This window comes from Mercurialis annua, linkage group LG6 (genome assembly GCF_937616625.2).
Source record: "Mercurialis annua linkage group LG6, ddMerAnnu1.2, whole genome shotgun sequence".
Taxonomy (NCBI): Eukaryota; Viridiplantae; Streptophyta; class Magnoliopsida; order Malpighiales; family Euphorbiaceae; genus Mercurialis; species Mercurialis annua.
In genome coordinates this window covers 36767393-36839481 of record NC_065575.1, presented here as the reverse complement: position 1 = coordinate 36839481, position 72089 = coordinate 36767393, and the positions used below count along the sequence as shown (strand labels likewise).

At 32.6% G+C, this 72089-nt stretch overlaps 7 protein-coding genes across 11 annotated transcripts in view; 2 read left to right on the top strand and 5 right to left on the bottom strand.

Moving 5' to 3' along the window:
* The first annotated feature begins 3030 nt into the window (after positions 1–3030).
* On the top strand, positions 3031–8181 carry LOC126687250 (serine/threonine-protein kinase ATG1a). Of its 2 annotated transcripts, XM_050381735.2 has the most exons (14): positions 3032–3436; positions 3513–3630; positions 3776–3834; positions 4302–4366; positions 5060–5153; positions 5260–5340; positions 5485–5596; positions 5826–5880; positions 6011–6294; positions 6384–6485; positions 6594–6748; positions 7147–7426; positions 7512–7582; positions 7659–8181. In XM_050381735.2, exons 1-14 carry the CDS (start codon positions 3191–3193, stop codon positions 7845–7847), a joined length of 1911 nt encoding a protein of 636 aa, XP_050237692.1. In that variant the 5' UTR covers positions 3032–3190; the 3' UTR covers positions 7848–8181. The 2 variants fall into 2 exon arrangements, with proteins under 2 accessions (XP_050237691.1, XP_050237692.1); XM_050381734.2 differs by having other exon boundaries at positions 3031–3436; positions 6384–6748.
* Positions 8182–14730: 6549 nt separating this feature from the next.
* On the top strand, positions 14731–15954 carry LOC126687823 (F-box/kelch-repeat protein At3g06240-like). Its single transcript, XM_050382380.2, has one exon. The coding sequence runs from the start codon at positions 14731–14733 to the stop codon at positions 15952–15954; it is 1224 nt and encodes a 407-aa protein (XP_050238337.2).
* A 295-nt stretch (positions 15955–16249) lies between these two features.
* Positions 16250–24028, bottom strand: LOC126686994 (protein LATE ELONGATED HYPOCOTYL-like). 4 transcript variants are annotated; one of them, XM_050381334.2, is made up of 8 exons: positions 23750–24028; positions 23461–23569; positions 23136–23327; positions 22923–23034; positions 22648–22709; positions 18609–18833; positions 17079–18521; positions 16250–16780 (listed from the first exon to the last, which is right to left on the bottom strand). In XM_050381334.2, exons 3-8 carry the CDS (start codon positions 23175–23177, stop codon positions 16406–16408), a joined length of 2259 nt encoding a protein of 752 aa, XP_050237291.1. In that variant the 5' UTR covers positions 23178–23327; positions 23461–23569; positions 23750–24028; the 3' UTR covers positions 16250–16405. The 4 variants fall into 4 exon arrangements, with proteins under 4 accessions (XP_050237291.1, XP_050237290.1, XP_050237289.1 ...); XM_050381333.2 differs by having other exon boundaries at positions 23499–23569; XM_050381332.2 differs by having other exon boundaries at positions 23544–23569.
* Positions 24029–31656: 7628 nt separating this feature from the next.
* On the bottom strand, positions 31657–33117 carry LOC126654028 (protein CURVATURE THYLAKOID 1B, chloroplastic). Its single transcript, XM_050348066.1, has 6 exons — positions 32836–33117; positions 32661–32764; positions 32379–32465; positions 32215–32277; positions 32089–32126; positions 31657–31869 (listed from the first exon to the last, which is right to left on the bottom strand). The coding sequence occupies exons 1-6, from the start codon at positions 32993–32995 to the stop codon at positions 31809–31811; spliced, it is 513 nt and encodes a 170-aa protein (XP_050204023.1). The 5' UTR covers positions 32996–33117; the 3' UTR covers positions 31657–31808.
* A 16940-nt stretch (positions 33118–50057) lies between these two features.
* Positions 50058–52629, bottom strand: LOC126653448 (transcription factor bHLH57). Its single transcript, XM_050347344.2, has 4 exons — positions 52195–52629; positions 51285–51905; positions 50752–51144; positions 50058–50535 (listed from the first exon to the last, which is right to left on the bottom strand). The coding sequence occupies exons 1-4, from the start codon at positions 52225–52227 to the stop codon at positions 50449–50451; spliced, it is 1134 nt and encodes a 377-aa protein (XP_050203301.1). The 5' UTR covers positions 52228–52629; the 3' UTR covers positions 50058–50448.
* Positions 52630–60756: 8127 nt separating this feature from the next.
* LOC126687822 (uncharacterized) lies at positions 60757–61662 on the bottom strand. The gene has a single exon (XM_050382379.1). It carries the CDS (start codon positions 61660–61662, stop codon positions 60757–60759), a length of 906 nt encoding a protein of 301 aa, XP_050238336.1.
* Positions 61663–67732: 6070 nt separating this feature from the next.
* LOC126687821 (uncharacterized) overlaps positions 67733–72089 on the bottom strand; it is a 6281-nt gene continuing 1924 nt past the window's right edge. Inside the window, exon 2 of the mRNA XM_050382378.1 lies at positions 67733–68417. Coding sequence (XP_050238335.1) covers positions 67733–68417 — 685 coding nt within the window. The remainder of the gene's footprint in view (positions 68418–72089) is intronic.

The window sequence follows — 72089 nt, the reverse complement described above, 5'->3', positions numbered from 1 at the left end:
ATTCCAAGGATGGGGATTCCCTCATGTTCATTTGAACATGACGGGTCATGTTTATTTAATCTACACCATTCATTATAAAATGAAGAGAAAATTAGGAAAAATACTCTCTTTTTAAAAATAATATGATTTTCTACCTCAACAAGGAAAAGATAGAAAAAATACCTCACTATTTTAATATATTTACTTTTTTACTCTAACACCTATTTATATTATAATTATACCTATTCATTATTATTATTTTACTCTAACTATATTATTAGGGATTTGTAAGTGACAACTGTCATTTTTTTTCCTTTTTCTCTCTCTCCTTTTCTCTTTCTCTCTTTCCTCTCCATTGGCTTTCTTCTTCTCTGTTCTTTTTTTCCGCCATTTTTTTCTTCATTTTCTTCTTCTTCTTCTTCTTCTTCTTTATCTTTATTTCTTCTTCATTTTTATTCTCTTCTTCTTCATCGTTAATTCATCGCTCCGTCGTTGTTCCGCCATCATCCCGCCGTCGCTCCGCCGTTTTTCATATTTGATTTTAGCGATTTTTCTCAACTCGTGGTGATTAATACGATTTCTTTTAACTTTCAGATCTACATAAATTACTCTTGAATTTTTCCAATTCTAAATCTAAAAATCTGTATTAAAAACGATTTTCTGCACAAAAAAACGATTTTTGCAAAAAAAACAGCTTCTGATTATCATATGAGTATCATTACTGCATTATCATGTAAGTATCATAACACTGCAGAGAAAATTGATTTTTTACTAAAAAAAACGGTGTCTGATTATCATATGAATAACACTGTATTAATATATCGTTATCATAACATTATATGATTATGATAAGGTTATGATAATAGAAATGTACGATAATGATAATAGTACAATAATGTTTTTATGATAATATAATGATAAGCTTATATAGTATGATAATATGATACTTACATGGAATTTTTTTTACAGAAATAGTGTCATATGATAATGTTTTATCATATGATAACGAGATGATAATATTTATGGTACATATATGATAATATCTATGATAATGTATGATAAAATAGTTTCTGATTATCATGTCGTTATCATAACACTGGAGTATGATAATTAGATGATAATGAATTATGATAAGCTTATGATAACTGGATGATAACGTACGTGAAAATAGAATTACAAAAAGATTCATGACACCAGTATGATAACCAGATGATAATAAAATAATAAAGTTATGATAATATGATACCTATATGTAAACAAATCACATAAAAATTATGATAATGAGATGATAATGTAAAGATAATAGTATGATAATATGATATCTGTATGAAAAAAATAATTACAAAAAAATTATGATAACGAGATGATAATGTGAAGATAACAGTATGATAACAGTATGATAATATTATACATGTATGAAAAAAACAATTACAAAAAAATTATGATTATAAGATGATAAGGTGACGATAATAGTATGATAACATGATCTTATTATACTTCATTGTAATACTATTTTCTTCACATTATCATCTCGTTATCATATTTTTTATGTAATTTTTTTCTTATAGGTATCATATTATCATACTGTTATCATAATTTTATTATTATGTCGTTGTCATAACATTATCATTTAGGTACAATAATACATTATCATCCCGGTATCATATGATTATATTATGATTACGAGATGATAATACAGTGATAACAACATGATAATCAATTTTTTTGTAGAAAATCTTTCTTTATGCAGTGTTATGATAACATTATGATAATACAGTGATACTCATATGATAATCTGAGATTTTTTTTTATAAAAAATCATTTTTTATGCAGTGTTATGATAATCATATGATAATCAGATGCTGTTTTTTTGCAGAAAATCGTTTTTTGTGCAGAAAATCGTTTTTTTCATCATAATATTGTTTTTTCATGCAGATTTTTAGATCTAAAATTGAAAAAAAAATCAAGAGTAATTTATTTATATCTGAATGTTAAAAAATCGCAATAATCGCCATGAATTAAAGAAAAGTTCGCTAAAAAAAAATGAAAGAACAGTGGAGCGACGGTGGAGCGATGAAGAAAGGACGGCGGAGCGATGAAGGAACGATAGAGAAGAAAGAAAAAACTGGAGAAGAAAAGAAGAAATAAAAAAGAAGAAAAAACTGACGAAGAACAGAAGAAGAAGAAGAAGAAGAAGAAGAGAGAGGAGAGAGGAGAGAGGAGAGAGAAAGAAAAAAAAAGAAATATAAAAATATGACAGTTGTCATATGGTTAGAGTAAAAATATATACTTAGAGTAAAAAATCAATAAAAAGTAGGTATAATCATAATATAAATATGCTTTATAGTAAAAAAATAAAAGTATTAGAATGATAAGGTATTTTCTCTATCTTTTCCTTATTGAGGTAGGAAATCAAATTACTTTAGAAAATAGAGTATTATCCTAATCTTCTCTAAAATGAATGGTGTAGATTAAAAAAGTCCAAATTTTATTAAATTAATCTATACCATCCATTTTATAATGAATGATGTAGATTATTGAACATGACCCATCATGTTTATTTAAGACCTAATCACTCAAAAGCCCTCCACTTTTTATTTTTTTTCCAATTGTAACCCGACATTAAAAAAGTCTCTCAAAATCCTCCCACCTTTAAATTTCATTCCAATTGCACCTTGTCGTAGAAAAATCCTCTCAAAATCCCCCATCTTTAGATTTTTTTCAATTCTATCCTATATTGAAATTTTTTATAGTTTTGATTTTAAAAAGTTGTTGGATATAATTTTAAAAAAAAATGATTTTTTATATTATTAATAATATTAGTGTTTAATTAGAATATAAATTAAAAGTGAATGATTATTTTAATTTTTTTTAAAGTCAAAAGAGGCCAGTTTAATATTTTGAGATGATAATTGAAAAAGAATCTAAAATTGGAGGAATTCTCAGAGAATTTTTCTACATTAGTTGCAATTGAAAAAACGTTTAAAAGTGGAGAACTTTTAAGTGATTAAACCTTTATTTAAACACGAGGGAATTCCAATCCCTATTCCAAACAAACAAGAATAAATACAAAATCCAACTCCAACAACACCTGATTGAAATTTCAAACCACAACACAACCCAACCCATTTCCTCTTCATCATGATTTTCTTACCGTTGACGATTGTACCCTTACTCTTCTACCAACACTTTTAGCCTACTCCACTTCACAATGGATCATCATCATCATCATCATACCCGCTTCGTCGGCGAATACATACTAGGTCGGAAAATCGGGTCGGGTTCTTTCGCGGACGTTTGGCTATCGCGACACCGTAGCTCAGGTGTAGAAGTTGCAGTAAAAGAAATTAATAAAAAATCACTGAGTTCAAAAGTGAGTCAAAATTTGCTTAAAGAAATTTCAATTCTCAGTAAAATCAATCATCCGAACATCGTCCGCCTTTTCGAATCTCTTGAGGTACTTACGAATTCTATCATTAATTTTTTATTTTATGTAAATTTGAAAAAGGACTTGATTGTAATTTTTGCTGTAGAGTGAGGATAAGATATACCTAGTGTTGGAGTACTGTGGTGGAGGTGATCTGGCTGCTTATATTCAGCGTCGCGGAAAAATTTCTCAGGCTGTCGCTAAACACTTTATGAGGCAGTTAGGTACTCTCTGTCTGTAGATTCGATTTTTTTTCTTTCGATTTTCGTATTTATTTTAATGTCTTGTTGTTCTATTGGCAATGTTGTTTGATTTTATTTCGAGTTTTTCGCGATCTTATAATCCAGTCATTTTTAACTATTTTGATAGCTGCTGGATTGCAAGTGCTTCAGGAAAATCATCTGATTCACAGGGACTTAAAACCACAGGTGCTGTGGCTCTCTTTTTAAGCTTATTGTTATTTCGCTATTTTTCTTGTTTTATATTCCCTCCGTCCCAATTTGAGTTGGTAGTAGTTTAGGGCAAACGTAAGTATTAAAAAATTTAGTTTATCTATTCAAAATGAGTTAATTTATAAAAGAAATATCACACTTATTATTATTCGATATAGTAACTTTTTGTCAATCAATATATCTTTTGTTTTCGTTTTAGTGCACTCTACTATAATTAATGAGTGTGTATACGACAATTGATCATTCAAGTAAATATTAATAAATGACTATTTATAACTTGCGACAAAAAAAGTGAAAATACCGCCTTTCAATTTGGGACAGAGGAAGTTGTTTGTTATATTATTAATTATAGGTATGACTATCTTTTATGCTATTGGTAACTAATCTCTAGGCTTTCTATGACTGGATTATGATACTGAACTGGAAATTCATGATACTTGCAGAACCTGCTTTTGTCATCAAATGATGAAACTCCAAGACTTAAAATAGGCGATTTTGGTTTTGCAAGGTAGGGTTTCCGGTAGCACGTATAATTTTGTGAACCATATTTATACTGTTTTCATGTAGAACTAGCAAGTGATGACCTGAAGTACACAGGTTTTTTGTTAATTTAATATCATGAATTATTGAGACATGATGTTTTATGATTTTTTAGGGAAGTGCTATTGTTTCCTCAATTTCTAACAAGCAAAGGTCATTTATCATTAACATACTGAATCAACCTTAAGGTAGCCTTTCCATTTATTTGTCTTGCTTGCAAGGTTTCAATTAAAATCTATCTAGGCTCATATGTATGTTTCATAAGTTAACACTTATCAGGAAGCTCTCTGTAAATCATGTGGTTGAAGGGTATCCATCATAACTGTGAATGTTTCAATGCTATTCAGTTGTGTGCTAGAACTATATAGTTAGTGAAAAAACCATATAGTACTGTCTGAGAAGATTTAGAATTTGGCTATTGGACTTTTCTTAATCTCTTCATCAAGCATATTTAATAATTTTACTTTGATTAGGTTATACAAAAAATTATTACTAACATAGTGTCTAGATTATTCTAGTCATCTGAGGACATTTCTTTGCAACTTTATTAGATAACCAAAGTTTATTCACATCTGAATGCCAGCAATGAAAATGTTGATCTGAGATATTACTTATGAGGGTCTTGTGCATTTGTCGTTTTGTTAATTTATACATACAACAGGTCCTTGACGCCCCAAGACTTGGCTGATACACTATGTGGTTCACCATTATACATGGCTCCAGAGATTATCCAGAATCAGAAGTATGATGCGAAGGTGATGTAAACACTGACACAAATTGACATTGACTGCAAGAAATTGTGTCATTGCTTTGATATAATGATAAATATAATTTGAGTTTCTCAGTAATCTGTATATGCAGGCTGATCTATGGAGTGTCGGAGCTATTTTGTTTCAGTTAGTGACGGGGAAACCACCATTTGGTGGCAATAGTCAATACCAGGTCTTATGAAATTTGAAAATTACATATGAAAGGCCTTGTTTAGATTCTTTCTTCATTATGAGTCCATTATGACAAAGAAAGCAAGTAGAATTGAATTTCTCTAGTTCCATAATATTTGTTCTGTTGCCTTTCTGATGAATGCAGCTTTTTCAAAATATTCTTACCTCGACTGAACTGCGATTTCCTCAAGGTGCTTTAGAGGAGCTACATCAAGATTGTGTAGATTTGTGCAGAAAACTTTTACGCCAAAATCCAGGTATCAGTTACTGGCACTGCAGTGCCTAATTGTGTTATGCTTATCATGCATATAGGCCAAAACTTACTTTATATGTTTTCAACTGGTTGGGAGGGGGGGTACCGATAGATGTAATGCAATTGATTTTAGATATGTACTCAGAGAAGGAGAGAAAGAGATCACCTCAAGATTATTTATATTAAGACAATTGAGAAGCTCCCATATTAAACTTTGACCTTCTATTTTTCAGTTGAGCGTCTAACATTCAATGAGTTCTTCAATCACGAGTTCTTAGGGGAGCCAAGGTAACATTCTACAGTCTCAATATTTGTCTATGGTTTTGGTCAGTTTTTTGAAACATGAATTGTTTTGGTTCTTTAGCTTTGATGCATATTTTAATGTACTTGTTTGTATTTGTTATGACAATTTTTGTAGGTTAGAGGTGGATTTTGAGCAGGCTTCTTTGCCTCGAGAAATAAATTCAGTGGTTGATCAGTTTCATTCTTCTGGTTTTGATAAGAGGTCTCAGCTGCATTTGGAGCATCCCATTCACGTAACTAGCAGAAATGCTACTTTATCTAGTTCATCTGCGCATGACAACATAGTCCATGGAAGAAGAGATGGCAGCACATCTGGCACCAAAAGTGTTCATGGTTTCTTTCCAAATATTGCTCATAAATCTGTTGATGGAAGCCAATGTTTATCGGTGCAGCCTAGAGGTTTGCTTTTTGTCATATTACTTTTTTCGATATGCCGGTCATTTAAACTTTTGCTTCATTTGCAAGGCTGATGTTGTCTTTTATATCAGTTGCTGATTCAGTGGAGTCCATTGAGAAAGATTATGTTCGTGTTAACCAGCATTTTGCTTCAATTGATAATTTCTCCTACTACTCTGAGACATCTGGGCAAGGTAACTCCACCACTAGAGTTTTCATTTGCCTGCCAAAGAAGAGCAACCAAGATGTAGCAGTTGCTTCACAAATAAACATGTGTGCTGTGAGTTCTTTTGATTGTGCAGAAAATCCTGTAATTCATGGTTCAGATCTGTTAACTGCATCACATGCATCAACCACAGTAACGGAAGTGCAGGAACCATACATTTTGCCTCCTGCAGCCAGGCTCCACTTGTTAAATCAGTATGTACAGGCTGTTGCAGAGCTAGCCCAGGAAAAGGCAAGTTCAGCTTTTTACTGCTGCGAAAAAAATTATACTCTTATTGGATTTAATTTATTGAAAATGCAGGTGTTTGACAAAACTTTAAATATGAAGTTGTAATTCAGAACCTTTTTATTTTCTCAACTTGATAAAGCATATAAGTCCAAGCGAGTCATTATTTTACTGCGGCATATACAGATGGAGGGATTATTAAAAGTTCTTTATTGGCAGCTTCTTTAATATATTCTTTTCAAAACTAATAAGCTATAGTTGATGTTAGATAACATAGGTTCACCCCTTTGTAGCTTTGTGGATTTAGGTGCATGTTACACGTATCTCATTTAGTTGATGTTAGTATTACTGCCAATTGTTTAGATGGTGTCGCTGATGATTCTTGTATTTGCAATGGCTTGCAGCATAGTGCAGGACTGTTTGTAGAGTCATTTTCTGTTGAACTAGTTGTTTTAGCCATATGGAAGAAAGCTCTTCAGATTTCCAGCTCCTGGTTGGCCTCAACAGCAGAATGTGAATTACCCGAAAGCAGTTTGGCTGACGAGTCTAATCATGTACGCAGTGACATATCAGATGAAATGAATCTAGGCAGGCCTTCATCAGCCTGCAAGTGGGCGGAGCAAGAATTTGTTGCTGCATGTGATCGTGCAGAAAAGTTATCATATCACATTGCGCAAATGGATGGTTAGGCTGTATATCAACGCTCTATTTTGATTATTCACTTTGCTAGTTTGTAATCGACTCAAAATATGTATTGGTCATGTTGCAGCTGCCGCTGAGATGCCTGACGCCATGGAAATAATATTCCAAAAGGCTATTGATTTTGGGACTAGTGGTGCCGTAAGTAGCTAAATTTACTGTTATTATTTTCATCAATTACACATAGATTAATGCTTGCATTTTTCTATTCTTCCAGGTAGATGAGTATATGGAGAATAAGGGTAGTGCTGCAATCTCTTACTCTAAAGCAACGCTTCTTCTTTCTTTTGTTGCGGAAGAAGCAGAATTGCTGCCTCTGAACCCTCCATTTTTATTAACCGATGCCAATAAGAAAAGAATACAGAATTACATAATGAATTTGCAATCTCGCAAGTCTCACTTCTGATTTAGCAGCCTGTGTTACTATACATACAGCCTCCTGACTCCCATTCCAAAGTCTACATATAAAGGTGTACATCTATTTTTAGTTTCCGATAATGACTGAGAATTACGGTACGATTTTGGCATGCAATTTTGAACTTTGCATGTTGAAAATGGATATACAGCAGTCATCTTCTGAAATGTAAAGGAGTATCAATGACAATTATTGGATTAATGGAATTGTATATTATACTTTTGGCATCCAAATTAAGATGATATTTTTGGATGATTTTTATTCTTATTTGTAAATGGGTTATCAAAATTGTAAATGTAACTTCTACAGCTGTTTTTCTTTGTTACCCATATGGTTCAGGTTACCAATATCTTTTCAAGTTCATTAAATATGACAAGTTACATTCAATAAATTTACATTATTCCTGAAAGAAAAGTGTGAGTCCATTTTTCTCCTTTTCATCGTCATCCTTCTCGGGTGCCTCATTATATTGAGCATGTCGAGGATAAAAGCTTTGCGGCCAAACCTCTCTGGAGAAAAACACCTACAAATTAGCGTTAAAGATAAACGCTCTGTAGAACAAGAATTTACTAATGCGAGGATTGTGAAAATTTAATTTAATAAATAAATTAATTAATTATAAAATAAAGATATTCTGAAAATGTACTTAATAGGATTTTATGTTTTAAGATAACAACAAAATGTTTGAATCCTGAAGGGTTTAGGACTTTTTTAGTTTTTTCTTGCGGATCATTATTAGAGTTGGAAGGGAGTCCACATTGGAATAGGAGTATAATAAAATTGTGTGTATATGTAGAAAGAAAGTGTTGGAGAAAAATATATGAAACCAATCATCAATTAGAAGAATATGCAAAGCATGGAAGTTGGTTCTAAGAAGCGTAGAGTGATGTTAATGCAAAAGGAAAAAGAAATTGAAATTCCCGATGATGTGTTTGAAAGGATAATTGAATCTGCCATGGAAAACTGTTGTCGGTTTAAAGCGCCTATCGCAGCACTGAAGTTCAGTTATTAGCAGCCCCGGTTTCGTGAGAGACTACTTGGGTTACGACCCGAACCAAACTTTTTGTCTCGTGGTGAAAAAGTCTAAGATCATCTTTGGCGAAATATTTTCCATAACTGGAATAATGTCCTCTCGGGCATTCATTGGGCAGTAGGGGATGGTGGCAATATAAGTTTTCGGGAGGACAACTGGTTAGGAGATCTTGGTCCGCTTAGGTAGCTTGCTCTAACCTCTATTCCTGACCTTGTCCTTCAAGCTAAAGTTAAAGACTATGTTATCAATGGTACATGGAATTGGGATAAGTCAGCTGGAATAGTTCCGAGTAAAGTTCTTTTACATCGGCTTTAAATCCTCCCTCTCCCTCTGACAACAATGACCGACGTTTTTAGGGGCTAACCAGTTCAGGTAATTTTTCGATCACATCTGCTAATAATCTGCAGGTAGCTCATCTTCGGGAGAAGAAAACACCAAGTGGAAGAGCATATGGAGCTGGCCAGGCGCCAGAGAGTGCGGACATTATTCCCCTGGCTTAGAATGATAACAATCTTAATATGAACATACTTAACATGATCATTAATATTTTCATTTTGATTTTCAACTTCAACTTTATCATCTTGTACCGAATGACAATTTTTAGAAGAAACATTCTTTTGCAACTGGAACATCATCTGCTAAAGGAACATTAGATTTTCTTTATTTGCATCATCATCATCAAATTGTTTAGGGAAGTTTAGGTATTTACTCCAAAAATGAAAATATTTGCATATTTTACCTCAACACAGAAAAGTTGCAGAAAATACCTCACGTTTTTTTCAGATTTATGTTTTTACTCTGGGTTTAAAAATATTTATGATTTTACTCCGTTATCATCTGGTTATCATAAATCCTTCTGTAATTATATTTTTGCGCACGTTATCATCCAATTATCATAATCTTATCATATTTCATTATCATCTAGTTATCTTACTGCAGTGTTATGATAATAACATGATAATATACTGATACTAAGATGATAATCAGATACTGTTTTATCATAACATAATCATAGATATTATCATAACATTATCATATTTCATTATCATCTAGTTATCTTACTGCAGTGTTATGATAACAACATGATAATATACTGATACTGACATAATAATCAAATATTGTTTTATCATAACATAATCATAGATATTATCATAACATTATCATCTTGATACCATAAATATCATCATCTCGGTATCATATGATAATGTTATGATAACGAAATATGATAATATTATGATAACGATTTTATAATCAAACATTATTTTATGCAGAATTTTTTCCCCGCAATGTTATGATAACTACATGATAATACAGTGATACTCATATGATAATCAGAGGCTGTTTTTTTATAAAAAAAATAATTTTTTCTGCAGTGTTATGATAATGTGATGATAATGCAGTGATACTCATATGATAATCAGATGCTGTTTTGTTTGCAGAAAATCGTTTTTTGTGCAGAAAATCGTTTTTTCATCATCAAATCGTTTTTCATGCAGCTTTTTAGATCTAAAATTGAAAAAAATCAAGATTAATTTATTTAGATATGAAAGTTAAAATGAATTGTATTTATCACCATGAATTAAGAAAAAAATCGCTAAAATTAAATATGAAAGAACGGCGGAGCGGCGACGAAACGATGGCGGAGCGACAACGGATCGATGAAGGAACGATGGCGAAAAAAAGAATAAAAATGGAGAAGAAAAGAAGAATAAAGAAGAAGAAGAAGAAGAAGAAAAATGGCGGAAAAAAAAAGAAAGCAGAGAAGAGAAAGAAAAGAGAAAGAGAAAAAAAAAATGACAGATAGTATATGATTAGAATAAAAGAAATATGATTAGAGTAAAATAATAATAAAAAGTAGGTATAATTATAATATAAATATGTCTTAGAGTAAAAAAATAATTATAGTAAAAGGGTGAGGTATTTTCTCTATCTTTTCCTTCTTGAGGTAGGAAATCCTATTATTTTTAAAAAGAGAGTATTTTTCCTAATTTTCTCAATCGTTTACCATTACTTTCATTCAATTCACGATCAGGATCACCTTCATTACTCTTATCATCTTCAACAACATTTTTCTTTTCAATAAGACAATTCAGCTTCTTCATCATATCATCAAGAGTATTGGAAAAATACTACTAAGAATTGGTGATTTCGCGACAGAAATTAGCGACGGATTTAATTTCCGTTGCTAAATCACTTTGAATAGCGACGGATCTAAATCTGTCACCAAAGTCCGTCTTTAGCGCCGAAATGCTAAAATATGTCTTTAGCGACAGACTTTAAATCCGTCGTCAAATGCAACTTTTAGAGATGGATTTTAATCCGTCGCTAAAATCCATCTTTGGCAAAGTTTAGCGACGGATTCAAAATCTGTTGCCAAAAATCCGTTGAAAAAAAATTAATTAAATTTTTATTAAAAATTGATAATTATTAAGAAAAAATAATAATTATTTTTTAATTTAATATAATATTATTTGAGTATAACATAATTATTTATAAAATATATTAAAATAATTGTTATTTATTTATTTATAAAATAATTATTTGAAATAACTATTAATTATAAAAAAAATAATTATCTTAAAATATGAGAACAAGTATTTTTTTATTTTTAGTTATATTTAAATATAATATACTATACATCAAGAATTTGAGTTGGTATAGGTGGAGCTACTCGCGTGAGAATTTCAAAGTTAAAGAGCATTGAGTGGGAGCAATATGAAGGATGGGTACTGAGAAGTTTGTAAAAATTGCGAGTGGGCAACGGAGGGCGACAGGTGAGTGACGGAGGGCGAGGGGTGGGTGACCGATTAAATAATAATTTATTTTTTTGATTTCTTTTAATTTTTTACTTTAGCGACGGATTCAAATCCGTCGATAAAATCTGTCGGTAATTAGCGACGACAGATTCAAATCCATCGCTAAAATCCGTCGGGAATTTCTTAAAATTCCTTCGATACATTTTTTGGTCCGTCGCCCAAACAATTTGTGACGAGGGTTTCGCCGACCGATAATTCGTCGGGAAATATTTTCTTGATGGATTTCCTGCACTAATATAACATAAAAAAATAAAAAAATAAAAACAAAAACACCATATATACACTTACAAAATAAAAAAATAAAAAAGAAACAAAATACAAATAGATTATATTAGTCAAATACAACATACAATCACAAATAAAAACACGATAAATCAAATATAAATATAAAAAAAAGTAATATGACATATTTTTGAGTTAGTCAAAATATTTAAATCTGCCTTTCTGTCAGGAGAAAATCTAGATGAAGACCAACTTATAAGGCGCGGTACCTTCTTTTCGAAAAAAGTAGTAAATGAAATTTCACCCTTTAAGCAACACTCATAAAACCCAAAACTTGGAAAGTCATTGGAAACCGTTCAGTCTCTAGTTATCCTTTGACTTTTTCATATAAGATGAATTAAAACTTAAAACCTTATTTAAGAATCTGTTAGTTATTTCAAAAACCAGTTTTTCCCAAGAATAAGTATTGAAGTCACCAGAATTCATCAAGAATAATGATTTTTGACAAGACCATTAGGAAAATTAGACAACAAAAGATTCTCCAAGAGGTAAAGAAAAGCAACTTTCACAGCCTCATCATCATCAGACCACCTTTTAGCATAGAAAGAATCTTCAACATGCTGCTTGAATATCTTACGAATACCAGGATGCTGCCTCAGGATTTGATGCAGGATGAGAAAGTTGCCTCAGCAACAAAGAATGAATAACACTCTAATGTAACACAAATATAGGAAAATCCAAAAGAAATGCAAGACAGGTTTGACGAAACTTGTACAATTGCGCATCACTAAGGATGTTTTTCACATCAGAAATACACTTATACGACATAGAGTGATGAAATTTTTGAGCAAAACTATTGATCGGTTGAAAACGAAGGTTTCCATATCTAAGAAGAAAACACATTTTACAAAAAAAAAATAGAAACATTTACAAATGAATCACAATAATAATATAAGTACACAATGAATATACCACAAACAGACTTTACTCAACAACAGAATATAAATACACTATAAATACACCATTAAAACACTAAACATAAAAATTTTAAAAAAAAAGCAAAAGAATTAAAAAATATACAACATGATTAATACACAAAAAAAATCAATATAAAATCAAAACAATGTAAAATACAAGAGAAATAGTATCCAAACGTGAGAACTACAACTTCCATCATCAAAAACACCTTTTTCAAATTTTTATGAACAGAAATCTGAAATGAACAATTCAATAACATAGCAAAAGTTATAAAAAAAAGATTAAATAAACTAAACAAAGTAAATACGCAATGATGAAACTCTAACTTACAAAATTAGAATCATCTTATTTTTTATCGTTTCAATTTCTTCTTAGCGGGAGTCTAGAAAACAAATAGTTATCGAAAATTATCAAACAAACAAAATACCACAACTGCATCATCTTATACCTTCACTACGATTTTTCTTAACAGAACTCTGCAAAACCAGCGAAATAATGAGAAATCATTAAGAGAACGGTTTTAAAAAAATGAATACAAACCTTAGAATCAACATCAGCATTGTGTTGCATGTCACGATTTTTTTATTCTTTTAACTTTAAAAACAACATCGTCATTATCAAAAAGTTCAAAATCGCTTCCTTCAATAACTTAAGCATCAATAACAGACTTCATTCTATCGATCAAAGATCATATACGTCTTTTCATGTAGAAAATAATTGAAAACAAAAAACAAACGAAAAACATGTAATCGGTGATTGGAAAACAAATCGGAGAAAACGTTGGAGAACAACGAAAAAAAAAAGAAATAAACGGAAAAGTTAAGGACAGTTATTTTAATAAAAAAAAACAAAAAAGGTAAAAGAAAGTTAGGGAAAAAGTTAGAAAATAAAAGTCAAAATCCGATAGGTAAAGATGTAATTGAGTTACCGAAAAATGTATTGTGGGAAATTACCACCAATTTATATGATTATACAGGATAACACTAATTGTTTTTTTTATGAATGGAGCGTTTCTGGGAGGATTTAAACCCACGGTCTATCATTTTGCTGCCCAAATAAAAATATTATCGCGATCGTGCCTATAAATTAATAATAATACTCCCGTATTCGATAGATAGATTAAAAATGTAAGGGTTAGTGCTATAAAAATTCACCAACTTTACATGTTTTCTCATTTTAATCATGCCGTTTAAAAATCGTCATTTTCATTCACGAACTATAAATTTTTCTCAAATTCATACACCGTTTAAAAATTCGGTGAAAATTGCTGAGTTGGCAACCGGCTAGTAACATGTCATAACGAATAAGATAGTGAAACGTCAGCAGTTTTTTCCGGATTTTTAGCTGTGTATGGATTTGAGAAAAAATGATAGTTGGTGTATGAAAATGACGATTTTTAAACGGTGTGATTAAAATGAGAACGTAAAAAATCGGTGAATTTTTTTGACATTACCCTTAAATTTAAACGGGCATATATTTACTATTTTCAAATAAGTTAATTTTCAAATATTAATAAAAATTAAAAAAATTGAATAAAAACTCTAACTTTAAATTAAATTAAATAAATATAATCATAATGAATTTAAATAAGATTATGAATTGACGAGTCACGCACTTAATGCTATTAATATATGTAAGGAAAGGAGATGAGAGGTCTTTTTGGAGAGGAGTTCAAATAATTGAGTGAATCCTGAAGGGTTTAGGATTCTTTTAATTTCTTCTTGCGGAAGGGAATCCACATTGGAATAGGAGAAGGATAATAAAATTGTGTGTATATATAGACCATAGAGAGAGAGATATATGAAACCAATCATCAATGCAAAGCATGGAAGTTGGTGCTAAGAAGCGTAGACTGAAGTTAATGCAAAAGGAAAAAGAAATTGAAATTCCTGATCATGTGTTTGAAAGGATAATATTGAATCTTCCATGGAAAACTGTTGTCGGTTTAAAGCGCCTATCGAAGCACTGGAATTCTGTTATTAGCAGCCCCCGTTTCGTGAGAGACTACTTGGGTTACGACCCGAACCACAAGTTCTGTCTCGTGGTGAAAAAGTCTAGGATCGTTTTCTGCGCTTTAGACGCACGCCAGCTTGAATGGTTTAGAGAATGTCATAGAAAAAGGGCAAGAGAAAACAAAGTTCCGATGTGTGATATGTTGAATTACGATGTTAAAAGTCAGACATTGGCATCAGACAAACAACTGTCTCCGTCTACATTCTTTCCGACAGAGTGGGATCCGTTTTTCGTCACATGCTGCTGCGATGGAATCATGTGCATAGCCTTATGCGATCGCCTTTTTTTGTGGAATCCAAAAACCTGTCAGCACAAAATGTTATCATTGCCTGACCCTGATAACAATTTTCCTTACCGTACATGGGAAGCAGTTGGGTTTGGATATGATTCATCCGTGGGTGACTACAAGCTTGTACGAGTTCCTTCAGGAAGGGAAGGATCAGTAGCATCCAAGAACAGGGGCGTGTATGTGATGACTCTAAACTCAAATTTATGGAGAAGGACAGCAATTGAGTTTCCATATTTTGTGGATCCTGGCAATAATGGACAAGCTGTGTCATCGCCGGATGGGAATGTGTACTGGTTTGCTAGAGTTGCTCAAACGCCGGTCGACATTGTGCTAGTTGGTTTTAATTTGGCAAGGGAGACATACCAACAGCTCGCACTGCCTCCCAACGTTGACAACGCAGACAATTTAATGTTGGGAGTTTTAGGAGGTTGCATATCTGTAGGCAGCAGTAACAAAGCAAACGAGTGTTTCCAGATATGGATAATGAAGGGAGAAACTTGGATGGAGTTTGCAAGATTCAGCGGACCTGCTAATATTGAGTTGTTGAGGCCATTATATGTGACCCCAGATGGTGCACTGCTCATGTATGCCAGGGCGGAGTCGTACGAATCACAATCACTCGAGGACATACTTCTCATCTATCACCCCAAAACAGCCACTTGTAACAAACTTCAGATCGCCGGCTTACCCCAGTCCAGCTGGGGTGGCGTTTATGTGTACAATGAGAGTGCAGTTTCATTTTCATAGTTCTCTTCATCTTTCACTTATGCAACAATTTCTCCATTATGACAATAATAGCTGCAAATTAAATTTTATGTTCAGTTTAGTATTTTTTTTGTTTTTTTAAAACCTATTAAGATTTATTGAATCAGATTTCAGCTAAAGTTGTGCTTGCTGTTTATTTTGTGAAGAATATAACTTCTACAGTGTTGTTATGGTTAACGTTACCAAATATCCCTATATTAAAAGAATCTAAATTAATAGTATATGTATGCAAAGAGCACATCAGAGCTCATTTAACTGAGGTCTACGTAGTCGAACATAATGAACAAGCCAAGTAGATATAATATGGTACACACTTGCACAAAAAAGTCTCGTGATCTGCAGAAACTCTAATTAAACATGAACATAAAAGACAATAGATAACAGGGGAAAAAATAATATAAATTACAATGCCGAAACAAAAGGTTTCCTTTGTTTAAGCATCCCAACCCACACGTATCCTCTTCGGTCCTTTCTCCTCAGTTTTGCTGCCTGAGGCCACCATCCTGTTCTCCACTGAACATCTTTTGTACGGTTTGAATCCTGTCCGGCGAGCCTTTAACTTACTTTGTCCGAGTTCAAGTGTGAGCAGCCCCTCCTCCCCACTGTTTTCACATCTAGGATTTTCATTTTGATGACTTGTACAGGGTCCCCATGTGTTGCTGTTCAAATTCAAGAATAATGCGAGTCCAAATTTCTCATTATCTTCAACGCCATCCATCTCGTTTGCCTCATTATATTGAGCATGTCGAGGATAAAAGCTTTGCGGCAAAACCTCTCTCGAGAAAAGAGCTTGAAAAGCCAGCCGCCCCTAGTTAATAACAACACAAAGAAATGAATAGCAAATGATCATAAGCACTCTTGTCCTGAAATAAACTCTCTCAATTTTGGGATTGTACTTCGAATTTTCAGTTTTTAGTTCAAGCTTCGAGCATCAGAACATGCTAAAAAATCATTTCGTTTCAGTTTTCATTACCATTAGTGCACCTGATCTTCAGTCAATGAATATAACCAACTATAATTTGTCTATTAATTATAGCCAATGACTAATATCCAACATGATTTACTCTTCACAATAAAGAAAACATTCCAAGAAGAAAATACATTACCTCTTCTGAGACCTCTTTCCATGAATCGCTCGTATTGGTGATACTTTTACTGCGACGGCTGTTAAACTCAATAGCTGCAGGGTTGGCATCAGCTTCTTTTAAGTCTTCTTTGCCAATCTCAAGCTTCTCTAAAGCATCCGTCTCCACTTCGCTGCTACAAGAAGTGTTTGAACCACATGAAGAACGGTCCGCGGGTTTTCTGGTTTTTGCTTTGCTCGGGTCATGGGTCTCAGGTTCTGCTGTGGCCATCTCATGATCAGTATTTTTGGATCCTGTATTATGCTCCGGACTTCCATTCTCTTCATACTCAGACACTGACATATCCGGTGAATTCTGAGCTTGCAGAGCTTTGGAGAGTTCTTCATCCACTTGTTGATCTGGTAAAGGCTGAATTTCAGGAGCAGCTTCCTTTCTTTCTGTCTTGGCTGCAGGAACTTGGCCGGCATCCAATGATGGTGCAGCAGTTCCAGAAGCGGGAGAGCAGGTATAGCCAGCACTAGGTGGAGCACACAAGGGAATTAATCCATGTGCGGCCCACCATGCAGTTGCTGCTGCCACAGTAGCAGCAGCTATAGCTGCCATACTGGGGGCAGAATTCGCTTGACGTGATGGAAAGCCTCCTTGGGAACATATCGGAGAATCTGCAGAACTCTCCATATTAGCATATGGCCAATATGTCGCTGCAAAACTTGCTGCAGCATGGGCAGCAGGATTCTGGAGCAGTGTAGATACGACAAGACTTGAAAATGTAGAGGACATCTGAAGAAATGATCTAAAGTCATCTTGATTATGTTGAGTTGGAGGAAAGGGCGGAGGAAAGTTCACGAATGATTGATGTGTAGAAGATCCTGGAACACTGTTTTGATGGTCAGTACCGGAAGATGCAGCTGGACGCGGGTATGGATTGGAATGCCTGTGAACTTCCCCCATTGGGTGAAATATTGAGTCTTGGAATGGCACATCTGAGGGGGGTGCTCGTGTGCATGTTCCTAAGCTCCCGTCCAGAACGTGCACAGGGACGTGCCTTGGATAACTCTGCATAGCTTCCACATCATCAGTAGGCAAGGCACTGCTGAAGTGTTCTGATTTCTTTCCCTGAACTAATTTCTCTCGAATCGTGCAGGATTCCAATTTTGAAGCCTTACTAGTGCCATTATCCTGAACTGTCTGTTTGGCGTCAGGCTTATCCAGCTTCTGATTTCTGTCAAGTTCCATAGTGATATACGATTCATCAGTGGCATCCTGATTCACTACCGTCTTCAGCGAAGGTATAAACTCCTTGAATGAGCATGAGTTTCTAAGCGCCTTTGATATTGGTATAGAATTCTTGTTCACTGAAGACCCAGAGGAACTGCGAGCTTCTTGAAGAAAAGTAAAAACTTCTGAGCAATTGTCATCTTGGTTATCAGTTGCATCTGTTTGCATCTCGTCTCCATTGGGATCCTGAATTTATAGGATAAGAAAAAATGATATTCAGGAAATAAAGTAAATTAACTGTATAATTGTAAAAAAATAACAAGTAGTTTTCACCTCGGGAAGTGGTTCTTTCTCCAAGTCCAGCACTTGTTTACAGCGTGGAGAAGGAATCGAATTTAAATTTTTTCCATCCTTTGATGCAACCTGAGATGGAGTAGGACATGCACCTGTCTTTCGCGGATACGGATTGCTTGGTTTCCTCTTAGGACGTGGAGGCGGTATGTCTATGTCATGTGCTTGTCCTATTGGAACACCTTTAGCAACAGCCTCCTTCTCCAACTGCAAGATAAATAATATTGTTCATATGTTAATTTCAAAAAGAAATTTCAACAAAACATTGTTCCAAGGACCAATACCAAACATACAACAACCACAACTGATTAGGCGAATATAATTCAAATAGAACTGCATCTTCTCATATTGACTGAAAAATGAAATAAACTATTGCTTCTGGTACAGAAACAACAGAGTGCATGACCGAAAAGCAAAGTAAACTATTTGACAGAAATATTAAATTCGCAACATCTTATCTCAATATTTGTTTGAGAAGTTATGTCTAGATCCTAGTGATCAGAAATCATTAAATGAGTAGTTTAAACAGTCAAAAAAGTTGCCAAGACTCCTTGTGTCACGTTCATTATAAACCTTTCATTCCAGTCTTTGATAATTTTACTTTAGTTTTATAAACACATGCAACTTGGTAAAACCATGAAAAATAGTTCATTTAGAGGTTTAAAGTTTAAACCCATAAACTCTATGTTACAACAGAGTAACCTTAATGTTTTAGAGGGATTGATCTTCAAATATACATGCAGGGACACCTATTATAGATCACCTTCTAGGGAATATCCACTTGAAGATGATTATGTAATCATTTGAAAAACTTAAAGAGGGCGCTTATGGGATTTGTTAGTGCTTTACGTATGTAAAGATTTTACAAAGGTCTACCTAAAAGGCTTCTGAAAGAGAGTGGAACCCCTAAGATCCAGGTAGTCAGATACTAATAAAGATCAAATTGAGCAGCAACATTTTGACAAGGAGATAAATGCGCACTAATTGTGAAAGTAATAGTTATGAATTACTGCATGATGCATGGTCTTGCTTTTTTATAGAATCCTTCACTCATTCCAGAAATCATTACCCCCATAAAATGTTCTGGCCTTCCAAACTGCTAGTCTACCTAAACTATCATCTTCTTGGATTGGAAACTTCTCAAACCTTAAAATTTGGAAGCAGAATTTGATCCTCTTCAGCTAATTTCAGTGCAAAATCAACCTCAGTCGACTGTCTATTCTATAAGGAACGATACTCACCTACTCTGTTCTTCTAGTAAAACAAAAGGAGGGGGCTGATTTGGCCAAGCAGTCAGCTAAACTCCTTGACCAAACCAGCCCCTCATTACAACAATGGGGAAAACAACAGTGTGATATCAAAAAACAAACAAACTCTTAATAAAAAATACATCACAAAATCAAATCACATAAGATTGTTGCCTTTGACTAATTTGTCGAAAATGATTTCAAAAATTTGAAGGAGTATGCAATTTACAAAATATTCTTCCCAAAAATATATAAGTAAACAAAATGAATCAGTACGGTTTTACCCTTTTAAACATCACATTTACATGAGCATTAATTGAAAACAGCATGCATTTCTAATATCCTGAAATAACACATGAACCATTTAATAATAAATTTCCATCACTTTAAAAAAAAAAAGTTCAGTTTTTTGCCGAATGATATATGATTTGAAGTACTAATATGAAGGCTTTTCACATGACATTTATCCCTATGGAAAGAGCTACTATCATTTTTGGATTCCATGTTTCCTTTAGAGAATACAATAGGTGTCTGTGGCATCAAATTCAAAATTGAAAGCAATTGCATAAAAATTGAAGGCAATTTGTTGCTAACGACTTAGAAACTCAAGAGTGATTTGTAAAGGGTGTCTCTTCAAAAGCAAATATGTATTACTTGTTGAACTAAATTTGAATAAAACATTGTAAAAGTGAACCTAATATGGTACTAAGAATCTACAAGGTGGAGAACAGAAAAACCTAAAGGAACAATCTGCATACTTCGCCTCAAAAAGATCCAATCCTATGACTATCATGGTAACTTGGTTTTATACCATAGGACATTCAGAATATACTTGTGATCAAGAATTAGCATAGATACTGAGAATGATTCCAAGAACAACTGAGTGCAATAGTCAAACTAAACTTAAGGAAATGATGAATTTTTCCTAACTTGTTACCTTGGGGTCATTCTCTCAGTTCACAAAGAAAATTTAGAAAACATTTTTGCTTAGGAGCTCGGAATTATTCATTTTTCTATTTTTAAGGAGAAAAAGATATAACTTATGCTATTAAAAGCAAAAACAGATTACAGGAAACAAACAATGCCAATTTCAATGTCAAACACTAGATATGTTATTCTCAAACCTTTGACCTTGAAGAAAAGGGATCCTTGAATGACTGGATGAAATCAAACTAAAAACAGAAAAAACTATGTTCACTTGAGCAAGAATGACTGCCTAGCATCGACCCTAAAATTTAAATATAAAAGAAAGCTACAGTTCAAAGTCAAAACTGCTTAGACCAATAGTTGGAGAAGCTCACTAAACCTCTTGCATGAATCATCTTTATCAAAATTTCCTTGAAGATTTGCAATATTCAATATTGATGATGAAAAAATCAATATAGTAGTATGTATATAGACAGGTCCACTACCAAAATGATCACCAATCTACTGTATATCCACAATGATTTGAGCTCTCTTTAAAACTCCAAAACCATCCGTATAGTATCTCAAGCTCAGGTAACTTCAGTCTCAAACCCAAGATCATTTATAACATCAACCCATGGTTTAAAAAGACATAACAAATATGGGTTCAGTCTAGAAGACCATAAAGACATTAAATGTGATAAATAATGGCAAGGAAACAAATAACTCCAAAATTTGTTATCTTACCATTACTTATCATGGCTTTCCCCAAAAAAATAGAAGTCCAAATAACCATGTTTTAACTACTAAAACAGCCGAGGCAGGTAATATTGATTGGGCATAAAGCAAGACTCAACTTTACATAAAGCATCACGTTTAAGTTCTCTTTCAGAATCAACGAATGCTTGTAAGTTTCTCCATCACTAAAATTTCTCTAATTTTCTTGAAAACTTAGTCACCAAACAACTACAATGAGCCAACAGCATAGTGAAAGGATGTTATTTCTCTAGGCTATAGGCTATAAGCTGAGAAACTAATAAACAAATGCAAACCAACCCAATAAAAAGTGATATAGATCTCCTTTTCCTCTGAAAGGATGTATCCCAGTTAAAGAACTTTTTTTTGTTCAACTCTCAGGAGCTTGAGTTGTGACTTTTTAGTTTAATTTAAGTCAAAGGAAGCAATCTGATGATGTGTCAGCTTATGTGTCGTGTGCATTTTGTACAACTAGGAAGATGTAGATATGACATAAGTATGAACCACCGAAACATGATGTTCTGTGGGTTTCTACATTTTCAAAATGTGAAAGTATATACTGTTTGTGTATACAAGGTTTAAATATTGTATTTTGTGATATGTTTTTTATTTGTTTAAATATTATGTACGGATAATTTGATCTTTTATAGATAAATTAGCATTTAGTCCATAAATTAGAATTTAGTCCATAAATTTAATATCTTAATTGTATATTTTTGATGAAATTTGAAGAAATAGCAATTTTTCGTAAACTTTTATTAGAAATGTGTCTTGTATAAATGTATTAGCGTACATATATGAAGAATAAAATATACAAAAACATCTATATTTTTAATATTTAAACGTATTCTCCACATTTTGAGTCCTATATTATATGAAAATTTAATTTTCTGGTGTCCGTTTAGTGTCGTTTTCATTTTTCCATCTCTGTTTCCAAGCTAGTTAGTGGCATACTGAAACCAAAAAACATCACTAAAGGAAAAATCATATGAATAGAATTACAGACAGTCAATAATTTAACCAGGTATAACGTGAAAGCTCGTGATACCAAGAAATGTAGCAGCATTAATTTATAGTTGATATAAGACTCAGGCAAGAAGGTACAGACTGACCTTTGAAAAGAACTTCTGTGCATGACTCCTGATCTGCACAGCAGTCTTTGTTCCAATATGATCTGCATCCCACCAACAAATGTCCAATTAAGAGTAAATAGATAGAATGTCACTCCATAGTATTACAAACTGGAATGACCAGACAGTTCCCCTACATATAGTATATATGTTGGCCACAAATTTAAAGAAAAAAAGAAGTCACTAATCAGCCATACATCTAGTTTAAATAAAAACAAAGGTAACGGAAAATTAAAAGAAACATTGCAAATTACAACCTTCAATGCGCTGCCAAGCGCGTCCATAGAGCTTCAAGGCCTCTAGGAACCTATTATGCTCCTCCTCAGTCCATCGTTCACGTTGCTTGGAAATTGTATAAGGTTTTCTAGTCTATAAGTGACATAACTTCAGGATTCAGATACTAACACTTAACGTTTTAGTGTTTCACTATTTCAATTTAGAGTTTAAAAAAAATATTCATATTATTATACCTTAATAACCAAGTCTTCTGCACCAGAGGAGTATGTGTCCATTAGTAAACCAGGCGCAGGTGGCGCAGCTAACGCTGCTTCAAATCCTCTCTCACGAGCAACGGATACAACAGATACCTCCTGTCATTTCTTGAAATTCCGAATACTACAGATAAAGCCGTTGTTCTGAAACTCCAGAAATACTGAATACTACTGCAAAATACAAGAAAAAAACCGAACAATCGATAGAGATCCGTCTCTGAACAATTAACAATAACTTATTATTATTAATTACTACTGTATGAAAAAAAAAACTCAATAAAAAAACTATAAATAAAAAATCCACCATAGCAAAAACAGAGATGGAGAGACAAACAAACTGACTTATACGTATCTCGAACTTTAAAAGTTTTATTCATGAATCCTCACCAAAACGGTCGCGTATTTTCCACATCCTTTAGCAAAACAATATAAATAAAACACACATCAATAATTATATACATCAATTTTTTTAATGCGAATCATAAATCTAATACTACATAAGTTCAGTAAAACATTCAATCTATAAAACTAAGTTACAAATGAATCCAGAAATCAAAAAAGACCTAGAAAAATCCGAGAGAACTGAAAAATACCTTTCGGTGAGGTCATAGCTAGTTAAAACTGTAGAAGCATCGACGAAGTCTCCGATCATACACGTGTTAAACTCGCCGGAAACTCACGTGAAAAATACAGTCACCGGCAATGGTAGATCGGAATTGCGAAAACTCAAAGAAAAAACAAAGAGTTTTCTAGAGCGGTATTTAGCAGCTGCGAGTGAGAAGTGACAGAGGAGTTCGGTGAGACTCAAAACACCAGAAACCAGTGAGGAGCGATCTCAGCCACTATAATTTCTTGTGGATTTTATTTCTTTTTTATTTATTTTTTATTGTGATTTTATTTGAGGCTACAATGATCTGAAGGGTAAATTTGAGAGAAGGAAGATGACTGAGATGCTGCCAAGTGTCGTGAATTTAGTGGCTGATCCCACCCTTGCACTTTTTATTATTTTATTTTCTTTGCCTAATTGCCACTACGTTTATCTCCCAATCTCAGCCACAAACTCTAATGCTACTGAGGTTATTAACGTAAAAGCGCATCCGTGTGTGACGTTCATGTGGGCCCCTATCCAAGTAGCCGGTTTTATCCTGCCATGCCAGCGTGTACGGAGGGTTTGAAAAGCGGCCCGTATTTTGCCAAGTTGGATACCAACACCGTTACGTGGCGGGTTTTAAAGAAAAGATTGTGACTGTAATGTTGCGACGACGGTGACGTTTGCTTTCGAGTGAGAGTTTGTGTGGTTCGCGCGTTTTGGGGAGGGTAGACGGAGTAATCTTTTAACGGTGGTTGCTTGCAACCACTTGGAGAAGGTTCCCAATGACACCTAACTCTTGTCTGATGAGGTTGGATCGGGCCCAGGTTATGACCTCAGGCTTGAGCCAGACCCTGCTTGATTGGGCCTTGATTGCATCTGTAGCCCAATTGTAAAGTAGAGGGATTTTACAAATATATCAAAACAATTGAAAATATATGCATCAGGTCAAATTTATTTTTATTTTTTTTACAAAAAACATAAAGTTAGATTAAAAATTTGTAAAAATGTCAATTTTTTTAAAAAAACACGATATGGATGTATTATTGGAGAGTTTTCAATATATTTTGGCATTATCGTTAAAAAAAATAAGTATATTTCACTGTGTATAGTTTTTTTATAATTAGAGATGGAAAGTGCTTGTTGGAGGAATCGAACTCAAGATTTAGAGGATTGTTGCTCAATGCTTATATCATTTAAACTATAACTAATTGGTAACGTGTATAGTTTTAATATAGTAATAATTTAATTTTAATATACTCAATAAATTATCGATATAATATTAATATATATTTAGTTTATTATAAGATATAAGTATTATTTTAATTAATCTTTTAGGATATTGTTAGTTTAATTCATGTATGTTTTGTAGATTATTGGTATAATGTTCATATAGTTAATTTATAATTTTTAGTTTATGGAATGTCACAGTTTTATACTCCCTCCGTCCCAAAATGATAGGCACTATTTACATTGTCTTTGTTCTAAATTATAGACAGTAACTTATTTCTTAAATGTTTAATTATCATATATACCCTCATTAATCATAGTTGAATGCATTGAAAATAACACAAAAGATGCTAAAAGACAAAATTGCTACTATAATAAATGAGGGTAAGTGTGGTATTTATTTATAAATTACTCATTTTATCTTGATAAATACAATTTCTTAAGAATTGTGTTTGACCTACACTGCCTATCAATTTGAGACGGAGGGAGTATATTCTTAATATGTATAATATTTACTAAACATTATCTATTTTTGTTATACTAATAGTACGAAACTCTCGCTTTGCTTTGAAATTTATTTTTTTAACAGTAAAAGGTAACAAATAACAATTCAAATTTAATAAATAGATAACGTAACATATTAATTAAATGTTATATATAATAATAATAAAGTGAACAAATATAAACATAACGAATTAATTAAAATATTTCTTTTAATTTAATGTTGTTTTCTAGATTGGCATATCTTCTGTTATTTTTTTTACAATAATATAAAAAATTCAGTGTGAAATTCATACTTAAACCGGCATAATATAAGTTTCACTAACACCATAGTATTGTTTCCATATGCAAAACCAAAATTTTTAATTTAGTCAAAAATATTCAAAATGACAAAATTTTAGCTAGTAGCTTTCATCCACACAAATAAACAAAATAATACTCAAATTTAATTTTAAACTCCAAAATTCATTTTCTCTATAAATTTAAAAAAATATTTATTTTTTTTATTTAAAATTTTATTATTTTGGTCCATCTTCACTAATTCACAAATGTTTTAAAAGATTATACAAAATTAAATTCACATAAAAAAAACAAAAAAATATTCTACTCTTTGAACCAAGATAAATAAACCATAGTTTTGAGGAGGTGGTTTTGGCCTTTGCCCGGAAAACCACCTCCTCCATCCTTTTACTCTCTCGTTTTTAGTGATTTTTAGTGATTGTTGAATAAAGAAGATTCTTTTATTATAGATGTATGAAGAACTATAGTTTGAAGGTGGTTTTGGTGGCCGGAAAACCACCTTCTCATTTTAACTAGTGGTTTTTTTCAAAAATTTATTAATGAAATTTTTCTTCTTTTTTTCTTTAGTCGATTTGACGGATTTTTACTCGAATCATAAAAGTTTAAAACTTTTTTGATCGGATCTAAATCTTCAACTTGAAAAATAAAGTATTTATGGTTGCTTTTTTCTAATATTTTTTAAGTGTTATGTTTGTGTTTTATTAGATCTAATTTGTGGATTCATGTTGAAGATAAGGTTTGAAGTTTCACGGATAGAGCGGCTTCAAGATCGTATTTTTAATGTTGGAACCATAAATGTATTGGGTGACCCATTTGGTGGTTTGAAAAGCCCTAATCGATGACTGTATTTACAACTGTATTTACAGCACTCATCATTATTGTATAAAAGTTATTTCAATCTGTTGAAGAACTGTTCATTTATTGTATTTTCATTATTATTAATGGAAATTTAGCCTATGACAAAAAAATCTCTTGTTAGTTCATGTGTGTGTTTTCCCAATAGGGGCAACGTGATTGCCTTTAGCAAAAAAAACAAAACAGGAGCATAAAAAAAATATAAAAAGATATTCAAATGGGAACTGAAATTAGTTTTCCAGCAAGTGCCAGAGAAATTTTATGTAAATCTGTCCATGGACTTGAGTACTTGTCCTGATCCGTTCAAACCCTGTTCTTAGGGTCGGGCTTAAAACCCAATTTGAGTCCGAGTCCAAAAGAAACTCGCAATTTTATAAAAGGGCTTGAACTTTATAATTATAAAATTTATATATAAGCCCGTTTAAATCCGGCCCTAACCCGTAAAAATATAGTATTAGAGTCGAGTTTGGATATGAAATATAAAACCTAAGTCGGGTTCGAGCTAGACTTGTGTTTCTATAACAAAATTAAAAAGAAAAACAGGTATACGAGGGGGTAATACTTAGTAGAAAAACAAACAAACAAACATGAGTGTAAAAGGAAAACAGAAAACAGTTGAAGGTTTGGCCTAATAGCCAAGCTATTTTTGTTTTGTATGAGATTGGGGGTTCGACTCCCAACTCTCTCAGGCTGTGATTGCCTGTTTAAAAGATATTTAATACTAATAATTTAATTCCCGCTAACAAATAAAGTAGGTCTATTATTTATTAAAAGAAAGCAAAGCAGAAAAATAGAGCTATATAGCACTCATAATATGTCATTAAAGTTATCGAAAATAAGCATTATTCTAGATGATGATTAAAATTCTCAAGGGCATTAAAAGGAACCCACAGATACTCTTACATCTTGGGTTCAGTTTTATACTATAGACAGATATATAGATTAGTGAAACTTCATTGATATTTTTGGTATACTGTTTAGAAATTTTATATAAATATAATAAAGATCAATTATAAATTAAATTACGAATTTTATCTTAATTTTCAATTACAATACAAATTTTAAAACTTGGTAATGTCAATAATCAATTTTTTTTTTTTGACAAATTGATACACCGGCCTAAAATAAACACTGATGTGGATATTGTAATATACAAGCTTGTGTTGTTCCATGATTGGTCATCGTACCAATTTACCAAAAAATAAAAATTGGTTATTAACGTTATCAAGTTTTAAAATTAACGTTGTAATTGCAAATCACTCTAAAGTTTGTAATTTAATTTACAATTAATCCTACAATAAATAAATATTTACTCTATTTATTTAATTTAGGGTCTAAAGTATATGTCAAGTAATATTTTAATGATCAAGTTGGATTTTTTTTTACAATATGTATATAATAATGGAATATTGTCCTTTTGACCCATGCATTCTACTATCATATTATTTCTTTTAATTCTCAAATCATGAAATGCATTCTATCACATTATTTCTTTTAATTCTCAAATCAGTGAAACAAAAAATTCATATCAATACTAAAACTCACTCAAATCACTTCTATTGACGACTAATTTATTTATAAAACTTCCTTTTTACCCAACAAATATGATTCAAAATATTCCTATGAAATTATACATTATTACAAATTTTAAGGGACTTTCTCATATTGATGAATTAGTGAAGATAGACACTGATTTTTGGTTTCCAATTATGGCCCGAGCCCAAGTCTAAAAAAATCCGCTATTTTATACGCGTGCTCGGGCTTTTATTTTTATTAATTTTATATGTGGCTCAGAGAGAAGTCCGGTTTGAGACCGCAAAAATAAAATACAAAGGCGGGATTAAAGTAGTAAAAATGAAGTCCGGTCCAGGTTCGGGCCGCGCTTGCGCTTACTTGAAAATTTAAAAAACCCGACCCGAACCCGGCCCAAGTCTAATAATAATGAATCCGCTGAAGAAAAAAATGAAAAGAATAGTTATGAAAGCTACAAGATGGATTCAAAGATACCTATAGAAATCCTTATGAATTCAGCTTGTGTAGGGATACAAATAAGTATTAGAATACTAAGGGCCTGTTTGAATCAATTCTAGTATAGAATTCATTTCATTCCGTTTCATTTCTATATGAATTCTACTTGAAAATAATTTGAAAATGAATATTTGTGTTTGGTTTTCCAAATTTTAAATATGATTTTTTTAAATAAAATAAAATAAATTAAATATTATATTTCAAGTGTATATATAAATCCAAACCGTGAAAGTTCATTTGAACCAAATACATATTTTGCAGAAATTCAATTGAATTTCATATAAATCATGAAATTCATTTGAATCAAACAGACCCTTAGTATTCTAATAACTATGATTGTTCTGAATTGTTGATTGTTTTGAAAATGGCACTCGGCCGATTTTCAAGGAAAATGGATTCAAGAGGTGGGAAAGATGAAAAGATAAACTTGTTCCAAGTGAAAGTTCAATTATCTCCTTATATGATGTCAACAACTTCCCTCCTTTTGGATTGATAATTGGTCGGAGAGAGGTCCGATATCGTTGTTTTTTCCTCGGTTATATAATCTTTTGAACCAAAAGAAAGCAACAAGTAAAAATATTTTTGTGCAACAATTGGCGTTGGAGACAAAGATTAAGGAGGGAATGAACTTATTCTTTTGGCTGAACTTCAAACTGCTTTTGGTTTTTTTAATCGAACCTCAGGCTGTAAGGATGTGGCTATAAGAAGTCTAATTTTGGGGTTTTCAGCTCAGTTTCCTTCAACATTTTATGTGATGATATGAGATTAGTTGTTGTACTCTGTTTTCCTTCCACTGCTGCCGATCGACGGGATTCACTTGTTGCTGTTGTCCATCGAAGCTATTATTGTAGATACAAAATCTGCCGCTGGCTGGATGGAAGATACATGGATAATCATCTTGGAAGCTTGGTGGGGGGGGGGGGGGGGGGTATATGAACAATCAGGGTGTGACAGTTAATCAAGATGATCAGCAATTGGTTTTGCCCACAGATGCATCTCTTGGTTTGTTTAATCTGTTCATAAGTGTTTGGAATTCTTCAGCTCCTCCTCGAGTTAGTTCTTTTTTTTGGCTATTTGTTGTATTGTTACATTGGAGAATTCTATGTGCTCTATTGGTGGTGGTGTTGAAACACAAGCACATATTTTTATTCGCTGCAGTTATGCCAGAAGTATCTAGTGTGGTATTTTACGAAGTAGCCTGGATTTTTCCATCGTCTTTTGTCGATTTCATGTGTCAATGGCAGGATTTTATTTTCAGAGGGTCGTACAGGAATTTATGGCAGGTTACTTGCTTTTAATTTGGAAAATATGGAAATGCAGAAATAGGAGAGTCTTCTAAAATAAAGCAGCGGACAAGGATTATGTAATTTTTAACTACTTCTCTAAGACAGTATGGTTGTTTAAGCTTTATAATAGGAACTTTGCTGATTCGGTTTTGGATTTTTATAGGAATCCTCGTTGTATTTTGTTTTCGAACCGGTAATTTGCCTTAGTTTTAAGTCGTAGCTTTTAGTGTGTTCTTTCTAAGCCACTTTTTGTGTGAAAACTTTTAGTTATGGATTTTGCCATTTCTTGTGACATTTTATATAATTACTAGGTCGATGCCCGATCGTTGTGCGGGTAATTAAACTTTTAAATTTTTTGATATTTAATAACTTTACAAATGTTATTAGTATACATAAAACTCTTCAAATTTTGTATCCATAAAACATTTCAAATTAAATATACATAAAACTCTCGATAACTCTTACTGTGGATTTACTCTGTACATCTGTTTCAATTTTCAGTGAAACAATTAGTCGAGTAGATTATGTGCATAAACTGAATTAAGTGAGCTTTTGGATGTCTTTTTTTGATCAAAAGTAGTTGATTACATTGATGCTCATCATTTGTATAGAACTTCCATCATATAAATGCAAGGGATTCTTTTAGTTAATATAAATTTTCACTTTTTGGTATCCAAGCAGCTAAAATTATTGAAATTTGTCTATTCGGAAAAAAAACACCCAATAATCAAAAATCGGCGATGAACATCCAAAAATAAAATAGAGAGACATTGTATTGAAAATCATCACAAGCACTTGTCATTCTCATCATTCTTTTCATTCTAGCTTAGTATTAAGCTTTTTTAAGGTTTTGAAAAGAGAGTTGCAGCTCATGAACAAAAAAGAGAAAGAACCTAAAAGTATGGATTGCAGAGGAAAAGAGGAGACACAACTGGCAGCAGCAACGACGGGGGAGCTGATGGGAAAGAGCATTGGAAGAGAAAAATAACATACCTAGAAAATTAAAAACCGTCTCTAGTTAACGCCGTTAACTCTTACGTTTCTTAATTCAGTGGCACTATTTAAAACATCTCTAACAATATGCCGGTAAAACAGTATTTTGGTGTAGTGGTTTGAGGTAGAAAGAGGTCGATAGAAACTGAGTTAAATAGCATCACATGTCATTGCAACCGTTGGAGATGGAATACGAAAGGGTAGAAATTGTAGGTGAATGGCAAAGGGCAAAACATTGCAGGTTAAATGCCAAAGGTTGAACATTACTTTGGCAACGTTTTTATCAGTTAAACCTATTTTAAAGTCCTTAAACTTTTATTTTTATAGTTCATCAAGTCCTTCAACTATTATTTGGCTTTCTCAAATCCTTAAACTTTCATTTTTTGCTTCATCAGGTCCCTCAACTTCTATTTGACTTTCTCAGGCATTTAAACTTTTGTTTTTGGTTCATTATGTCCTTAAACGAAGATCCATTTAAGGACCCAATGAACCAAAAAATAAACAATTAGGAACTTATATATTTAAAAATATGCAGTTTCGCGTTTTCAGTTTCCGATTCCTGTGTTACACAGCTTAGCTGAGCATTGTTATTCAAGAAACAACAACACATACAAGAAAATACATTGCAAACAGAGTCTTAAGGATATAGGACATTTTGATTGCTCTTCTGAGTCTATCATATAGCAGACTGAAAGCTATTATGGGCATAAAAAAAGTGTTAAAAAGAAGAGGTAAAGAAGTATTTATAGATAAATAAATGTACATAGCATGGATTTACTCTGGTCAGAAGCTTAATTATTCAGACAAAATGAAGCATGTTTAGATCCTTGACAACAATGCTGCGAAACGTTTTGCTTCAGAACTTGAATTTTAGCTACTGCTTCCGATAATTTCCTTGTATGTTCCTTTTACTTTCTCTAACAAAGCTTCCCTGCACCAGTTTCTCTATGTTATTGCACACTTCATTTTTTTTTTAAAGTATGATTTGAAATTCTAAATTTTAGCAGTTTTCTGGTGTTGCAAACTACATTGCGCGGAAAATTATCGAGTTCTACGTTTCAGCCTTTCATTTTTATATCCGAAAATGCTTTTAAAACTCTATATTTACAATATATTTAGACGTTCAGTATTTGTTTCGTTCCGTGCTTACCTGTCAGGTTTGAAAACAAGATTCTTGTATGCAAACCACTGCAAGAAAAACATTTGATAATGCGATAAAATTAGAAAACAAACTTAATTAAATTGAATGTAAGATTAAAAATGAAATGCTACTTACTCCAGTGTAACCAATGCCAACAAGCTCAAGAACTCCAGGAATCAGAGGAAGCTTGTCGATTGCCTGTTATACAGAATCAATCCATACTCACATAAATTTGTTTGAAAATTATAGTATTGATTACAACTTAGATAGATTGAAAGACAAGTATTCGAAGAACTCACCGAGATCATCCCGGCGGAGCCCAAAACAGCAACAAAACCAGCCACTGCAAGGGAACTCACAGCATACTTATCTTCAACCTTATCCCACTGTTCATTAAACAACAAATTATTGGTCACATTCAATTGAATTTTTCTTTCAAAATGCCCGATTGAACACCAATGAACTATAGTTCAAATATTATAAACGCTGAGCAGCATTCTGCTAAGATTGTAGTTCAGTTCCTCGCACGAGCACTCTCTCATCCCAATTATAAAAAACACAACAAAATAAAAAATTCTTACAGCTTCTTGAACTGTCTTGAGAATTTCTGGAGTTTCAACAGTGGAAACTTCTGCAGGAGCCTCTCCTGTAGCCATTGCCATAACATTGCGCGCCATCTTCCGACCTAAACATAAAAAAAAAACATCAATATAATCCGACATAACTTCAATAGCTTGTACTAATTAATGAACTCACAGTAAGCAGCGGATTTCCATGACCGACTCTGAGACTGGACAGAAGGCGGAGGGAGGGTAGGGAGAGTGACACATTGCGGCGATGCAGCAGCCGATTGGCGTGGAGCCTTCGCATCAATGAGGGTCGACGAGGAAGAGATCGATAAGGTTGATGAGGCCATGAGGCAGTAGTATAATCTCTTACAGGTTATGTTGTCTGCTAGTAGAAATGTTACAATGCCGAGTTTTTGTTTGTTTGCTTTTAGTTGAGATTTTGTTAGATTTTGTTAAATATTTGTTTGAAGGTGTTTGATAATTTTTGCTCCAAGTTTAGAGGCAGAGAGCCACTCATTCCAATTAATCTGGATAGTGCTGACGTGGCTGTTGGATAGGCAATTAATGGTATTTGATTGGATAGAATGACATAATCTGGAGCCAACAATCTGGCTTTTGTTATCTCTTGCTCGAGCAATATCTTCCTAGTTTTAGTACCGAAGTACTAACAGGGTCTAAGAACACCTCTTTTGGTAGTACAATTACAAAAATAACTAATTGGTTAGCTCCTTAAAATTAGATTAGGTTTCAGAATATGAAGAGTCGAAACTAACAAATTATAATATACTACTAGCGAGACTTCAATATCTATTTGCTACACTTGCTAGTAGTCCATAGTTACAGTCCAAATATAGTAAAGATGTTTCAATCTCATCCATTTATCATGTAACACATGCCAAGAATAAATATTTTAAATTATCAATAAATATCACATTAATTCACATTAAAATATAAATAATTAATTTAATATTTATTAGGGTTAGGCTTAACCACTCAAACCCCCCGCCCTCCACTTTTAAACTTTTTTTCAATTGCACCCTGAAGTAGGAAAATTCTCTCAGAACCCCTCCACATTTAGATTCTTTTTCAATTGTACCCTAAAATATTAAATTGACCTTTTTTCACATGAATTTTTTTAAAAAAATCTTTCATTGTTAATCTATATTCTAATTAAACACTAGTATTATTAATAATGTAAAAAATTATTTTTACTAAAATTATATCCAATAACTTTTTAAAATCAAAACCATAAAAAATTTCAATTTAGGGTACAATTGAAAAAAAAATTAAAGATGGGGGGATTTTGAGATAATTTTTCTACATCATGGTGCAATTGAAATGGAATTTAAAGGTGGGAGGGTTTTGAGAGAGTTTTTCAACGTCAGGGTGCAATTTAAAAAACGTTTAAAGGTGGAGGGTTTTTGAGTGATTAGGCCTTAGGGTTATTTTTACCATATAGCACAACTTTTAGCGTTTTTTTCGATGTAAGCCCAACCTTTCATAATGTGTCATATGTTAGCGTAAATGCCTAAAACGACGTCGTTTTGGTCGTCCATACTACCAAAAACGCCGTCATTTTAACAAAAAATAAAGCATAAAATACATATCAGGTTATAGAATGAAAAAATTGGAAAAATTGGACTAATGGATGAAAAGTTTTAAAAATTGGACTTAAATCGAAAAAAATGCTAAAAGTGGTGTTATTTGGTGAGGTTAATCATATTTATTAATAGGTTAAAATATTTATTATTATTACGTGTCACGCGATAAATGGATGGTTCATAATCCTACATGTCAAATTAGATTCATATAACAATTTTTAAGATGGATGATGCCTATATCTTCATACTAGTTCATATAATTAGTACATTTGATTAACGATAATATCATGGACGCTAAAGTTTGAACGTGCGTCTCAGTCTGCCGGGCACATTATATTAATCTCTCTTTACATACAAATTATATAATGATAAATTGATTTTAAAGTCCTATATAAATTTTAAAAAAATGCCTTTTGTTTTTCAAAAAGTTATATAAAAAAATTGTATGTAATGAGAGTTAATTCATGTTGATTGGTTTTTGATGTGAAATCTTTGAATTATTTAACTAAAATCTTTAAAAAAATTAGTCATAATCAAATCAAATAACAAAGAATTAAACCAAATCAAAATTGTAATTTAATTCTGTCGGTTTAATTCAGATATAAGTTATAACTGAACACTGCACACACCCTAGTGCAAACTATGCATTAAAATGGGAAGATTATACAAGTGACCTAAAGCCAGTTAAAAAAAATTAAAATTATATAAAAAAATATATTAAACCTAAAAAGTCTTAAATTTATACTTAATTATTTCACTTTATACGTTGTGTAAAAAACTATGAAATATATCGTCAATATATCTTTAAAGTATCTGATATTTATTTATGATGCATTTTTTATATGTAAAAGTAAATGCGTAAAAAATAAAAATCATGTACTTAAAATATACTTTTTAAAAATTAATTAATTTGTTTTGGAATAATTTAAGGTGACCCGTTAAAACTGGAAGAAGACCAAATAAGAAAAAAATTAGAAAAACACTTCAGTTTTTAAAATAATAATAATTTTTATCTCAATAAGAAAAATATAGAGAAAATACCTCACTTTTTAGCACTTTTATTTTTTTACTCTAAGATCTCCTTTTATTATAATAATATTTATTTCTTATTATTTTTTACTCTAAGCAAATTTTTTTACTCTAACAAGTGTTTCTCATTTTTTTTTCTTCTTTTTTATCGCTCCGCCGCCATTCCTTCATCAATTCACCGTCGTTCTGCCATTACACGTCCTCGATCCGCCATCACGCTGTTGTCGATCCGCCTTTCTTCTATACTTAAATTTAGCGATTTTTTACTTAGATTGTGGTGATCATTATGATTTATTCTAATTCTCAGATTTATAAAAATTTCTCTTTAATTTTTTCAGTTTCATATCTAACATTTGCAAAAAAAATGATTTTATGATGGGAAAAAAAGATTCTCTGCAGGAAAACCAATTTTCTTCATAAAACAGTGTTTGATTATCATATCGGTATCACTATGAAATTATCATATCGGTATTATAACACTGTAGAAATTTTTTTGTCAAAAACAATGCTTGATTATCATATTTGTGTCATTAACATTAGCAAATTTGTATCAATAACGTTATCATATCAGTACATAAACTTATATACGGTTATGATAATACTTTGATAATGTTTATGATAATATTATGATAATATTATGATGATGTTATGATAAAAGATATGATATAGTTATGATAAAATACGTTATGATAATGTTATGTTAATATTTTATGATATTGTTAATGATAAAGTATATTATGATAGGGTGACGCTATTTCCAGAGCAATAATTGATAGGGCCAGATCAATATTTCTTTTTTTGACAATTTTTTTTTTAATTTGAATCTATTTCTATGTTATCAATAAAAGAGGGTGATTTTGTTAAAATAAAAAAATTTGCTCTGTCATTATCAAATGTTGCTCTGGCAATAGCATCATCTATTATGATAATGTCATAATAATTTTTATAAAAATATTTTTTGATAATGGTATGACAATTAATGATAATAGTATGATAACGTACGAAAGTTAATATTTATAGAAAAAATATGATACCGAAATAATAATGTCACTAATATAACAGAGTAAAATTATAGTTATTTTACTATCAAAAATAAAAACCTAAATACTAAAAAATGTGAGATAATTTTTTATAATTTTTCTGTATTAAGATAAAAAGTGTAAATTTTTTATTTTTTTATGTCAAAATGTAAATCCTCACCAAATAATAGAGAGAAAATGCCGCTAACGAATTTTGCAAGTCAAAAAACAAAAGTCCATTACTAATAAGCGCACCCACATTATTATCATATCATATCCAGACTCCAGTCACATTGATGCCAATTAAGCCCACCATATCGTTAATATACCGATTGGTGAAATCGGGGGATGTTTACGGCCTTGAGGGCTAACCCATCTTTCTTTATCATTTTTATGGGCTTTCATACACTCATATATGAAAAAATTACACTAAATCACCCAAAAATTCAAATCTTTGTGTTTATAACCCAGCTTTTTATTTTTTGCAAAAATCCCTCTTTTTTCAAATCATCTTTCCACGCATACCTTTTTATTTTTTAGTTTCTCATTCTATCCTTATTCTCTATTTCTACTATTATTGTGTGCGTATTACAACAATTTGCTTCAGGCTGGAATCAATTGACAATCCCATCTCTCCCCAACAATATCTCCGCCGTCACCACCAGCTTACCCATTGTTTTCCTTCCTTCCTATTAATAAACTTGATGATTTCAATGAAAATTTTTTTACGATCTACCATAAACACCTCTCAGATCTACAGTTATTTTTAAAGAAAAAGGAAGAACGAGATGAGATGGTAATGATGGATTCTAAGGCACCATAATTGCATAGAATTCTTGCCAATTGTATAGATTTTATAGCATCCAATTTGTTGAAGCAGCAAATGGTCCAGCTCCGCCACTTGAGTGAGATGAGAAGACGATAAAAAGACTTGATCCAAATGATTATAAGTGGGATGAGAAGATGATAAGAAGAATTGATCCAAATGATTGTATTAATTTAGTTCTGAAATAAGTCTGAATTATATAAATTTTAATTTTTAATTTTTGAAAAGAATTTCAAATTTTACTTGTAGCAGTAGTGGTGGGTTTGGTTGCTGGAAACATCCTTTCTTAATTGAAAGTGGTGAGATGGGTATTGAGGGTGTTAGGGGTTTCATTTTGTTGTTATTGGTGCATGGTGCTGGTTTTTTTGGTGGGTGGAGGTTGAAAATGAAATTAACGAAGAAGAAGAGGAAGAAAATTACAAGATTAAGGACAAGAATTCACCACCTTGCATAAAAAGCCTATTTTCTTGAACTTTGATTATTTTGAGTATAAATTAGAGTGAATATTACCATACATTCCAAATTCTAAAAAGTTTATGTTAGTGACCAAATATAATTTGTCACTATATATCCTAAATCAATTTGATGGAACCTCTATCAACTGAAATACCTTAATTCAAGTTTTAAAAAAAATTGTCTTGATGTTCAGTACAATCTTAACTCACATTTTATATTGAGAGAAATTTGAGATTTAGTATAATATACAAACTGAATATCTCTTTTAAATGAAATATATTTGACTGTTTATAAAATTAAAAATCAACCTGATATGAACCTGATGTAAACTTATATTAACTGAACTACCTTAACTCAATTTTTAATAAAAATTTGTTTTCCCGCTCTTTGCAATCTTAACTGATATTTTATATAGAGAGAATTTTGAAATTTATTTTATATAGAGAGAATTTTAAAATTTAGTGTAATATACAAATTGAATATTTTTTTAAGTGAAATGTATGTGATAGTCTATAAAATTAAAAATCAACCTGATATGAACCTGATGTGGACCTAGATCAACTGAACTTCCTTAATTATACTTTTAATAAAATTTGTCTTACTACTTTTTACAATCTTAAATGAAATTTTATACAGAGAGAATTTTGAAATTTAGTGTAATATGCAAATTGAAATCTCTTTTAAATGTATTGTATTTGATAGTTTATAAAACTAAAAATCAACCTGATATTAACCTGATGTGAACTTATATCAACTGAATTATCTTAATTCATTTTTTTTATAAAAATTGTCTTAATGTTGTTTACAATCTCAATTGACATTTTATACAGATAAAATTTTGAGATTTAGTGTATTTGCAATTTGCACTCATCAATGAATATATGAGCTGTACATTTTAGAACAAGCACAACCTTTCCAATCAAAGAGCTCTGCTCGAGTCTCAGTTTTGATGTCTTCAAAGCTGCAACTCTAAGATCCAGCTTACAATTTCACTATATCTCCATGAACAAATACTAATTAAAAATGACAGTGGAAACATCAAAATTTTGAATAATAACACCTTTATTGAGATTCTATAATTTGATTTGTTAATAATATAAAGAATATAAATTGCTGCCATTTTTGTAAGGTAAAATCAAATTACATCGATTAAATCTCCTTATGAAAGCTACAGCCATGATAAAGATAATCACATCAATGATTCTCTTCAATCTTACCGGCGGTGGATCTTTGGGAGACCACCGCGCCGCCGTTCGACCACCGCGCCGCCGTTCGACCACCGCGCCGCCGTCTGACCATCGCGCCGCGACCACCGTGCTGCTGGTTTGACCAACGCAGTCCAAGCAGACTGATAATAATAGAGCCGTATTTAATTTTTTGTTCTGTGTTCCATTTGGGAAGAATAGGGCATAAATGTCCTATTTAATGTTAAAACCAATTTATTTTGACTCATGAGGGAATTGTGAAAAAATTTCTATTTTTTTGAGTGATTACTGCAAAAACAAAAAAGATGAGGTAAAAACATAAGACAAGACCATTTTTAGGGGATTCATGTAAATTACCCCTCATATATTCGTACATGTTATTTTAATTTAGGCCAAATGTCGTAAAAAGGCCAAACTTCATAAAAGTTTCATAAAAGTCCTGATCTTTTAATTTTGTCGATTTTGGCCAAAAGTAAATTATTTGATTTCAATTGTGGCCAACTCTCAATTTGATTTCAATTTACCTATGTGGCGCATATGTGGCATGCACATATATTGAAAGATCAGGATTTTTGTGAAACTAAATAATCCATTTTTGGCCAAAATCGACAAAATTGAAAGGTTGGGACTTTGTGAAACCAAATAATCAGTTTTTGGCAAAAATTGACAAAATTGAAAGGTCGGGACTTTTATGAAACTTTTATGAAGGTTTGGCCTTTTTACGACATTTGGCCTTTAATTTATTAATAAAAAATTGAATTTATTTTTTTATGTTATTTTAATTTTTATAATATAATATAAAGAGTATATTTAAAATTTTATCCACTCCAATTTAAATAAATGACTATAATTAAAAATTAAAAAGATAGAATATTTTTAATAATTTAGCCTTTAATTTATAATTTATATAGTAATTTGGACGGATTCCAATGATGATATAACGACTTTAAACCTATCATATTCAAACTAATATTTGCTCGCATTGAGTAGATCTCTTGCGGGCTATGTAGCACAGAAACGGAAACGGGAAACGAAAACGGAGACACGATAAATTTTTAAAATGAAAGACACGAAACGTGGGAAAAACACGTAAATAATAAAAATCTAGGGATATATTTATAATATAAAAATTATAAAATGTTATATATCTTAAATTTTATTTATATATTTATGCCAATTAATAAAATAAATTAAACATAATTCAACCCAACAGAAATAAAAGATAAATTTTATTATAAATAAAGTAAACAATAAAAATATTGGATAATTGATTTAAAAAAATTATTTGTTGATAATTTTTTAGATTTTTTTATAACTATATATTTTTTTATTTATGGAAACAGCCTGACACATTTCCTCATGACTTTGCGAGAGTTTCTGGGAGTTTCCGGTTTCCGAAACGTTTCGGAAACGGAACGCGCAACTTCATTAAAGTTTCCGTGCTTCTTAGCTTGCGGGTAATTTATATTAATTCTATTATTACTTATTTTATATATGTAAATTAAATAGATTTGATGGTTTAATTCAGAAATATTAAACTTTTTTAATTTAAATATCATTATTTATTTAGCAAGTTCAATAGACTTTTTCCTTTTTAAATTACCGGCTAATAATCATCAACGGTCCTCGACCTTTACCCTTAGCTTCCGTAAACCCCCTAAACTTTCAAAAGCTTCCCTAAACCCCCCAATCTTTGTGGCGGCGCCATTCACGGTCCTTATGGACGAAAACACCCTTACAAAAAAAAAAATTGGCGGCTGGCGGCGCCACGTCATCTGACATGTCATAATTTTAAAAAAAAATGAAAGCCCCAAAATACCCCTAAAATAAGCTAATCAAACCAAAACTCAATCATATTCGATCCAACCAAACCAAAAATAATGAACCAAACTAACCAAACCACCATCCACCCGCCGCCGGTACAGTCGCCGGTCGTCATCTCCGGCGACCATCTGTTCTAAGAACATATCTGAAAACCCAGATCTGTTCTTAGAACAGATCTACAGATCTGTTCTAAGAACAGATCGGTCTTCTCAGGCGAACTGAGAAGACGCTTTCGTCTTCTCAGTTCGTCTGAGAAGACGCTTTCGTCTTCTCAGTTCGTCTGAGAAGACGGCGTTCGTCTGAGAAGACGAACAGATCTGTTCTTAGAACAGATCTGATTTCCAGATCTGTTCTAAGAACAGATCGCATCTGTTCTTCAAGAACAGATGTGAAATCTGTTCTTGAAGAACAGATCAGAACAGACGGTGGCGACTGGAGGTGGCGACTGGAGGTGGCGACCGGAGGTTGCGCCGGAGGTGGCGGCCGGAGGTGGTGGCCGGACCGGCGGCGGTTGTGGGCCATATGGTCTGATTAGGCTGTTTTGGGTTTGGTTAGATTAGACTAGGGTGTTTTGGTTTGATTTTGATTTGGTTAAATTAAGGGTGTTTTGGGATTTTTGAAAATTTTTGGACCTATGATGATGTGGCGCCGTCAATTTTTTTTTTTTTGCGCCGCCAGCCGCCAAATTTTTTTGTTGGGATATTATCGTTCATAAGTACCGTGAATAAGCGCCGCCACAAAGGTTGGGGAGTTTATGGAAGCTTTTAAAAGTTTAGGGGGTTTACGGAAGCTAAGGGTAAAGGTCGAGGACCGCGATGATTATTAGCCTAAATTACCGGAGAATCAAAATGTTCAATATGCAGCCGTGCAATTATGCACCCAATACTTACCACCCTTTATAAAGTGAGAGCCCACACGCGCAGTCAGTGAATGCGTGATTGACCAGATAAAGAAAACCCAAAACCCAGCCAATCATATTCCTTTTTGACTCTTTGACCTTTTCATTGACTTCAGTTTTATTTACATTTTTCATTAAAATTAACAAAATCATGGGTTAAGTTTTGCAGGAATGCACCTATTTTCTGGTCAAACAAATAATATGCCATGCTCTTCTATCTTTGATTGATTGTGTTGTACGGTGAGTGATGACATAATTTTGAAGAAAGAAATAAAACTGAATTCAGATTTTCCCATAAATAAAAAGTAAACAATTTTTTTACTTTTTCTTGCTAATATTATATAAATAAAATATACTCTTTGTCTTAAAATAATAATCAATTTTTCTCTCTTTTTTTATTCTAAATAGTTATCCATATTCTTTATAAATCACAATATACAATATTAATTTTTCATATTATCTTTACTTTTAAATTTATAATTTGCTACCATTAGCCTATAAAGTAAATTAGTCACAACTCTAATAAGGATATGATAGAAAAAATAAAGATAAAGTTGTAAAAAGTTAAAACATTAATTGTATTTTTTTAAACTAATACCATATTTTTACATAGAAAGACGGAGAGAGTATTATTTTTTACAGTTTTATCAGTAACAGAAATAAAAGAAGAAATAGTTTGGTAAGGAATCTATGGTTGGTGAGCTGCCTAAAACCCTAAATAGGTGAGGTTATCCATATACACACGATATCCACAAAAATACCTTATAAACTCATAAGTATTTATGTCCTTGGGATATAAAAAAATGGAGAGTGGGTTGGGAATTGATGATAATGGCGAGTTTAAGATGTGGAGATCTTACTGAGAATGAATCGTACACTGTCAAATTTTTTCGTTGGAATTTGAAGATTGTGTGTTGCAGGTGGAAGAAGTTTCTTTGATCTCAATATACTAATAAACTAGTAATTTTTTTAATTGAACTAATTAATTATCGATTATATTTAGTTGAAATTGTAAGAAAAATGACTTGTAAATTATGACATATGACACCCGAACTTTAATAACTGAAATGAAAATGACACCCGAACTTTGCTAGTTTACTTTAAAAAATTATCACATATACATTATTTCACTTTAAAAATGAGTTTTTAAGTCAAATTATGCATATATGGCAAGTTTTTAGGTAAAAAAACTTTAACCATTATTTTTTAATGGCCTAATCACTCAAAAACCCCTCACCTTTAAACTTTTTTTCAATTTCACCCCGACGTTGAAAATTTGTCAATTTTACCCACTTTTGAATTTTCCGTTTTCAATTGTACCCCAATATTTTAATTTTTGTTAATTTTTTTACTTAAATGATGAAATCATTCAATTAATTAAGTCTAAACATGAAATTAAATTCTTTTTTATTCAAAAAAGTACAAATAAGTCCTTTATTTTTAAAAACTAACTAAAAACCATAATCAAATTAACACTAATTTAAATTCTTAATTAATTTAACTAAATTTAAATAAATTTTAAAAATATACAATTAATATATGCGAGACATGGAGAATGTTTTAAACAAATTTCCAAATGCAAAAGACGTTAATTTAATTTTTCAGGGTACAATTGAAACACAAAAATGCAAAATAGGATAAAATTGACAAATTTTCAACGTCAGGGTATGATTGAAAAGGGGCTAAAAGGTCGGGGGGTTTTAAGACATTAGGCCTTTTTTAATTGATGTGCAAACTCTATTTTGCCTATTTTTTGTTGGGTTTTATAGGTTCATAACGCAACGGAATTTCAAAAATTTATCTAAAAATCCAAACCAAAATCCATGTAATTCGAATTAACAAAATAATTACTTACTTGTATGTTGAATTCAACAGCAATGTAGGAAGGAAGGAGGTGGTTCACTTTGGTGATACCTGGCCTCGGATCAGAAACGCCTCCAAAAGAACGCGTCCTCTACGAGTATCCACACGAACAGACCTTAGCCAAAACTAGTGCTTGTGTGCTAGCACTATTACTTCACAAGCAATTTCGAATTTTAGTGATTTAGTGAATAATGAATTTCGTGATTCTCAAACCAACTGCTCAATGAGTATTTATAGTGATAAATAACACTAGGGTTTGAGACAAATTCGAATTTCAATCTCATTGCAATTCTACAAGTTTATGTTTATCAAAAATTTCTTTTTGATAATTATCCATATATATTAATTACTATATTTATTATCTTTCAAAAATAATAAATTAAGGAAAACACTTATCCTTAACTTTCGAATTAATATATATATTTATTAATATATATATATATATATATATATATATATATATATATATATATATATATATATATATATAATTAATCATTTAATCACATTGGGCTTGTACAACCCATAACTGTTTTGGGCCTGTTCTTAGTGTGCGACCCTGTAGCTTCATATAACGTTGGCAGTAGGCTCGAAATCCCTATTTTAGCCCACAAGTCATAAGTGGCCTCTAGCAAGACATTATGACTACCCAAGTTATATGAATATCGATAATCCGATTTAATCATTTACAATAATATTTTAATCCCTTTGTCTCTCGATATCCAGATTGAATATAAGGCATAATTATGTCATCCTTATAACATTCAATCATTAGTTTCTTGACTCTAAGTAGACTGAAAATGATACCTTCTTATCAATTAGCATGGCCATGCATTTTCTTCAGTCTATCTTCTTCAAGGGGCCCATAGATATCTTACTCAAATAAATGAGGGACAAATTCCTTCTCAGTCACTCACATTTCTCACATAGTTACTTTCATATCCAATGACAATCTATTCCATTATCCTGTTAAAGATAATGTAAGACTGTATCAAAATATGAAATAGCTATGTAGAAATCCATGATGATTTCAAGGTCAAAGGATTATACTAATAGAACTGTAATAAGAATTACTTATGACAGTGTTCTATGTAGTATTCTCACAGTGGGTCATCCAGTGCCTTATTTTTCAAAAAGCACCTATGATTTGACTTAATATCTCATATACATGATTAGTAAAACATAATCATCAGTCAACATCATACTAGTCTCAATGTTCTATTGAGACTAGGGATAGATGGTATATAATTCTTTTATTAAACCTAAGGGTTCTACTATCAAGTCACATACTCGATGACCTTAGAAAGAATTAACCATTCAAGTATTTTAATCATTAATATAAAATGATAAAAACTGCCAATCAATAAATAATAAAATGATAAAGTCAAAACATGGTCAAATATGATTAACCTAGTGCATATCACTAAATGGAAGGAGTATTTTTTAAATCATCATCAATAATCATTCTATACAATACAAGAATTAATTACAAATTTATATTTTTAAAATTTAGTTACAATTCTAACACGATAGTCACCTTTTCAAAATATAAAAAGTTAATTCAAAAAAAAATCACGAACTTTACACGTTTTCTCATTTTAATCACGCATCATTAATTTTCTCATTTTCATGCACGAACTAGGACTTCTTTTTAAATTCATGTACGATAATGAGGTGACACTCATTTATTTATGTAAAATGATCTCCATCTTAATAAATATGTCTTTGTCTTCGATCATGCATGATGTTCGGCGAGCAGGACATGAAAACCACATATCAAATTCGTTTTAAATGCAATAATTCAAACTGAGAAGTACAATCAGACTTCAACCAAATCAAACTCAGAAAAAAACTTGACACGACCAAGACATGAGTTTGAACACTTTTACAACATTAGTCACCTATAAAAGGCAAATTAAATTATTGAAAAGAGATTAACCATTCTTAGATAAGACATAAACCCTAGCTTATCGATATCTATTGGTTTAGCATAGTTTTTACTCATAAATGGAAGATTCATCAATAAGATTATTGTCGGAGACGAGGAATGAAGACGACAATTTATATCGAGAGATTATACTTGTTTATTTTCTTTTTACCATGTTTCTCTATTCAATCCTTGTTGTTGTTTCTTGGATTATTAGTAACTAAAACCTTAATTGGAGGTTAATGACTTGAATTCTGCGTCTTTTTATTATATTAAATTATAGGTTTTTGTATCAACTGTTTGTTGATTATTAATTTTAACGCTTAGTTTATTTTGGCCATTTAAATATTTGTCATGTGTTTTGATTATATGTTGAGAAAGTTTAAATGAAACAGACTATGATTATCAACAACCTAAGTAAATTAATGAATAGGTGCACTTTGTTGGATTAAATAATTAGCTTAATAATTACGCGAAAGTGAGTTATTTAATTATTAGTTGATTAAATTGACTTTTCGCTAGTTAATGACTCGAAAAAGTGTAATTGGTGCATTCGAATAGTTCGAACTGCAATAAAATAATTGTTTTGATTAAAATATAGATATATCTAAATACGACCATAAATAAAAAGTGCAATTACACCTTTAAATTTTATAAAAAGATGTTTATATAATTTGGTGCAACACTACAACTCGACTTTTGAAACTGCTATAAACTTAATGCAAATCAGCCTTTAAACTATATTTTTGCCGGGAAATAATTTATTTACCCCAATTTTATAAAGGGTCGGATTGAACGGGAAAGAGTTTAGAAATGTGAATATTCGTTTACCAAAAAATAAAAGGTTTATTTACACCCCCTGTATTATTTTTAATTAAAGTTGGAGTACCCAAATAAAACAAAACAGTTTATTATTCCAAATTCTGAATCAAAGGTCCTTTTGGATCCATCATTATCGAGGTTGTTGTCCCCAAAGATGCTAGCTACTGCTCTACATTGCTTTACCCTAGGATACACTAAATAATTGAATTTTCATTTCAGCAACAGTTTATTTTACTCATTTTCACTATGAAAGAATGTTGATATGTGTTTATATACAGCCTGAACATTTTTTTAAATATGGCTTAATCGTATAACATGAATTTTTAATATTGGCAATTTCAGATATAAACTTTTATATTTTTGCAATTAAAACACCGGTTGGATTTCCGATTATAAAATGCTTATATGGACATCAGAGCATTGCCATGTGGGAACGGTTATCGCCACCTAATAAATACACCGTTTGGACTTAATTACACGAAAAATCACCAACTTTAGCGTTTTTGCATATTTAACATGAATTTTTAATTTTGGCAATATCAAACATAAACTTTTATATGTTTACAATTTAAGATACCAATTGTTTTTTTATATTTTATTTATTTATGTTTTTGTAAACTTTTTTCTTTATAGGAATTATGTTTAATTATTCTATATTAATTTTTGAGAGAAAAATAATTTAAGAGCACCACTCCTTCACATGTTAACCATGACATTTCTCTACACAACACGGAATTAATGAGGATTAAGTTCCTTAATTTAATATTAATAAGAGAAGTTAAAACATGGCTTAAATGCACCAAAAATCACCAACTTTCGCGTGTTTTTTGTATTTAACATAATCTTTTAATTTTGGCAAATTTAACATGAACTTTGCAATTTTTTGCAATTAAGACCACATGTGTTTTTCTTTGAAAAATAGTGTTATTTTACGTCCAAAACGGCGTTGTTTTAATGTAAAACGGTGCCGTTTTAAATCCAAAATGGTACCGGTATCTTTAATTGCAAAATTTTGGAAGTTCATGTACTTTTTTTGCCAAAATTAAAAGATTATGTTAAATACTAAAAACACACGAAAGTTGGTGAATGTTGGTGCATTTAAGCCTTAAAACATCTAGTTTGAAAAAAGTTAGAGCTATTTATAACACAAAACAAGTACATAAAAGTATATGTGCTCTCCATCCAAAATATTAGAATCATTTTTTACTTTTTTCATTATTTAAATAACAATTCATATGTTTTTAAAATATTTACTGCCTCCGTCCCAAAATAATAGTCAATTTTTTTTCACACAGTTTAAAAAACACAATTAATGCTCTAAATTTTTATAATTTTATCTTTCATTTTTCTTATCATACCCTTATTAAATATTGTCTAATTTACTTTTTGGGCTAATGGCATTAAATGATAAATTTTAAGGGTAATATGAATTTAAAAACCGAACCGGTGGCTGAACCGGTTCAACCGGTTTGATACATTTAAAAAAATTTGAAAAAAATCAACTTCACCGGTTTTTTACCGGTCCAATCCGGTTCAACATCCGGTTTTTTACCGTTCAATCCGGTCTAACCCGGTTCAATCCGGTACAACCCGGTACAACCAAAAAATCCGTTCTATTCGTTCATATTACATGAATTGACCATCTTTCACATTATAGAAATATTTACTTTTTTATGCATCAAAAAATTTATTAATGTTTTTTACACAATAATATTTATTATTTTTAAGCAATTACAAGTGTAAAATTATAAAAATAAATATTTAAAATAATTTATGATAACCTCATTTAAAATAAGACGTTTGAACAATTATGTTCATAGCATTATTCACAGCGCGTCTTGCGAAACAAATATAAAATTGCACAACAATTTTAACATAATAAGAATCAATTTTTTAATTTTATAACTTACTCAAAACGGTGCGTTTATTGGATGGGAAAGACCGTTCAACTTAAAGTCGAAAATTCAACCAGTATTTTAATTGCATAAATATGAAAGCTCGTGTTAATATGCAAAACACATTAAAATTGGTGATTTTTTTGTGAAATTAAGCCAAAAACGGTGCGTTTATTATTAGGTGGCGACAATTTTTCCCACATGGCATGCTCTGATGTCCATATAAGCAGATTGCACTCGGAAATTCAACCGTTGTTTTAGTTGCAAAAATATGAAAGTTTATGTCTGCAATTGCTAAAATTAAAAATTTATATTAAATATGCAAAACACGTTAAATTTGATGATTTTTCGTAAAATTAAACCTAAAATTTATTAATATATATTTAAATTGATGTGAATAGTAGGAATGATAAACAAAAGGCAAAACCCATACGCAAACCCCTCTACTTTATCGGTTTTGTTCGAGAGGCCCTTACACCAAAGTTTGTCACGTTCGAGTCCCTATACTTGTCAAAATCCCAATTATAACACCCTTACATGGATGGAAAATGGCAAGTGTAATTAACTCTCGTCATGTGAGAGTGTGAAAAGAAATTGGTATGGTCTTTTAAACTTTTAGTCCCCATAAAATACACATAAAATTAAATGACCTCAAATGAATTTTCTCCTTTTTTCTCCAAGATTTCTCCAAAACCAGTGGATTTAACAAAAAGCCAATCATTCGAAATCAACCAAAACCCAGAAACAAAAACATCAAAATTAAGCAAAAGGACGAAAACTTTCAACTAATAAAAAGCAATTTATGCCCATGTTTCTAGCTGTTCTTCTGATTTGCCGCTTTAGGAATTCATCCCTTTGTTTCTTTTGTTTTCATCTTTTTGCTGGTAAGAGCAATAAATAAATCACCCACAAATAAACAATCTAACAAAATTAAAACTAATCAAATGCAGATAAAATTAATCAATGCCCAGAAACAAAAACGTTAAAGGATCTGAAAAAACAACAAAACCAAAGCTATGAGAAAGACCTGTGTGGTTGGTGAGTGTATCTTTGGTTGTGTCTAAGCTACGAGATTACAAAGACGAACTTAGTTGCTGTTGGACATTTCCTATCCCGCTGCCGTTGCCTTTAGAAAAACGCCGCCGCCACCGTTGCCTCCAGAAAATGCCGCCGCTGCTGTTGCTACAAATGAGAAAATGATGTGATCTGTTGTTTTTCTAATCAAAGGAAATATTAGATGAAAAAAATTCAATTTAGATCAACTACGATTTGGTTGATATTTGAGAAAAAAATAAACTTTAAAAGCTAGGTTGGATAATTAGTTTCTTTAGATCAGGTTTAATTAAGTTATGAAAGGGAAAATGGGTCTTGTTAATCGGCCATTTGAAATAGATTTTGATTGTTTTCTGGAAAAAGATGGAACTTTTAGCTTCAATGTTACAGAAGTATGCCCAATTGGTTTTTGAAGAAGATGATGGAGAAATACTAATTTTGTCATCAAAGTTATTGTATTTTACCATTTTTTATGAAATTATAATTTTATATAAAATAAGCCTTTAAGTGGTGATGCCACATGGGCATTAATAAATAGGAGGAAATGACATGTCATCTTTTTCCGTTATTTAACGGAGAGTGAATTACAGTTGCCATTTTCCATCCATGTAAGGGTGTCATAATCGGGATTTTGACAAGTACAGGGATTCGAACGTGACAAACTTTGGTGTAAGGGCCTCTCAAACAAAATCGATAAAGTAGAGGGGCCTCCGCATGGGTTTTGCCTAAACAAAACAATAAAAGAAAAAGGAGATTGGTATGTTTCTGAGGAAAGGTTGGTGATGCTGGTGTATAGAACATGGGGATGTGTGCTATAATAGCTGCTGTTTCTGCTTTTTCTCTGACCCTTCCTATGCACAGACTTGGGAACGTGCCTCACCTTTTTCCTTTGACCTTCCTCCATCCCCACTGCTACCTGTCACCTTTTCTTTGCGTGGCCTTGGTAACTCCAAAGCCCTTAATTCAAATAATTCACAGTTAATCTCATTGATTATTGGTAAATTTTCTTGATTTGTTATTTATAATCAGACCCCATAATTGGAATCCAGCCGAAGTTGAAAAGGAGAGTACACAAGACAAATATAAAAAAAAAAATGACATGAAACATCAAAATCCACACACATTATGGATTTCCTAAAGTCAATACAAAAGGAGGAGCATCAAATTTCTTTTGGGTCATCATATTTTCATAATACTCCCCAAATTTTACACCTTTTTAGTGCTGGACCACCCTCAATTTCCATCCCCAGATTGCAAATTTAGTCTCTAATCTTTACCTAAAAGGGTGCAATTAAACAGTGTAGGGAGCATCATTTTATAGAGTCAGCTACTGTCTTTTTTTGTGGCTGGTTGAATTTGGCTACTGTTTTTTATAGACCTGATCAGCTGGTGCTGTTGATAATGCTGAATATTTGATTAACTGTTGCTGCTACCTCATCTGCTGATCCCAGTTTACAATCTTCCTCTATCTGCCATTACAATATCATAAACAAAATCTCATTAGTCATTAATTAGAGTTTGAATAGGTAACACAAACACTTCACTCGATCAACATTTCCTGTTTCAGAAACGCGTCGGACACTTAAAATAACGCCATTTTTATATCAAAGTGTCATGTGTTCGTGTCGGTGCTACATAGGAGTTTGATAGCTACGAAATTAAACAGTGAGAGAATTAGCAATTACCTTAAGATTGAATGAATATAGAACAGTAGTTTCCGATGAAGTTATGTTAAGGTGCAAAACTGTAAGTCTAAGTTCCTCTAATGCAACGATAGCTCTTAGTAACTGGCCTGGTTTTCTTTGACATTGTATCTTCAAATTTACATGGTTGTGTACTGCAGTCACTTCTATTTCACCCACATCTGACTTTTTCTTCACTTTCGATTCCTCTTCGCAAGTATTACTGCCGTTAAACTCCGGTTGATCTAACGTAAACAACCTGTTCGATGAAACGCCAACGGATGCTTCGGTTTCTTCTGCGTTTCTTGTTCTCTTTTGCGATTCGAGAGACTGTAGAAGTTGCTCTAGTTCCTTCACAAAGTCTATTGCACCTCCGATAATCGACGCTTGGTCACCCTTTTAACACAAACATAAAAGGAATTAGGAACGATTTTAGCAGAATACTGCCCACGTTTATACCATTTGAGCTATAACTCGTTGCTAACAAATGAACTAAAGGGAGCGACTTTGAACAATGTAAGGGAGTCTAAACATACCCTTTGAACGTAGGAGGGCGGCATGAGAGAGCGGAGCGAATTAAGGTGGTCGTTCATTTGGCGACGCCGGTTACGTTCAACGGCAATGTGGGTCATCCGCTGGCTCTCAACTTCTTCCTTGTTCTTCGTCGGCCGGGTTCGTTTCCGTTTTCGTCTTTCTCTAGGGACTACTACAGGAGATGCTTTAGAGAAATGGGCATCGCCAAGCATGGCCTGCTGGAGTGTCCAAGGAAATGAACTAGGCTCCGAGGTTATCCCTTCGAGACAAGAACTCGAATGTGGGTTGTGAAAGTCTAGACTTTCAGATTTAACCGGTGAGTGCAAGTCATGAGTTACACAGCTTTCATGCTCTAACAACGGTGCAGCTTGTGCTTGAGCTTGTTGGGTTTCTGCTTCAGCTAAGCAAGAGTTCATCGTCTTCCATGGGAGCTGCTGTTTTTTGAGATGTTGGAGCCTTAAAAGTGTCTGAAAGTTGGGTTCTTTGATGTGAAAAAATGGTGGGTATTCCACAGTTTGAAGCATTTGAAGAAAAGGGATATTATCTTCTACACTTGGCATTAAAAACTGATCAGTTTCTTCAACTTCAAATCCTCCTCCTACATCCAGAGGCTCACCTAAGAACTGCAAGAAAAAGATAGTGAAAAGGTAAGAAAAACAGTACTCTCCAGTGGAATTAAATACCAAGAACTAAAGAGGAATAAGAATGGAATGTTGAAGAGGATAAAACAGTGAGGCAGACGCTATCAATTCTTGAAAAACAACAACAAAAGCATTGAATGCAAGAGCATTTTAGAGAAGTAAACATAAATGCAAGTCCCAGATTATAATTTTCTTGATTCTAGTAAAGGAATTAAAGAACAGAGAGAAGAAAAAGTACTAAAAAAATGAGGAAATAAATAAATACACATACACAAGAATCAATGGGGCCTTGAAGACTCTCCATTACAGGCAGTATTTCCAACCAAAAAAGCTTTAAATTCTCAATCTTTTTGCTTCTCTCTCTCAGTTACCAAACATTCTATTAACTAGTAATAAATGTAACACACCAACAGCAATATATAGAGAGCCCCAGAAGAAGATAGCTAGACCCCATGATGGCAAATACAAAGCGGCATAAATATATAATAGTATGTAGAATAATATTAAATGCTGGTGCAGAACTGAAATGGAGCCCAAGAGAGGACAGGAGGAGGAGGAGCAAGATGAAATGAAGAGGGTAAATAAGTTTTAGAGAGAGAAAGGTGGTGGTCTGGTTTATAAGGTCCCAAAAAGTATTATTAGCGGTGGCAGTTTTGTCCGGCAGCGTAGACATACAGATGTGGGGACTCTTTTTTTTTTCATTTTTACTTCTCTCTCTACATTAAGTACATGCATAACTATGGAAAAATAATACAGTAATATTAGAAAAGCAAGCTTTGGAAAGTCCTCCTATGGATTGTGGTAACCAGTCTGATGATGGGTCTTTTCCCAATCATCTACTACACTCTCTCTATTTCTACTTCTTATTGAGGGGATAAATAATTGTCAAATATGGGGACTAACTAAAATCAATACTTCCTCCATTCTTAAATAGTTGCCGCTTCAGAAAAATTTTAGAGATTTTTTTGTTTTATAATATTTGTCATTTTAAAATATTAAAAAAATATTTATTACTACTATTTTTTCACATATATCCTTCATTAATTCATGGAAATAATATAAAAATACAAATAAAAAAATCATACTAACTAATGCTAACAAGTTTTAAGAAGGGTAATTTAGTAAAAATACTTATAATTTTAGATATATTTATTGATTTTGTAATTTGTGTGAAAATGGTTAAAGCGACAACTCTTATACCAAATGTCATGCTATTCTATGATAGCTTCAATCTTTGGGAGCTCAGTGACCGAGAGTGTATTAGTACTATAAAGTCTTGCTGTAAGGAGGACCCATTATTTATTATGAATCTTCTCGAAGCTGCTGATTTGAGTGATGATGAGTTAAGATGGTGAGAGCATATGTGATACAAGGGGAAGCTTTGAGTCTACTTCTTAGTCTATTATCGGCAGTAGGGTTGATTTGCCTTATTTTGCCTTTTGATCTCTAGCTTAAGAGTTTCTAATATGGGATTTCCCTTTCCTTTGACTTAAAAGATTCGATACTGCTGACTGAAAAGTGAAAAGCTTGCCCAGAAAGAAATAGGTTTGAATAATAGCCAATGTTCAACCAATATTCAAAGAGGAAACGAGAACAAATGCCAGTGCTTAGGAAAGGATCTGCCTTATAAGGATGTGACCTGTACCAAGGCCAATGAGGAACGTCAAAGGCATAGCCTCTCCCTAAACAGACCTTTCTGAGGGAATTTGATTGATTTATTTATTCCTTTTCTACATGCAGAAGAAGAAAACTTTCATTTAGAAAAAAACCAACACAAGATTACTTTACCCTTTTTTATTTTTTATGATAGATTGACTAAATTAAGAAAAAATCAAAACGAAATAACATATTTCGAAATGGATGGAGTATTATATTTCCATAAAAAATCAATATTATATAGAGAAAAGTAATTGAGAATTTCATGTAGCCTAAAGTTCTCTTACCTTGTGATTTGGAATGGAAAAGAAAATTATACCTTTTTATACTTAAGTGTGAAATTAAACCTGACCTGAAACTTACATGTGAAACAATAATAGGAGTAGTATATCTATAACTTAATATGAGGAGTTGAAAAGGAAGCTATGCTTAGATGTATTTTCTCAAGATAGTCCCAAGCTCTCTATTTTTGCCATAAGTTTTTTTTTATCCTATTAAATTTTGTGCAGAATTAAAAGTAGAATGAATGTTATATTCGTTTTGGTGGGTTTTTTTGTTAAAGATGTTAAGCGATTCATTAGAATGTCAATTGTTAATTGTTAGTTACAGAGACGTCATTCGAACTCACAATCTCTTGATACATTTAGAGGTGTCTTAGCCATTTAAATTAAGTCTACATTGGCTTGGTGGGTGGTAACTCAAATAATTTTTTGCGTATTCTTTAGATGACCTCGAATAGTGGAAGACCAAAATTGCATTTCAACTGGACTTAACTTCTAGTTTGTCTCTCAGTCGTTTGGACTTGACCTTCCTCAAGTCTTGAATTAGAATGTTTATCTTATATAACGTTTGTGACATGTTATTTTTATAACAAGCCAATTAGTATTTGCAATATAAATTTTTTATTTATTGTTTATTTTTATCATTAAATATTTAAATATGGCAAACGCCTCATTGGTTTGATACACAAATGACACAACTATTGCGTTATCAATTATTCCTTGCATTAACTATAAATCCTATCTTATTCTTTAAAAAGTTCTTCACGGTAGCCCGAGTTAGAACCTACCCTACCTTTTAAGAGATTTGTCACTGACTGGAGCTAAATATGTCGAAGAAAGGAGACAGAGGGCTGAGATCTCTAAGATCATATGACTTCGACTTACCATTTTTTGGATAAGCAAGCTCTGCGTTTGCTTATAAATTTAAATATATTTGTATCAAATGTTTATAAAGCTTGTTATACACTAAATTCATATATCTTACTTACTAATTTATTTCATAATCCAAGTTGTATTTCGTGAAGCATCTGTGTTGTACGTAACTATGTACTATAAGGGTGTCAATGGCATGTTGGGAATGGGCTAGAATTCAACATATACACAAATCCCTAGCTTATTAATGAGCAATATAGATTAGTACTTTCTAAGGTTTAGAATGACTATTCGAATATTAAGGTGAGTGAGTTGATGCTTCCCAATAGGCTGAAGTGGAACGAGAGTCCTATCGGCTTGTCGTTTAATGATTATGATCAATGTAGTTTCTCCCAATTCCCTTAAGTTTGAGTAGCATAAAGGGCATGTAGATGTGGGTTCATGATAATAAAGGTCTCTATATGGTAAATCGTGACTATTATGGTCTACACGAAAGGGAATTGATCGATATAGTGTGCATATGTGGAAAGAGTTATGTAAACTAAAAAATTCCTCCTCAGACAAATCATGTGGTATGAAAAGCTTGATCATGTTTCCTCCTAAAATAAATCATGTGATATGAAAAGTTTGGTCATGTTTCCTATCAATGATAGACCAAGTAGTTCACAAAATTGATGTTCAAAGTTTATATCCGACATATTACTTTGAACCTGAAAGTGCTTCTCACAATTTCGTAACTAAAAATTAACGTGTCTTCAATTAAAAAACAATTTGTTGCAATCTTTTCTTTTCAACAATCAAAATGCTTTTAGTAATTTTTAACAGGTACTTGATATGAGCTTTTAATCATGATTATACAGGGTATTCAATATTAGCAAAATGAAGCTCTTTGAAATGACAAATGACACTCTCAACGGTGTTGGTTTTGTTTAAAGTTATTTCGTGCAATGACACAAAACCTAAAAGTGAAATCAGTATTAAGTTGTGAGTTAATGGTACTAAAGATATCAAGTGACAATTGACTTGTCAATATGGTCTAACCCAAGTGGTTAATCTCTCCAAATGTATTCCTGAGATCTTGGTTTTCGAGTCTCGGTAGGCTAACGAGGCCAATTTTAAAATGAAAAATCTAACACTAATAACTAACCATATCTACGACAAAATATTACTTCATGCTTATGTTTTAGAAATGTAATGTTATGCAAGTATTTTTGCGAAGAAAGCAAGGTTCGGTAGATGCATTGCTCGTGACTCTCATGGTTAAGTGCTTGATGCCCATGTCAACACGTGACAAAGGTCTGTGAGAAATAAGGGTGCAATTAGAAGAGGCGATGTAGGGGTTGAATAGTTGCTAATTAAAAAAAACACATATGAAAAAGATTAATGATTAGCAACTATGTTTAAGAGAAGGATAAAAATGTAGGATACAATGATTTATAGGGGTTCAGTGTAAACTCGCACCTACGCCCACTTTTTTCAAGCTTGAGGTTTCCACTTAGGGGTGAGCATCGGTCGGTTCGGTTAAGTTTAAATTTTTTTCGGTTTTTTCAATTTTTGGTTTATAAAATTTCCAAACCGAACTTTTAGTTTGGAGGTAAAAAAATCAAACTGTACCGAACCTAAAATTTTGGCTCAGTATGGTTCGATTAAAACCGAATTTGACTATTTTTAATTTTTTTTATATCAAAATGAATTCAAATATTAAATAATTAGAGTCCAATAAACTTTCATATATGTTAAAATAACGATTATTAACTCATATATCAACAATAATTAAGATATAAAGACAAAAAATATAAATATAAGTATATATGTATATTATTTTTAATATATATATATATATATATATTTTATATTAAAGTTTGGTTAATTCGGTGTTTCGGTCGGTTTGGTTTTCAAAACATCCAAACCAAACCGAACACCAAACTTTACCTAAAGTAGAAACCGAACCAAACCATTTTCATCGAAAACCAAACCAAACAATGAAGTTCGGTTTGGTTCTGTTCGGTTTCTTGGCTTGGTTCGGTTCTTGCTCACCCCCATTTCAACTAAACTTAGAGTTTTGACAAGTTCACTCCCAACTTAGGTTTTTTAAGGCTCAACCCAAACCAATACAAATGCTTAGTTTTTCATAAAGGGTAAATCAGTATTTCAAAAACCAAACTGATGGCCAAACCGTTGAGGCCACCGGTTTCTGGTTCAATAAACGGTTAAACAGGTTCAATAAATTTAAAAAAATTAAAAAATTCAGGTTCACCGATTCGACATCCATGTTTTTACTTGTTCAATCTCGTCAAACCCGGTTCATCCAAAAGATCCGATTTTTTTATAGCTTTAGACCGGACCACTGACCGATTCTCAAAGTTCGGTTTGGTTCTATTCGGTTTTTTGGTTTGGTTTGGTTCTTGCTCACCCCCATTTTAACTAAACTTAGAGTTTTGACAAGTTCACTCCCTACTTAGATTTTTCAAGGCTCAACCCAAACCAATACAAATGCTTAGTTTTTCATAAAGGGTAAATCAGTATTTCAAAAACCAAACTGATGCGGTGAGGCCAAATGAACGGTTAAACCGATTCAATAAATTTAAAAAATTAAAAAATTCAAGTTCACCTATTCGATATCCATGTTTTTACTGGTTCAATCTGGTCCAACCCGGTTCATCCAAAAGATACGATTTTTTAACAGCTTTAGACCGTACCACTGGCCGATTCTTGATTTAACCGGTCCAACCGACCGGTCTGGTTTTTAAAACCCTGCGTAAAACTAACAGAACCGAAAACCACTAGTTTTTTAGAAGAAAAAAACTAAAAACTAAAAACAACCCTAATTTTTCGCAAAGGCTAAATTAGAAACTAAAAATCTACAACAAATGAGTTTTAATGACTAACTCATAACTAATTAGATTTGAAGGAGTTTTCACTTAAATAGTTAAAGTTTGTTCTGATGGTTTAGATGCTTAAGTTGTCAACCTTCACACATATATAAATGTATGATATTTATCGCCCTCAAAATGATCTTCATGTTATTCCTTTTGTGTCACCAAAGGAGCAATAAAAGCAACATTTCGAAAATGTCAAATACAGATGAAGTTCGCACCCGCAAACTTTAAATTAGAAAATGTCCCAACAACTCTTTTTATTTAGGTGTCATCTCTTTATTAGAGCAAGATATGACTGTTGCACTTGATGTTTTTTTTTTAATTTCATTTTGGTTTTGCATGTTATGATATTCAAAAAATTTAGTATTTGTTTGCCCTTTAAAATTAAATTCTTAATATAAGGTTATTTTTTGATGATTAATTGAAGTAAAATCAAGATCGAAGCATTACTATAAAAGTTTTCTCAGTGGTAAATGGCATGCAAGCTTTTATTCTCGCTCATTATTGTGCATATAGAAAAATTTCTGATAATATTTATGTTTGAATATTTTTTTTAATGACGAGAACTCACTCTACTAAGCCGAAACTCAATATCATTCTCAAATGCCGGGATGTGGACCGCCCGCAAGCCCACATACTTGTTAATTTCAAATTATAATGCCCAATAGCCCAACCTCAACCGCTCCATATAAAAAGGGCGTAGCCGGGGTTCGAACTCGCGGCCTTTGACGCCCAGATGACTGAAGTTTAAACCATTAAGACCAAACTCGTGCGGACATGTTTGAATAATTATAATAGAATAAGTGTTAGGTTTAATTTGCATGTATATTTTATATAGTATTTGATTTAACTTGATATATTTTTTTTTATTTACCTAAAGTAGAATCTAATTACGTTAGCAGTTTGTGGTTTAGTAGTTAGATTTTTTAGAATTAAAACTGGTCTTAATTAACTGACCATAATAAAATTCAAAATCAAAATTTCAAAAATACACTAGAGAGGTTTAGCCATTAAAACTAAGTCTCCGTGGCAATTTAATGTACTTCAATTTTAATAATTTTTCTTTTAATAATGAAAGAGATGAGCGTTTGTAAAAAGATTTGAAACTATGATTTTACAGTTTGCTGCTAAACGCTTAACGATTTGAGTTATAGCACATTCAAAATTTCAGTAATCGATGATAGCAAGGAAGAGAGATTTGAAGTGGTTATGAGAAAGAAAACTGAAAATTGCATTGAAATTTGCAAGGTAAAGCTGTATATATATTAACAGAAAACATGTGAAAGAAACTAATTAATCCAAAAACTCAAACAGGAAACATGTGAACCAAACCGCTAAACTGATCGACTCCTTTAACCAGAACCCCACATGTCTTATTGGACTGCTGCTGCTATCCTTCATTTTGAGTTCCACCTTCTCTGTGAGCCAATATAATTTAAATAAATATTTATTTTGATAATGAATTCCATTTAATTATTAATTTTTATTTACTTCGTGGTCTATATTTTGACCTTTCGGAAACTAATTTAAAAATCTATTTATTAATTCATTTAATGCAGTATAGAGATTTTTTTCCTTCAAAAGAGTAAATCATTGTTTTTGTTTAATTGTTATACTTAATAAAGGAAAAGGTGCAAAAATGACCCTCATGTATATTCCGTGTCTCTTATTGGCACCTTTTATATTTCGGATCTCAAATATGACCCTAATGTTATTAAAAAATATCAAAAAACACAAAAAATGAAAGACGTTTAATATAAATTTGTACGGCATTAAACGGAAATGTTAACGGAAATATTATTTTTGATACTTTTTCAAGACGCTAGAGTCATATTTGAGATCCGAAATACATGAAGTGGCAGTAAGAGACATGGGGTATACATGAGGGTCATTTTTGCACCTTTTCCCTACTTATAATTTAGGGTCCAAGTTTAATATATGCCATTTTTTATTCATTTAACTTAATTATAAAAGTGAAATTAATAACAATTTATTTAACATAATTATGCTAAAAACATTTATTTCAAATTAATAAATTATAATAATAGTAAAATTCATTAACTTTTATATGATAAAAATATTAAATCATTATTTCTATTATTGAATATAAATTAGATGATACATAATAAATATAATGTTAATATAATAATTTTTTTATGAAAATAAATAAATTATTATCATTACAAATAAATGAAATAATTAATTAATAGCATATTATAAAAATAATATAAAATTAATATAAAATTAATTTAAATTTTCTTAATTTTTTTCAATATTTATTTTTATTATTTATTAAAATTTATATTCTAATATTTAATGAGTACTTATTAATAAAATTTAAATTTAAATTTAAATTATTAATAAATATTTTACGTTTTTCCATGTAAAATAAAAATCAAATATAAAATTAAAAATTTGACATTTAATATAACAATGTGCCTTGAAGTTAAAATTTAAAACTTGTGCTATATTTATCAATTTGTTATATTTTATGCTAAAAATAGCACAAAATATACCATATGCAATGGAGATGCTCTACGCTGACACGTTGGAAAAAAACGGTGCTTTGATTTATCAAAAAATGAAAGTTGATGTCTGATTTTGCCAAATTTTTAAAGTTTATGTTGTAATTGTAAATTAAGTTAGAAAAATTATACAACGCAACGGTTGCGGCACGTCATTCGTGCAACAAACCAATAAGGCGTTAGTCATGTGCAAATGTTTAATGATAAAAAAATAAAGATTCCCTATCGCAAATGATTATTGGCTTGTTGTAAAAATAACGTGGCACATCCGTTGTGTGGGATAAACAATCATTAAGTTAAAGTTCACGATTTAATTTCCAATGTCTCAGTTTACGTGACAATTACTGAAATTCAGTGTATCAGTATACATGGCAATTTCGGCTTTCAACGTAGTCATTTTACGTCGAAAAATCAACGGTACTTTGATTTGTCAAAAAGTGAAAGTTGATATCCGAAAACGCCAAACTGTAAAGTTTATGTTATAATTGCAAATCACATTAAAATTCGTAATTTATTTTATAATTAACCTATAATACTTTAACCTGTAATACTTTTTAATTATAATTTTAATAGCACGTTTAAATTTTTACTTTTTTTTTGAGAGAATAATGGATATGCATTAATCAATAAGCTGAATATCAACCATTACAGATTGAAGAATATTAGGAGGAACAAATTCTCTCCATATGTTGGCCACAGCATGCTCAGTTAGGGCCTTTCTTGCTAGGAGATGAGCTACCCTATTAGTGTTTCTGCTGCCATACAAAATATTTTTACATATCTTACTTGAGTTCAAAAAGATGCAATCCTGAACTATTAAGCTCGCTTCATTACAGACCAATTCTTTGTTGGTGAAGAGGTCCACTACTACCTTAGAATCTGAGTAGAGGATAAAGGGAGTTAGACCTTCTTCCATTGCTCTGCAAAAACCATCTCTAATCGCCACTGCTTCTCCTGTACTCACCATAGGTTTCCCTTCATATCTATTACAGCTCGCCACTAGGACCTTGCCTTGGTGATTTCTAATGACTACCCCAGAAGAAAAAGTGTGTTCAGAATTGCTAAAACCTGCGTCCACATTAACGCAGAAAACTCCCTTATCTGGTGGGATCCAACGCATGTCACTGGCCAAGTTCTCATTCTCTCTTCTTCTAGGATCGATCTTGTCCTTCCCTTGCTTGTCTTTCTCAAAGTCCTCAACATAGGCTTTGGCCCAATCCAGCGTTTGGTCCACTGGTTTACAGGGCGTGTTAAACAGCCCACAGTTTCTTCTGTTCCATATTAGCCATAGGAGAACCCCAAATATCATGAATTCCTGCTTAGTCAGGACATTAAAACCTAGCAGCAGGAGGTCCTTAGTGCTCCACCATCTTTCGGGTGATATTCTTTTAGCTACCTGCCAAGAACGCCAAACCTGCTTTGCTTGCTTACAAAACCAGACAACATGGATACCATTCTCCTTATCTGCCTTGCAGCTAGGACAACACTCATTCACATCCATCCTTCGTTTTCTCAGACTAGCCATCAATGGGATCCAATCATTGTACAGCTTCTATAAGAAAATTTTCACTTTAGAGGGAATATTCAGCTTCCATAAGAATTTCCACCATCTGAGCAGTCCATCACCTACAGAGCTTGAGGAATTATTAGTGGCTTCAAACGCTATTCGATAGCCACTTCTTACTGTGTATATGCCACTTTTGTCATAATGCCATCTCAGGGTATCCTTCTGGGCAGTGTAGGGGAGGGGGATACTCAGGATACTGATCACATCTTGAGGTAAGAAGGCTGCCTCCAGAGCCTCTTTATCCCATCTGTTTATGTTGGTAATGAGTTTTGAGACTTTGGATTGCTGATCCAGATTTGGTGGGCTGAGAATTCTGAAAGTCTTTTCTCTTGGTATCCACTGGTCCCCATAGATGTTAATAGATTTCCCATCCCCTACTCTCCACCTTAGGCCTCGAATTAGAATCTCTCTAGCCCAAATGATGCTTCTCCAGGTATAAGAAGCCATCCGCGGGCAGTGAGCATTCAAAAACTCCCCCTCCTTGAAGTATCTTTGCTTGAACACTTGAGCCATTAGGCAATCTGGGTGCTTCAATATTCTCCATCCCTGTTTGGTAAGGAGGCTCATGTTAAAACATTCTAGGTCTCGGAACCCCATTCCCCCCTCACACTTTGGCATGCACATTCTCTTCCATTTGGCCCAATGGATTCGTTTCTTATTTGCTTCAGTCCCCCACCAGAAACTATTGCACAGCTTCTCAATCTCATCAACTAACCCCTTAGGAAATCTGAAACAGTTCATGTAGTAAGTGGGGATTGCCTGTATGACCGCTTTGAGGAGAATCTCTCTACCTCCCCCTGAGAAAAGGTTGGCTTTCCAGGCTTGCAGCTTCTGCCAGATGCGCTCCTTGATAGATTTAAAGCTGTCCCCTTTCTTTTTCCCAACAACAGAAGGTAGTCCGAGGTACTTTTCATGGCACTGGACCTCGGAGATCTGCAGTATCTGTTGTATTTGTGCTCTGATCACATCACCAGTGCCTCTTCCAAAAGAGAGCGCAGACTTATTGAAGTTAATGATTTGTCCGGACGCCTTCCCATACACCTGCAGGATGTCCTTGATCACTAAGCACTCTTCTGTATTTGCCCTTGCAAAAAGTAAGCTGTCGTCCGCAAAAAAGAGGTGTGATACATTGCAGGTGCCACCAAAATCAATCCCATGCAGCTTGTGCTCCTGAACAGCATTGTTTATTAGGCTAGAGAAGCCTTGAGCACATATCAAAAATAGGTAAGGGGATAACGGATCCCCTTGCCTAAGTCCCCTTTCCGGTATGACTTTTCCTTTAACCTGGCCATTTATTAGAAAAGAGAATGTGACAGAGCTAATGCAGTTCATTACTTTCCTCACCCAACTCTCTCTAAACCCCATTTTAATCATCATAGCATCAATGAACCGCCATTCGACCCGGTCATAAGCTTTCGACATGTCAAGTTTTAAGGCAATGAGACCATTATTTTTCCTAGTGGATTTTTTAATTATGTGAACACATTCAAAACCCACTAGGGCACAGTCAGTTATGAATCTCCCCGGAATGAAGGCACTTTGGGCAGAGTCAATGATCTTGCCTAGGACTCTCCTCAATCTATTGGCTAAGGCTTTTGACACTATTTTGTATATGACATTACACATGCTTATAGGCCTAAAGTCAGACATACGGGTGGAAACCTTAACTTTCGGAATAAGGGCTAGCACTGTGTCATTAATACAATTCATATCAGACCCATCATTGAGTATTTGTAAGCATACCTTGGATACATCTCTGCCCACCGTATTCCAGTGCTTCTGGTAGAAAAGTGCTGGAAATCCATCCCTTCCTGGGGCCTTTGTTGCTCCCATGCTTTTTAGGGCCGTAGTCACATCCATGGTGTTAAAAGGGGCACCCAGAAGATCGTTCATATCTTCAGTAACAGAGTTTTGCACGTGTTGAGTGACCAAACTGATGTCTTCTACAGAGGGGTCTGAAGACTTGAAAAGGTCCCCAAAATACTCAGTCACCACTTCCTCAATGGCTCCAGGTTTATCCTTCCAATTATTGAGTTTGTCATGGAGGCCATCAATTTTGTTCCTTGATCTCCTTTGGCTGGCTTTTCGATGGAAATACTTCGTATTGCTATCCCCATGGGCCAGCCAATTTACCCTGGACCGTTGCTTCCAGGCTATTTCGTTTTGCCATAGAAGCTCCTCCAAGTTGCTTTCTATAGTTCTGATTCGCTCCATTGAGTCAGCAGGTCTAACATGCTCAATAGCAGTCAGCAATTCTTTCCTCGTTTCCTCAATTCTTCTTTTCATAGCCCCAAAATTCGTTTTACTCCACTTCTTAAATCTAAAAGCACAATGCTTAAGTTTCCTTAGGATGTCATTTATGGTTCGGACTGAGCCTGCTTCATTCCAGCAACTCTGGACTATCTCCTTAAACTCATCTTTTGTGTCCCATACCTCCTCAAAGTGGAATCGCCCCTTGGAATTCTTCTTTTGGTCAGGCCCTGCATCATCCCCATACATGACGATAGGTTTATGGTCGGATCCCCAGAATTCCAGCAAACCCACATGATAATTGGGAAATTGAAGTTGCCATTCAAAGTTCATTACAAAGCGGTCTAGTCTCTCCTTAATGACCACATCCCCTCTCTTTCCCCACCAAGTATATCCCAGCTCTTTCCCTCCCGCATCAAAGAGATTAGCATCGTTTAAGCAAACTCTGAAGTTTCTCATTAGATATTCTGCCCTGTTGCCTCCTCCAATCTTCTCTGAATCATCCACTATTTCGTTGAAATCTCCACCACACAGCCAAGGTCCTGTGAATAGTTGAGATAATCTATGCAGCAGAGTCCATGAGTGGACCCTCTGTGACTGCGAGGGATTCCCGTAGAAGCCTGTGAATCTCCAGCGAGAGGTCCCTCCACTCCCAATCATGCAATCTATATAGAAATTAGATGAGCTAAGAATTGAGACCTCACTTGATTTATCCCAAAAAATGGCTAGCCCCCCATTTTGACCTTCACAGTCCACCCCGAAGTACCCTTCCATCTGCAACTTTTCTCTCAGACTATCCAGTTTCTCAGCCTTCATCCTTGTCTCCGATAGAAAAACAATGTTGGGTTTGATTTTGTAGACATGCTCGCTGAGCATATGGAACTAACTAGGGGCACCCAGACCCTGGACGTTCCAGCATAACGTTATCATTGAGATCGGTGGTCCTGCTCAGCAGGCACCACCGTTTTAGACAGGCAGATCTCGACATCGGAGTAGTCTGTATTTCCAGATAACTTCTAAGTCCCTCCTTCCGCCGTAGCATCCTCCTTTCCTTTTGTGTTTCCCCTGGGTTCATTAATGACATTACTCACCAGGTTTGTAATGTCCAAGAGTGGTAGTATTTTGCCCATTTTAGTGGAGTTGGGCTTAAGTGAAGGTTTCTCCTTATTGGGCTTTTTAATTCCTTTTGTGGCTTTAAAACTCAGCCCATTTCTCCCCCCATTTTCAAACCTGTTCTTGGCTTTCATCCGCGCCAAAATCTCCATCCCTTTTGGCTCTGTCGCCCTGTCAATTTCTATCTCAATCAAATCAGTACCAACTACATCCTTCTGACTGCTGTTGGCTGCTGGCTGCTGCTTTGTAACGAATTCCAATTCCCCCATTTCCTGGGTATCCTTTTGCTTTTGCTTTCCAGGGCTCGCTTTCCCACAGCCCCCACTTTCTGTCTCCCCCTTCCTCAAGCTCACTAGGTCCATTAATGGTGGATTTCTTTGTGAATTCTCCCCTTCATCCTTTTCCCCTGGGTTCCCAGCTCTGCTCCTCTTCGATCGACTATTATTCCACTGGATGGGTCCTGCCCGTATCAATTCATTATATTTGAACTTCTCAGGGTCTTCCCCTCCCTTCATCTGACACTCGGCTAATGGGTGCCCTATCACTCCACATTTGAAACAAAGATCTAGTAATCGTTCATATCTCAATACCGCCATGATCATCTTCTCCGCGTTATCCACTCTAACCTTCAGGGCCCTTTTTAGGGGCTTGTGGACATCAATTTTAATCCGGACCCTGATATATTTTCCAAGACAATCTCCTGATGCTCCAGGATCGACTTCTATTACTTCCCCAATTTGTGCTCCTAAGCTTTTCCCAGCCTCTTTACTCAGGTAGAGCAAAGGTAGGTTGTGGATTTGCACCCAAAAAGGAACGCTGCTAAATTCCAACTTTTGGTATTCTCCCAGCCCTGTGGGTACTTCCACCACAATCAGTAATTCTTGAAACTTCCATGGACCTCCTATAAGGACCCTCTGTCTGTCTTCCTTCGATCCAAAATGGAAGATGAATATGTTGTCTCCCACCGATTCCACTATTAGGGTATCTTTCGTTCTCCATAAGTAGTTGACTGTGCCAATAATACCTTCTCTGCTTACCCGTTTTGTTGACATCACTTTGCCAATTAGTGAGTTAGCAACCTTCTTCTCGCCGACCTCTCTGGCCTTGTCTCCAATGTCGCACACGACTATGTCATCGTCCTCATCGTTAAGGGATAAGGACAGGTACAGAGATAAGATATCCATACTTGCAAATGATTTCTCAAGGGAGAGAACAGAGCTATTCTCTAGAGAGAGAAACGGGAATTATCCTCCTTTGTTAAATTTTTACTTCTTATAAGTTTAATTTTTCAAACACTGCATGTTTGACATGCACGCTGACATAAAAACATATGTCCAAAATATTTCTTTTATTGGACATTTAAATTTTTATTTATTACTACTAATTTTAATTTTTCAGACACCATAATAATTGGAATATATATATATATATATATATGTGTGTGTGTGTGTGTGTGTGTGTGTGTGTGTGTGTGTGTGTGTGTGTGTGTGTGTGTGTGTGTGACTCATATTTATACTCCAATGCCCTTTATGTAATTTTTGGCATCAAATTTTATTTAATATTGTTAAGATGGAGAAAAATTATCCCTTTTATAAACATGGCCAAATGTCATAAAAAGGCCAAACCTTTCATAAAAGTTTCACAAAAGTCCCGACCTTTCAATTTTGTCGATTTTGGCCAAAAACAAATTATTTGGTTTCAATTGTGGCCAACTCTCAATTTGATTTCAATTTGCCTATGTGACGCCTATGTGGCGCCTATGTGGCATGCCAAATATTGAAAGGTCAGAACTTTTGTGAAACCAAATAATTCATTTTTGGCCAAAATCGACAAAATTGAAAGGTCATGACTTTTGTGAAACCAAATAATCAGTTTTTAGCTAAAATCGACAAAATTGAAAGTTCAGGACTTTTGTGAAACTTTTGTGAAAGGTTTGACATTTTTACAACATTTGGCCTATAAACATTGCTAAAATAAGAGTCAAACATATAAACATTGTTAAAATAAGCGACAAACTCCGTTTGTCTTTGTTGAGATGAAAAAACGGTTTACCATTATAAAATCACCTACTTCACTCTAATTAGTTTTTTTATTTTACGATCATCAATAAATTATGAAAATACTTTTATGTTCGAGTTTCAATTTACTTCACTTACTTTTGTGCGTATAGTTAAATGCGTTTAGCCACGATTTAGATGTAAGATAAAAATATAAGGAGTAATTTTATTTTAATATCAATCATTTGTTGGTTTTGTAAGTTATAGAAAACCTTTCAATCATTAGGATTAGCCCATTTGAATATTTAGAACTTTTTGTATCCATTTTTTAATTTTAATTTAAGTTATTACATGTAGGATAGGTTTAAATGGTTAGAAAAGATTCTAAATATTTCAAAATGGGCTGATCCTGACAATTTTGAAAGGTTTAATTAACTGATAAAACACGTAAAGATTTGATATTAAAACAAAATAGTCCAAAATATAATTGGTAATTGCAGTTGAGAGATTAAATTAACAGTAAATAAAATTTAGATGTAAGATAAAAAACAGTAAAAGGATACAATAAACCAAAATGGTAAAATATATGAGTTAAATTTAGCACAAAATATACTTCTTGCGCAGGACAAAATGAAGTTTTTTTTTTTTGAGAGAAAGTCGAACTTTTATTAATGATCCAAAGCAGTTACATTTGTGAGAAATTCAGGGAAGTGACAGTACCACTCCTGATGACCTGAAATGGAACGGGCATTCTGCGCTAGAATATACGCTGCCTGATTCGCAGATCGTCTCACGAAATTAAAACTAACATTACTTAACTGCTTTGCTAAATACGCACAATCACCTATTAGGATATCCTCAGACAATTCCGGATTCCTAATCTCCAAAATAACATCCATCGCATCCGACTCTATTATCAAATTTTGGCAATCTTTCAACCAACTCAGCGCTTCACGAATTCCCATAGCTTCCGCCGCCCGCGGAGAAATATTGCAGCTAAGTCTGACTTGACGCGCTTGCACCACAACACCATTGGAGTCACGAACAACAATACCCAGTCCCGTTCCTTGACTATTCGAAAAATTCGCTATATCACAGTTAGCTTTTAACCATCCCTGTCTCGGAGGAACCCAGCTAACACGCCCGTCATCTTGGAGCAGCTCAGCTCCACGCATCTCTTCGTCCGGCAGATGACAGATTTTCCACGCTGAAAGTTGAGCAGTAGCAGCTCCAATAATGGAATCCACAGTCCCCCATTTCTTATTCCACACGGCATTGTTTCTATTTACCCAAAGATTCCAACACACCATGGCAACCAAGGATTTATCCTCCATATTCATACCTGTGAGCCACCTACAAATCCATTCCACAACAGCCAAGTTAGAACTTAAACATTTGGAGTGTGAAAATATTAAATCGGAGACAAAGAAAATTTAAATGTGCGATAGAAAACAATATATATTAAAAAGATGTTATATGTGAAAATGATATTGTTTATCTGTTGGATATTCCATTTGAAAGAAGAGTGACTATTAGTTCATCTGACATTAAATCATAATTATCTATTTTTTATTATTTTTAAAATGTCAATTATTTATCTTTTGATGTTTGATTGAATTAATTACTATCTTTTGTCAATATTTTATTATTTAACTTAGTTAAAAAATCTGACTGTCAACAATAAAATTCAATTTGACCTTAAACTTATTTTTCTTTTAAAAAATTCTATCAAATTACTAAAGAAATTCAAAAAAATTAAAACAATTTAAATTACTTATCAAACAAAAAATATAATTAAAATATTTTAATTTATTTAAATAAGATTAGAAATAATAATCTATTAAAATAAATTGAAAATATTAAAAAATTAATTAATTTTAAAATAATTTAATTCATTAAAAGTTATAAAATTTAATAAATCTTGTTAGATTTAAAATTTAAAATTTATATGATTCAAAATCAAGTCATATAAAAAAACATATTATTTTATGGAATTTGTAAATAAAATCAGAGTAGAACAAATATATTTACTTCATTTTTAGAAAATAATTAAATTTCATTAAACATATTTTAAAATAATTAAATTAATATTTTATTATTTATTATATTATTTTAATTATTGTTTTATGATTTTATACGTTTATGATTTCTTTTAAAGAAAAATAAATTTGTGGAGAAATTAAATTTTAATTTTAATTTTAATAAAAAGACCTTTTAACTAATGGAAGAAGATATTATTAAATTTGATTAAACGCCAAGAAGAAACAATTGATTTTTAAAAAATTATAGCAAAACTAGTAATTACGACATGATGTTAAGAGATAAATCGTAATTATCAATTAAAACAATTTATTCTCAAAAAAAAAAATTAAAACAATTATTGGCATTGTAAAAATAGCTTTTTTTTTACAGTTGGTTATTTACCACTAAATGAGCTGATATACAGCGCACATGGACTCCAGCAGTACGATAATGACGGCCTAGTATAACTTTAGCTTATTTTTGGAATCTTTTGCAACCTACTTGTCGCAGCTCCTTCTATACCCTTTCCCATTTTCTTACTTTTTTTTTATTCCACAATTTATTTATTCACCATGTTCTTGATGAGAAATTCTTAGGTAGACTCAGTCCACCACGTCATCCGTGGACTAAGCTTATCACATAATGACACGTCATTAAAATGATAGCAATTTTGTAATATTATTATTCAAATGTGTAAATAAGTAATAAACGAATTTACAAGATTGTCATCATTTTAATGACGTGTCATTTTGTGATAGGCTTAGTCCACGGATGACGTGGTGGACTGAATCTACCTAAGAATCTCTCGTTCTTGATATAGTTAACATTTTTTTCCTTTAATATAGGAAACGACACGATTTCAAAGTGTTTGTAAACGGTTACGCCCGGGCTGATACGCATAGCGGAATCAAAATTATTTAATAAAAATTTAATTATAGATTTCATTCAACAAATAATAATATAATAAAATAAATAAATAAATAACATAAATAACACAATAAATTTATGTGATTTGACAATTAATTGATATTTACGGGCCAAATAAAGAATACTTCTAATAAATATGACATTAGAAAAAAAAATCATGTCGTGTTTGACTCTCTATAAGAAGTAACTCAAAAACGTTATGACTAATTTATACCTAATATATCGAAAAATAAAGCTTATACCTCACATTACCCCCCCCCCCCCCTCCTATTTACATCAATTTGTGACCTACATTGTGTGATAGGTATTGTATAATTTCGCAAGAATGGAGTGTATAAAGTTTGAGGCGTGAAAATAATGTCATTATCCTAAAGGTATATTTTTATATACTTCAGGATACGACTAGCTCTTCTACTTAATGAAAGTAGGAGCAGGAGAAGCAGTTTATAATCTTTGATACGTATCATCTCAAAACTAATCTAGCAAATCACGTCTAAAGTTTAAATAAACTTAATCAACAAGTTAATAAATGTAGACATAAAATCGAGAAGGTTCAAAGTAACCGAAAATAAAAAATAGAGGAAGGTTAAAATAAATCGTGTAACAAACGTGGGTTAAAAATTAGATCAAGATTTGTTTCGATTTTCAAGGTGTGTTAACCAAAATAATTTTTTACTTACTCAAATATGGGTCTTTTCATACAAACTTTAAATTATAATTAATTAAAAAATATAATTATAATTACGGGTAGCAAAAAATTTAATCGAGTCTCGGGTTAAGCCCACTTGATATTCATCTCTCATTGCTCAACCTCTGAGCTACAGGCCCCACCCCGTCTCCACTGGATCTGTTTTCGGGAGTTTCCTAAAAAAGGGACCTGCCAAATCGTCCGCATGTACATAAACTGTTTGAGCCTACTTTGGCTCAACTACACCACCCCAAGTGCGAGCCACCCGAGAAGCAAGCTATTACAACAGATTTTTGTTCCTCTCCTTCTGGTCCAGTGGCTAATTAGTTAAACTATTTTCACTTAATGGATGTATCTGTTAACACTTTGCTGAAGTTTTGACAAGACATCTTTACAAACATGTGTAGAGAATAGAGGTGAATAGAACATCTTATTGAAATTAGGATTTTAACATTTTCTTATAGATATATGTACGCCTTAAACATCAATAACACATAATTTAATTAATAAATTTTGTTGGCTTTAATTTTCGGTCTAATTTGACATTGCTAATGCTTTTAGTGATGTAATGACCTATCTACAAAATAAAAAATATAACGACTTAACATATACTCCCTCCGTCCCGTTTAAGAAGTCCCATATTCTATTTTAGAATGTCCCATTTAAAAAGTTTCATTACTATTTTTAGATTACTTTTCCATTGAATACCCCATTTTACCCTTATTTTAGTTATCTTAAAAGAGTTTTATGGAAAATTCCACTATCATTAATAGGGGCAAAACATGAAAAAACATGAAAATACAAGAATAATTAATGTTTTCTTAATCTGTGTGTAAAGTCAAATGGGACTTCTAAAGTGGAACGGAGGGAGTACAATTTATAGTGAAGAATCCATTTAAAAAATATCAAAATACAGGAACGTGTACATAAATAAATGCGCTAAAAACAGAATTTACATATTTATAACCGTGAGAGACATATTGCCGTGAGAGATATATTTCATATTAACGTGACGGGTGGGGATAAATGCACTCCACTTATTAATAAATGCACTCCATTTTTAATAGTAAATGACTTTGTTAATCTTTGTTTGACATTCTTAATTTTTTATCTTCTAATATTCCACAAATGCCCTCATTTCATGCTATTTATTTTTGTTAACTTTTTCACTGCATCCAGAATTCTATTTAATGACTAATTTAGTGCATCCAAAATTCTTTTAGTTATAAATAAATTAATTTGAGCTTCTTTATTATTTATTTTAATCTTTTTATACATTAATTTTTAAATATTATTTTTCGTATCATTTGCACCTATTAAATTTTTATCATGTGTTTATTAGCAATTAAAATAGGAAATTAAAATTTAATAAATAAAGATATGGATTC

Coding starts and splice junctions, on each gene's coding strand:
- LOC126686994 (XM_050381334.2), bottom strand. CDS start 23,177: ATGGACACATACTCCTCTGGTGCAGAAGACTTGGTTATTAAG. Junction 23,035..23,135: donor CAGAAGACTTGGTTATTAAG/GTATAATAATAT, acceptor TGTCACTTATAG/ACTAGAAAACCTTATACAAT. Junction 18,834..22,647: donor CACAGAAGTTCTTTTCAAAG/GTCAGTCTGTAC, acceptor TTTATCTTGCAG/TTGGAGAAGGAGGCTGTTGC.
- LOC126653448 (XM_050347344.2), bottom strand. CDS start 52,227: ATGGAGAGTCTTCAAGGCCCCATTGATTCTTGT. Junction 51,906..52,194: donor AAGGCCCCATTGATTCTTGT/GTATGTGTATTT, acceptor TTTTTCTTGCAG/TTCTTAGGTGAGCCTCTGGA. Junction 50,536..50,751: donor TATATTCATTCAATCTTAAG/GTAATTGCTAAT, acceptor TTGTAATGGCAG/ATAGAGGAAGATTGTAAACT.
- LOC126654028 (XM_050348066.1), bottom strand. CDS start 32,995: ATGGCCTCATCAACCTTATCGATCTCTTCCTCGTCGACCCTCATTGAT. Junction 32,127..32,214: donor TTGGCATTGGTTACACTGGA/GTAAGTAGCATT, acceptor TTTTTCTTGCAG/TGGTTTGCATACAAGAATCT. Junction 31,870..32,088: donor CTTGTTTTCAAACCTGACAG/GTAAGCACGGAA, acceptor AAACTGGTGCAG/GGAAGCTTTGTTAGAGAAAG.
- LOC126687822 (XM_050382379.1), bottom strand. CDS start 61,662: ATGGCTAGTCTGAGAAAACGAAGGATGGATGTGAATGAGTGTTGTCCT.
- LOC126687823 (XM_050382380.2), top strand. CDS start 14,731: ATGGAAGTTGGTGCTAAGAAGCGTAGACTGAAGTTAATGCAAAAGGAA.
- LOC126687250 (XM_050381734.2), top strand. CDS start 3,191: ATGGATCATCATCATCATCATCATACCCGCTTCGTCGGCGAATACATA. Junction 3,835..4,301: donor ACAGGGACTTAAAACCACAG/GTGCTGTGGCTC, acceptor TGATACTTGCAG/AACCTGCTTTTGTCATCAAA. Junction 5,597..5,825: donor ACTTTTACGCCAAAATCCAG/GTATCAGTTACT, acceptor TCTATTTTTCAG/TTGAGCGTCTAACATTCAAT.